Below are 51,338 nucleotides of genomic sequence, written 5' to 3'. Positions count from 1 at the left end.
GTGGCTTGGCCGACTGAGATACCGAACGAACAATGCGGCAGCTTTAGCTCAAAGATAATCACGTGTAAGTCATTCACACCAGAAACCGGGCCGAGCTGAACAGAGAGAAATACATCTTCCTCTGAATGTGTCTAATAATAGTGTTGGGCTATCCAAAGACAGACATGACACATTACTAGATGGAAGTGCCCTGAATCGAGAGAGATACTGTAGAAAATGTCCCTGAGCCGCAAAACATGTTTGTCTCAATTATCTAAATAGTCTGATGTGGCAATAACATTTGGATTCATGTGGCACCATGAACTGTTATTCCTGTTGACTCTGAGTCCCTTGGGCCTATTTGCTTGAGAACACTCAAACAACTGAATAACGCACCTTGAATTTTTTTTTGACTAATCGAGAAGTCATGTTTCACCAAGGCAACAATAAACCCAGAATCAATGTCAGGTTGTAGTGCATACAGGGATAGGGATTAAACACCATTCAAACAGCAGAGGGTTCTCTTTGTGGAAGGAGAGGGATTTGTCCTCAACGGTTACCAGTAGTTACAGCGGCAACAGCCACAGTTTGAGACTTGTGAGACCTTGCCAAGAGCTTACCATTGTCAACAAGGCTCTCAGAGGATGAACAACCAACTAGGCAGCAATTATATCCAGCTCCAGATGAATACCCTACCTACCCTCATTTTATAATATAACAGAAGCAGAGATAGACAAGGAGACAGAGAAAGAGACAGGGAAGACGGCAACAGAGGGAGAGTCGGGAGAGAGAGACAGACCAGTCTAAGTTCAATGTTTTATGTCTTATTCTGCAAAATATCAGACTATTTGAACAGTTATAAGGTAAATCCATTTGAATTCAATCACTTTTTGACAGCATCCCTTTTGATTTAAATACACATTTCCATAAATGTTTGCCCATGGAAGAAATGGTCACAAAGTTACTTTTTGGACCAGAATGCCAAAACATTCAGGAGATAAAAGGTGCTCAAAGTATTCAAGAGCAAGTTGTCTCAACCTACAAAAAAAAAATTGGATTATGTAAACTACGGTCTAAACTACAAAAAAAAAACTGGAGTTCACGCATTTTTTGATAATTGACATTTAAGGATAAAAAATGTTTTAAAAACTTTTTTTCAATATATTCAAAAATATTTTGACAACCCTGCTTGTAAGCTTTTAAATTATATCAATCTCAACCCTTTATATTTTCTAGTGATGAAGACATGGTATGGCGGGGTGTGCAAAATAGGTCAACTTTGAACACCTTTATCTCAAGAATGTTTTGGCATTCAGGTCCAAAAAGTCACTTTCTGAGCACTTCTACAATGGGCAAATATGTATGGAAGGTTTTGTTCAAATCAAAAGGGCTGCTGTCAAAAAGTGATTGAATTCATATGGATTTAGCCTATAACATGAGGCAATGTCGAATGGATCTTTAATGTTCTAAGTTTAATATTGTCAGACATATATTTACATATCAGACAGTGGGGAATACGAAAACAATTTCCTTGTTGTTTGTGGATCAAATACCATGGAGTAATTAAGTATACATAGATTTTATTTATTTCACCTTTATTTAACCAGGTAGGCTAGTTGAGAACAAGTTCTCATTTGCAACTGCGACCTGGCCAAGATAAAGCGTAGCAATTTGACACATACAACAACACAGAGTTACAATGATAACCAGACCTGGGTTCAAATAGCTCAATTACCTACACATAACATTTAGAAGTAAGTATTCAAATATCTTATATTTGAAAAGAAAAGTAGCTTAATATGTATACATATAGTACACAATTGGAAAGTATTTGAAAATACTCAAATACACTGACTCAAATACACTTCCATGCATTTAACTCAGGTATTTCAAATTGGTATTTGAAATAAGTATTTGAAAATACAATTTGTTTTTTCAAATAACAATTCAAATACTATTTTACTTGTTTTGGGCTGTATTGAGTATTTAAAAATATTTAAAAGGATTTTAAATACCAGCTTCTCAAATACACATTTTGAACCCAGGTCTGATGATGACACTTCAAACAAACATAAGCTTTAAAAAAACACACAGTTTGCTTTTGGATATGGAGGTTGTGTCAATAGTACAAAGGTAGTGGTAGAAAATCTATTTAGCCTTCTGAATAAAAATAAACCATAAGTAAAAAAAAACTAAAAAAACATATGAGAAATAATGTATTTACACAATAGTAGTTCTATGGACACAAATCATTTTGGTTAATGAGACAGAACCAGAGCCCCATGTCTTCTTATTTGTAATGTTGACAACACATGTTTCTGGTATCATGTCTGAAAGTTAGGCAGAGGCCCTAGTGTAGAAAAGTATACTAATGCACTTGATTCATTATCATCTCTTTCAGCTCAGTCCATGACCTCGTGAGGAAAGTCACAGTTATATCCCATATGTGTTAAATCTCTGAGAAAGAGCAAGAGAGCGAGAGAGAGAGAGGTTGAGGGAGCATACCTTCAATTGTCGCTTGGCAACTCAGAGTAGAGAAACAGCATTTAGTCAAGCATGTGTCACCCTTACGAAGCCTCGAGAGCACCTCTCAAAATCATTCAAAAGACAGAGGTGGGGGAACAGTATAATCTACACCATCGTTCAAAAGTTTGGGGTCACTTAGACATGTTCTTGCTTTTGAAAGAAAAGCAAATTTTTTGTCCATTAAAATAACATCAAATTGATCATAAATACAGTGTAGACATTGTTAATGTTGTAAATGAACATTGTAGCTGGAAACGACTGATTTTGAATGGAATATCTACATAGGCGTACAGAGATTCATTATCAGCAACCATCACGCCTGTGTTCCAATGGCACATTGTGTTAGCTAATACAAGTTTATCATTTTAAAAGACAAATTTATCATTAGAAAACACTTTTGCAATTATGTTAGCACAGCTGAAAACTGTTATCCTGATTAAAGAAGCAATAAAACTGGCCTTTAGACGAGTTGAGTATCTGGAGCATCAGCATTTGTGGGTTTGATTACAGGCTCAAAAATAAGTTTCTTCTGAAACTCGTCAGTCTATTCTTGTTCTGAGAAATGATGGCTATTCCATGCGAGAAATTGCCAAGAAACTGAGGATCTCGTACAACGCTGTGTACGCCCTTCACAGAACAGTGCAAACTGGCTCTAACCAGAATAGGAAGAGGAGTGGGAGGCCCCGGTGCACAACCGAGCAAGAGGACAAGTACATTAGAGTGTCTAGTTTGAGAAACAGAAGCCTCACAAGTCCTCAACTGGCAGCTTCATTAAATAGTACTCACAAAACACCAGTCTCAATGTCAATAGTGAAGAGGTGACTCCGGGATGCTGGCCTTCTAGGCAGAGTTGCAAAGAAAAAGCCATATCTCAAACTGGTCAATAAAAAGAAAAGATTAAGATGGGCAAAAGAACACAGACACTGGACAGATGGAGATTGGAAAAAAGTGTTATGGACAGACAAATCTAAGTTTGAGGTGTTCGGATCACAAAGAACATTCTTGAGAAGCAGAAAAAATGAAAAGATGCTTGAGGAATGCTTGACGCCATCTGTCAAGCTTGGTGGAGGCAATGTGATGGTCTGGGGGTGCTTTGGTAGTGGTAAAGTGGGAGATTTGTACAGGGTAAAAGGGATCTTGGAGAAGGAAGGCTATCACTCCATTTTGCAACGCCATGCCATACCCTGTGGACCACGCTTAATTGGAGCCAATTTCCTCCTACAACAGGACAATGACCCAGAGCACAGCTCCAAACTATGCAAGAACTATTTAGGAAAGAAGCAGTCAGCTGGTATTCTGTCTATTATGGAGTGGCCAGCACAGTCACCGGATCTCAACCCTATTGAGCTGTTGTGGGAGCAGCTTGACCGTATGGTACGTAAGAAGTGCCCATCAAGCCAATCCAACTTGTGGGAGAAGCTTCAGGAAGCATGGGGTGAAATCTCTTCAGATTACCTCAACAAATAGACAACTAGAATGCCAAAGGTCTGCAAGGTTGTAATTGCTGCAAATGGAGGATTCTTTGACGAAAGCAAATTTTGAAGGACACAATTATTATTTCAATTAAAAATCATTATTTATAACCTTTTCAACATCTTGACTTGACTATATTTCCTATTCATTTTGCAACTCATTTCATGTATGTTTTCATGGAACACAAGGACATTTCTAAGTGGCCCCAAACTTTTGAACTGTAGTATAGTTACACAACAAGCATGGAGGGTAAATTAAGAAAGGTTAATATGTCTACTCGAGGCAGGATCAGTTTACATGGCATACATGAGCACCGACATACGTGGTCGCCCCCGAAATGGGACATAAAATACCTAAAAAAACTGAGGAGTGGGATTTATTTTATTAACAAAAATATAGTCCCTGTTGGGTAAGGGGCATATATGTGTGGGAAGTGAAAATTTCAGTGGGAGCAGGTTGAGTGGGATTTCTCATGCTTTTGTAACTAGGAATCTTATGGCAACATACAGTTGAAGTCGGAAGTTTACATACACCTTAGCCAAATACATTTAAACTCAGTCTTTCACAATTCCTGACATTTAATCCTAGTAAAAATTCCCTGTCTTAGGTCAGTTAGGATCACCACTTTATTTTAAGAATGTGAAATGGCAGAATAATAGTAGAGAGAATGATTTATTTCAGCTTTCATTTCTTTCATAACATTCCCAGTGGGTCAGAAGTTTACATAAACTCAATTAGTATTTGGTAGCATTGCCTTTAAATTGTTTAACTTGGGCCAAATGTTTCGGGTAGCCTTCCACAAGCTTCCCACAATAAGTTGGGTGAATTTTGTCCCATTCCTCCTGGCAGAGCTGGTGTACCCGAGTCAGGTTTGTCGGCCTCCTTGCTCGCACACACTTTTTCAGTTCTGCCCACAAATGTTCTATAGGATTGAGGTCAGGGCTTTGTGATGGCCACTCCAATAACTTGACTTTGTTGTCCTTAATCCATTTTGCCACAACTTTGGAAGGATGCTTGGGGTCATTGTCCATTTGGAATACCCATTTGTGACCAAGCTTTAACTTCTTGACTGATGTCTTGAGATTTTGCTTCAATATATCCACATAAGTTTCCATCCTCATGAAGCCATCTATTTTGTGAAGTGCACCAGTCCCTCCTGCAACAAAGCACCGCCACAACATGATGCTGCCACCCCTGTGCTTCACGGTTGGGATGGTGTTCTTCGGCTTGCCAGCTTCCCCCTTTTTCCTCCAAACATAACGATGGTCATTATGGCCAAACAGTTCTATTTTTGTTTCATCAGACCAGAGGACATTTCTCCAAAAAGTACGATCTTTGTCCCCATGTGCAGTTGCAAACCGTAGTCTAGCTTTTTAATGGCGGTTTTGGAGCAGTGGCTTCTTCCTTGCTGAGCGGCCTTTCAGGTTATGTCGATATAGGACTCGTTTTACTGTGGATATAGATACTTTGTATGGTCCTTTGCTGTTGTTCTGGGATTGATTTGCACTTTTCGCACCAAACTACGTTCATCTCTAGGAGACAGAACGCGTCTCCTTCCTGAGCAGTATGACGGCTGCGTTGTCCCATGGTGGTTATACTTGCATACTATTGTTTGTACAGATGAACGTGGTACCTTCAGGCATTTGGAAATTGCTCCCAAGGATGAACCCGACTTGTGTAGGTCTACCATTTTTTTCTGAGGTCTTGGCTGATTTCTTTTGATTTTCCCATGATGTCAAGCAAAGAGGCACTGAGTTTGAAGGTAGGCCTTGAAGTACATCCACAGGTACACCTCCAATTGACTCAAATTATGTCAATTAGCCTATCATAAGCTTCTAAAGCCATGACATAATTTTCTGGAATTTTCCAAACTGTTTAAAGGCACAGTCAACTTAGTGTATGTAAACTTCTGACCCACTGGAATTGTGATACAGTGAATTATAAATGAAATAATCTGTCTGTAAACAATTGTTGGAAAAATTGTGTTATGCACAAAGTAGATGTCCTAACCAACTTGCCAAAACTATAGTTTGTTAACAAGAAATTTGTGGAGTGGTTGAAAAACAAGTTTTAATGACTCCAACCTAAGTGTATGTAAACTTCCGACTTCAACTGTAGATAGAATTGAATAGGTGAACCTGGGTTACTTATACACTCAGAGAAGAACCCTCTGTTGAATCCAATCTAATACACTTTTAAATACAAAACAGTTCGAAGAATGTAGCATCAGTCATTCATTGTGTAAAGCACCAGAAAACAAGAACCTACAGTGACTAAAACATTATAATGTAAAGCCTTTCCCCGTTTTAAGAACGGTCTCAGCTTTGCAGCACTCCTTCTTCCATGACATTAACAGTCCTTGTAACCCAGCAAAAAGACAAGTATCATCTCAATCCATCAGTCTAAAACAGGAAGTCTGGGTCATCATGTCCGTGAGTCCATCTGTCTCACTGTTAGCCATCATAGCAGTTATGCTTCATAGCAACAACAGTCCTGCGCTACATAGTGACTGCATTGCCCCCCTACACAGCGAGAGTGGTGGCGTTAGCCGTGGATGTGGTGCGGGTGGACAAGGCAACACTGTTGGTTGGGAACTGTCCTTGTGGTGAGACCTTAGCTCGTCGGTGCTCCTTGTTCTGGGCACAGCTACGGGCACAGAGCTGGCAGGAGGCACAGGCTGAGTTACAGCATGGTAAGAAGCGGCAGATGCTGATCCTCCAGAGGAACCAGCCTGGAGACCAGCAGCACCAGCACAGCAGGACCACACCAGCTATCACACCCAAGGCGATGTAGAGAGCCAAAAGGGACAGGTAGGGAGGAGAATCTGGGGGAGTGTGGAGAGATGAGAGTAGAGTACAGTTAGCAATGGGGTCTGCTTGCTTGTAATAGTAAAACCATCCGAATACTTTGTTGTCAAATCACAGTAAAGACTTTTACTTGTATTCTTTGATGATCAAATCATCCTTCAATGTAAGACAAATGTCTGGCAATTTTCACAGCCAATTTTTTCTGTCCTTCGCCAGACGAATTGGAATGAATAAAATAATGATTGTGGTCTTGGCTGGACATCTGGTGGCTTGGCACAGACAAAAAGGCAATCTAGCCTCAGTATCTATTTGCACCAGTGTCATTAGAAAAGGAACAATGGTGACTGGGAACTCAAAGGGGTCATATTCACCACTGAGAATCCATCACAGTTTATTGGTTTACAACCGGTAAGGGCGAAATTAAGAGCTATGGGCATCCCAATTAGTTTTATGCCCCCTGTCATTGATGTGCTTTGCATTCCAATTTGGTTCCTGTTACTTTGTGCTGAAATAGAGTTTACAGACACAAACAATACCCCATCCCCTACACAGGTTTTGTGGCTTACCCAGCAGTTAAGAAATAAGGGATCTTTGAAAAAAAAAAAACACTGTGAGATACAGTGCATTTGGAAAGTATTCACACCCCTTCCCTTTTTTAACCTTTTGTTACGTTACAGCCTTATTCTAAAATAGATTAAATAAAAACAATTCCTCATCAACCTACACACAATACCCTAGAATTGTCACACCCTGATCTATTCCATCTGTCCTTGTGATTGTCTCCACCCCACTCCAGGTGTCGCCCATCTTCCCCATTATCCCCTGAGTATTTATACTTGAGTTCTGTTTGTCTGTTGCCAGTTCATCTTGTTTGTCGAGTCAGCCAGCGTTTTTCTCAGCTCCTGCTTTTTCCCCCCCAGTCTCTCCTTTTCTCGACCCCTGGTTTTGACCCTTGCCTGTCCTGTCTCTGAGCCTGCCTGCCCAACTACTCTGCCTGACCTGAGCCTGCCTGCCGTCCTGTACCTTTGCCCCTATACTCTGGATTATCGACCCCTGCCTGACTTGACCTGTCGTTGCTATAATATACATTGTTACTTCGACAGTCTGCATCTGGGTGTTACCTTGATTCCTGATAATAATGACAAAGCGAAAACAGGTTTTTCGTAATTTTAGCAAAAACCTTACTTACATAAGTATGCAGACGCTTTGTTATGAGACTCGAAATTGAGCTCAGGTGCATCCTGTTTCCATTGATCATCCTAGAGATGTTTCTACAACTTGGAGTCCACCTGTGGTAAATTCAATTGATTGGACGTGATTTGTCTATATAAAAGGTCCCACAGTTGACAGTGCATGTCAGAGCAAAAACCAAGCCATGAGGTTGAATTAATTATCCGTAGAGCTCTGAGACAGGATTGTGCCGAGGCATAGATATGGGGAAGGGCACCAAGACATTTCTGTAGCATTGAAGGTCCCCAAGAACACATTGGCCTCCATCATTCTTAAATGGAAGAAGTTTGGAACCATCAAGACTCTTCCGAGAGCTGGCTGCCCGGCCAAACTGAGCAATCGGGTGAGAAGGGCCTTGGTCAGGGAGATGACCAAGAACCCGATGGTCATTCTGACAGAGCTCCAGAGTTCCTCTGTGGAGATGGTAGAACCTTCCAGAATGACAACCATCTCTGCAGCACTCCACCAATCAGGGTTTTATGATAGAGTGGCCAGACGGAAGCCACTCCTCAGTAAAAAGCACATGACAGCACACTTGGAGTTTGCCAAAAGGCACCTAAAGGACTATCAGACCATGAGAAACAAGATTCTCTGGTCTGATGAAACCAAGATTGAACTATTTGCCCTGAATGCCAAGCGTCACGTCTGGAGGAAACCTGGCACCATCCCGTCGGTGACGCATGGTGGTGGCAGCATCATGCTGTGTGGATGTTTTTCAGTGGAAGGGACTGAGAGTCTAGTCAGGATTGAGGGAAAGATGAACGGAGCAAAGTACAGAGAGATCCTTGACGAAAACCTGCTCCAGAGCGCTCAAGACCTCAGATTGGGGTGAATGTTCACCTTCCAACAGGACAACCCTAAGCAGCCAGCCAAAACAATGCATGAGTGGCTTCGGGACAAGTCTCTGAATGTCCATGAGTGGCCCAGCTAGAGCCCAGACTTGAACCCAAGCTGTGCAGCAACGCTCCCCATCCAACCTGACAGAGCTTGAGAGGATCTACAGAGAAGAATGAGAGAAACTCCCCAAATACAGGTGTGCCAAGCTTGTAGCGTAATACCCAAGAAGACTTGAAGCTGTAATCGCTGCCAAAGGTGCTTCAACAAAGTACTGAGTAAAGGGTCTGAATACTTATGTACAGTACCAGTCAAAAGTTTGGACACACCTACTCATTCAAAAGTTTTTATGTTTACTATTTTCTACATTATAGAATAATAGTAAAGACATAAAAACTATGAAATAACACATATGGAATCATGTAGTAACCAAAAAAAGTGTTCAACAAATCAACATATATTGTAGATTTTAGATTCTTGCACACTCTTGGCATTCGCTCAACCAGCTTCATGAGGTAGTCACCTGGAATGCATTTCAATTAACAGGTGTGCCTTGTTAAAAAGTTAATTTGTGGACTTTATTACATTCTTAATGAGTTTGAGACAATCAGTTGTGTTGTGACAAGGTAGGGTTGGTATACAGGAGATAGCCCTGTTTGGTAAAAGACCAAGTCCATATTATGGCAAGAACACCTCAAATAAGCAAAGAGAAATGACAGTCCATCATTACCTTAAGACATGAAGGTCAGTCAAGTTTCTTCAAGTGCAGTCGCAAAAACCATCTAGAGCTATGATGAAACTGTCTCTCATGAGGACTGCCACAGGAAAGGAAGACCCATAGTTACCTCTGCTGCAGAGGATAAGTTCATTAGAGTTACCAGCCTCAGAAACTGCAGCCCAAATAAATGCTTCACAGAGTTCAAGTAACTGACATCTCAACACAAACTGTTCAGAGGAGACTGCGTGAATCAGGCCTTCATGATCTAATTCATATTTTTGATTCCAACCGCCGTGTCTTTGTGAGACGCAGAGTAGGTGAACGGATGATCTCCACATGTGTGGTTCCCACCGTAAAGCACAGAGGTGGTGGTGTAATGGTGCTTGCTGGTGACACTGTCAGTGATTTATTTTGAATTCAAGGCACACTTAACCAGCATGGCTACCACAGCATTCTGCAGCGATACACCATCCCATCTGGTCTGAGCACCTCCAGACTGTGTAAGGGCTATTTGACCAGGAAGGAGAGTGATGGAGTGCTGCATCAGATGACCTGGCCTCCACAATCACCCGACCTCAACCCAATTGAGATGGTTTTGGATGAGTTAGACCGCAGTGAAGGAAAAGCAGCCAACAAGTGCTCAGCATATGTGGAGACTGTTGGAAAAGACTGTTGGAAAAGCACTCCAGGTGAAGCTTATTGAGAGAATTCCAAGACTGTGCAAAGCTGTCATCAAGGCAAAGGGTGGCTACTTTGAAGAATCTGAAATATATTTTGATTTGTTTAACCCTTTTTTGGTTACTACATGATTCCATGTGTTATTTCATAGTTTTGTCTTATTCTGTCGAAAATAGTAAAAATAAAGAAAAACCCTTGAATGAGTAGGTGTGTCCAAACTTCACTGGTACTGTAATTGTGATATTTAGTTGTTTTTTTTAAACAGTTTTTGCTTTGTCATTATGGGGTATTATGTGTAGATTGATGAGAGAAAAAAAGTATTGAATCCATTTTAGAATAAGGCTATTACATAACTAAATGTGGAAAAAGTCAAGGGGTCTGAATACTTTCCGAATGCACTATATACAGTAGTACAAGTAAAGCAGTTTGAGTTGAGCTATTTATTCTATTAACCTTTACGCAACCAGGTAAGACATTGGGAACGGATCCTTTTATAATAACAACCTCCTAGTTGGTCAAGAGGAAAATAATAACCTGCATTGTACCAGTTGTCACTCACCTGTCACTGAGTCGTGATGGGGTACACCGTCCGGAATGCCACAGTCCCTATTGGTGGACATGGGCAAAGTGGGCGGGTTTAAGACAGGGGGGGATGGGGTCACTGCTGGAGGAGGGGCTTGGGGTGGGGCCAGCTGACCTGCTGAGGAGATGACACGGGTGTTATTTACCTTTTCTTTACTAGGTATGGTGACTGACAACACATTCTAATTTACAGTAACCAAAACGTTGTACAGTTTAGAAGAACGGTAGAATAATACAAATTGGGTGGCTTAAGGTGGTCTAGTGATCTAAGCCTCTGCTTCTGGTGCACACTGTCTACTGCTGCAGTATGGGTTCGGATCCGGCCTACCACTTTTTCAGCACACTCTCCTGTTTCCTCTCTAATTGTGACCTAACAAATAAACACATATGTGAGGAGAAGGACTGCCCCACTCCTTTAAAAGTGTATAAACTGTGTAATAGTGTAATAATAGCGAGACTTAGTCTGAAGTTTGTTGGGGGAGACCACCTTTAAAGGCCTGCTGAACAGGTAGCTGCACAGGTGTGATACCTGAGTGACCTTTGCACCCTGAGGGCAGGTGATCCTCCAAGTCACTCCCGTCCCCACAGTTATCAATGCCCTTTTCATCACACACCAGACTCATGGGGATACACTTCCCATTCCGACATGGGAAGTAAGGCTCACTGCTGCACGCTGATTGGTTAAAACCTGAAAATGGATAGAGCAAGATGGTACATTTGATTGGTTACAAACGGCACAAACTACAGCTCGTGAGTAGGCTACAATTTTGTCGTGGCCTTCCTGTAATTCTACAGTTTGCCATGTGCAAAGAGAAAAAATTGCAGTTGTATAGCTAATCCCATGCTACACATTTTGCCATGAGGCGGAGATACATTTTTGCTGTTTTATAGCTAATTTTCTGCAATTCTACACATTTTGTCATGGGGCAGAGAGGAAAATGTTGCATTTTTAAAGCTAATTAAAGCCAAAATATAGTTGTGTTGACTGTGATAAAGGCACTAGATTATGAGCTGTCTTGTTTGCTAAATTAACAAATGAAGTAGGCAGTGGCATGGTGTATATAGCCATAGAAGCACAGTGACATGCCTCAATGCTGTCATATTCGTCACTTATTGGGGTTTCAGTTAGTAATTTTTGGCCACCTTTCCCATGAGAGTGAATGTCAACCAGTGCACTGCTTGCTATGAATTCTATCTGATAGTGTTTGAATGTTTAGGTAAAAAGACAAATAATGTCCATTTTGGAACAGTGTTTATTTTTTGGGGCTCAATCTGATTGGGTGGCTGGCGTCATGTCTCACCTAGTCTGAAGGAGGTGAAGTCCCCCACGAAATCCACTCGAGGCAGGGTACCTTGGGTCACCAGACGCAGGGTCAGGTGATTCCCTGTGGACAGCACCGGGCGAGGTGGGCTCTTCCCACACAGCGTTGGTCCAATAGGAGGCGAGTTCTTGTCCCGCCCGTCATAGAACTGAATGTATGATCCCGCATGACATGGGTCCCCTTGCTCCACCATTGGAGTCGACTCAGGGGACTCAGGGAAGAGGGGGGATGGACTTTGGGGTGCTAAACGAAGCAGGCTGTAGACGAGGAAGAAGCGGAAGTGGAACTGGACCTTTACGGGGAGAGGAGTGGGGGCATGTTTAACTGACAGACATTGCAAGGAATATAAAGTTAAAATATTGGTATTATCACCCCTAACCCTTGCCTTGGAACTGAGAGGAGTGGATAGCTGTAAGAAGTCAAGGTGAAATATTATCATATTGCATATACCTATCCAAACCTTCAAGATCTATACAAGGGATTTGGGATATTGGGCATACATGTGTATAGTGAGCACAAAAGGGAGGGGGTGTGGCTAGTAGTGGGCACCTTGTCCTTGGGGGAGGCGGCCTGCATGGTGAGGTGGCAGTCCGTTCCCATGGTGACAAAGTAGTACTTCTTGGACTCCTGGTGTGAGTTGACGATCATCCCATCGCCCTGGATGTTCTGGCCACAGAAGTCCACCACGTTGACTGGAGGAAAACCCACGGATGTATACATGTAAGTAGCATAAACAGCAAACTACTTGTCTGTGAGGATGTGATGTGTAAACAAAAATCTGCTTTCTCTCAGTTTCTCCACAGTCCCATTGATTCCCTGACCTGTACTGAATTATGAGCATAATATTAAAAAATATGACAAACTAAAACACAACTGAGTTTGTTACAGGTGATTATAAGAAACAAATAGCCAGAACAGGACCTGAACTAGCAACCCTACAGTTACAGGTCAAGTGCACTACACTACCCCTGGGCCTCTTGGTTATGGTGGTAATACATACATGGATGGAAGCCACAGTGAGGGTCTAAGGCTGGGGGCCAACTGATGCTGCTCCACACACCCACTCTGGACAGTGAGCCAGATAATGGGAAGATTTACAACCCCTTCCTGGGTTTATAAGCTCGGTTTCCCTAGGCAACCACTGGATCCTCCTGCGCTGACCTACCGGAGTGCCCCAAGAAAGGGGACTGGGAAGCCACCGCTGGTGGGAAATCACCAGTCCCACAACACTACCCAAATAAACACATTGCCCGCAAGAGAAGCACTGTCCAAAACATGGACAACAGTATATCCTTGAGTCCCTAATAAAGCGTTTTACAGGTAAAAATAAACAGCTCTGGTACGTAAGTTCTCACTGGGATGAAGTAGCGTAGGGAAAAGACAACTAAGGTGACATGAGGCAACTCCTGATGTTTCTTTCTCAATGATTATCTGTTGTTGATAATGATAAAAGCATAGATTTATTTATTAAGTTTAATGTCAAAAGTCTGTAGGCTATTTCAGTGGAATACAGGCGAACAAAAATATGAATGCATATTTCATGAATTAAAGTTGAATTAAAACTAATTCAAACCCCTGTGTAAACTATTATTTCACAAATTAAGAATTGTCACATGACAAATTATCATTCAGCTGCGGGCGTAACCCCTGGCTCCTTGGTCATCCAAGGGCTTCTGGTTTGTTTTCTGAAACAAATTGCCATTCAGACTTAAACTCAACGGGTATTTAGGTAACGAATATAATATTGACGCTTCATTACAGGGACTCAGAAAGACACAGTGTTTTAATTTACAAAATCCCAGTGGCACAATGAGAGAGCCAGGAGCAACAAATAAATACGCGCACAAGGCAGTGCGTCACGGTAATGGAAAAGCGTGTCTGAATCCGCGACGGAATAATCTGAAATTGACCTTCCATCTCCTTACCCGTCTCAAGTGGATTGGTCGTGACTGTCATTATGCTGAGCAGAACAAACACTTTTGACAGGCTCTGAAGTTGAATCCCCTTGTTGGCCATCTCGGTAGGTAGCCTACTCCCAAGCGCAAAGGCTGTTGTTCCACTCTGGTGCGCACTGCGTATCCCAAGGCTGCGTTTCTGCGTATCCCAAGCCCCACGACTCCTCAAATGTGTTGCATGTGTGTCTGTTTCGGTGGAAAATTATGTTCTTCACGGAAAGTAACCATTTTGCAAAATGCACTTTGTGGACATTCCGTTGCTGGTGTGCCAAGAGAAGCGCGGTCTTCAAATGAGGGACGCACGATGAATATTCCCTTTTAATGTTTCTGACGCCTTTAGGAAAGTTACACTTAGGCTTTTGTTCCTTTGAACCCCTATCTTTGTCGAATCCATCTAAGTGTCCTGTGATTTCCATGACAACAGACCCAATACAATTTTTCCAAAGTAGGAGGGGGAGCGGGCCCCTCTATCCGCACCCTTTCACCGACACTCAAGTTGGGCGCATTCAGCGAGACCGACGGGCTCTCCATCTGTCTCCCTTTAGAATAGATTTACGTTGGTAGTTTCACTTGCACTTGAAAGACTTGATTTAGCTTAAGGGATTGGTGCACTTAGACATGCTAGATAAAAACGTTCTTCTTACTTGCCTAATTGTTAAATGCACACAAATGCTGAGATGTGTTGTTTTGCTTAAAGGGATAGTTTACCCAAATTACATTGTTTCCTTACTCTTTAAACTGTCTATGGACACGGTATGACAGCAATTCATGCGTTGGTTTAGTTTCCCTGGAACCGTTTCCACATGCTAACGTTTTAACATTTGTGGCACAAATCGCAGTGCCAAGGAAAATAAACCAAAGCATGGATTGCGGTCATACCTTGTCCATAAACTGCTTACAGGGTAAGGAGCCAATATCCTCCATGTGACACGTAGCCGTCTAACTGACACCACTTCAAGGTCAAGGATGAGGGGGGCTCATAAAAGAGATTCACAAGAGGACCCTGGAGTGACACTCGCACTGAATTAATTATTTACTGAGAGTGTAAATCTGAGCACCTGTTATTTTCAGAATAAGAAATGAATCAATAATTAAGTTAACTTTTACAGATCCACAATTGAGAGCATCCTGTCGGGCTGTATCACAGTCTGGTACGGCAATTGCACCGCCCACAACCGCAGGGCTCTCCAGTGGGTGGTGCGGTCTGCACAACGCATCACCGGGGGCAAACTACCTGCCCTCCAGGACACCTACAGCACCGATGTCACAGGAAGGCCAAAAAGATCCTCAAGGACGACAACCACCCGAGCCACTACCTGTTCACCCCGCTACCATCCAGAAGGTGAGGTCAGTACAGGTGCATCAAAGCTGGGACCGAGAGACTGAAAAACAACATCTCAAGGCCATCAGACTGTTAAACGGCAATCACTAACACAGAGAGGCTGTTACCTACATACAGACTTGAAACCATTGGCCACTTTAATAAATGGATCACTAGTCACTTTAATAATGTTTACATATCTTGCATTACTCATCTCATTTGTAAATACTGTATTTTATACCATCTATTGCATCATGCCTATGCCGCTCGGTCATTGCTCATCCATATATTTATATGTATATATTCTTATTCCATCCCTTTACTTAGATTTGTGTGTATTAGGTAGTTGTGGAATTGTTAGATTACCTGTTAGATATGGCTGCACTGTCGGAACTAGAAGCACAAGCATTTCGCTACACTCGCTATAACATATGCTAACCATGTGTGTGACCAATAACATTTGATTTGAACTATAGCCTATATCACCACTGTTATCCTACAACTGCTGCATGGTATTTCCCAGGTTGAAACAGTGGAGTTATACAGTACAGTATATTCTCCTCCATTGGAAACACATATGAAGTTTACAGCTAATGAAATAAGAGAAGCATTCTATTGTATTCTAAGTCTAAACTTGGGATGTCCCGGTGTTGTGCAGAAAAGCTCACCCCTACCAGAATCCCCCCCCCCCTCGCGTGTACGCGCACACACTCAATTCTTCCTTGCAATTCAATTCTTCCAAATTCGTCCTCTCTCCCATGTCTTATTCGACTAGTAGTTGTTCTAAAATGTTTATTGCTTGCCTACATTTTACTCCCTCTGTTTAATATAACACACATACATTAATGAATTATTCATTTCGGTTGCCTGGTGGTGGTGGTGGGGCAAGACAATTTTCTTCCCCTCCTTCTAATTTCCTTAATTTTGTGGCTAGTCAAATACTTTCTACAGAACAAACTTCACATCAGGATAGGCAACCGAAATGAATAATTAATGTATGTGTGTTATATTAAACATGCGAAGACAGATACTGTGTGTGGCTGTGTGAGAGCGAAGTCTTGCATCTTGCTCATCTCAATATATGTGGTGCTATATTTAGCTGAGGCTACCTTTAAGGTAATGGTTAAGGTTAGGGTTATGTAAGGATTATGGTTAATGTTAGGGTAGGGACGTCCCAAGAATTTCGGATAGCACTAATCAAGGTTTCATTCAATCATGGACGAATGCGTCCAATAATGGTTCTGACTAGGTGGAATACAGTTACGACCGGAAGTTACTTTTTCGTAGTCGGTTAGGAGAATTTACGCAGCAGGCCAGGATAATTAACGTAGCAGGTTAGGAGACTGAGGTTAAGGTTAGGAAAAGAGTTAGGGTTAGTTCAATTGCTCTCCTAATCTGCTACCAAAATACACTTCCAGTCGTAGCTGTACTCTATCTAGTCACAACCTCCAATAAATCAAGGAGAAAAACCTCAGCCGCTTGCTTTTTGAGATTCCGTAAAAACTTAGATACAGCTAGACTGGACATTACTTTTCCATAACAGATTATGAGAATTAACGTAGCAGGTTAGGAGAATTAGGTTAAGGTTAGGAATCACAACCAGCCGTGATTGGGAATTCCATTGGGCGGCGCACAATTTGCCCAGAGTCGTTCGGGTTTGGCCGCTGTAGGCCGTCATTGTAAATTAGAATTTGTACTTAACTGACTTGCCTAGTTAAATAAAGGTTAAATAAAATAAATAAAGTAGGAAAGGGGTTAGGGAAAATGCGCTCTAACCGGTTGTCACAAAATTGGCTCTATCGTACAAATTCATGAAAATAACAATTAGCTTTTTGGTTAGGCATAAGGTTAGCAGTCTGGTTATGTTTATAATCAGATTTGAAGAAGATAAACTGTAGAAATAGGAGGGGTTAAGCCATAATTATGACTTTGTGGCTGTAATAACTAGTGAGGACCCTCCTAACCTCCTACGACAAGTCACTTCGGTCGTAGCTGTATTAAAGTGGCAGGATTTTAGCATAGAGCCCCACTGTGGAGGTGTCTTAATACCCATAAAACCTAGCGGTGAAACAGGGAAAAGGTTCCAATCGTTTTTCCACCATTCATTTTTTCCCATAGGGAATTTTAGAAACTCTAAATAAGGGCTGTGTTTCGTGTAGGCTTACCCTGGCGAGACGTTTTGATAACCATGTACATTTCTCTCGGACAAGGTGACTTTTATCAATGTATTCGGCTTTATTTACTCTCAGATTCTAAAATTCTAATTAGCATTAAAGTAGACATCATGCAAAACTACAAATCCCTGCAAGCTCCTGCACATCATCTCTAGCTGACACCTTTGCTAACAGGTATTGTGTCAATTTAAAACTTGCACAAGACAGTTCACAGAATTGTCAATTTAAAGATATGTAGCCAATTTATTTATTACAAAATGTAGCTAACATTAGATAGTTCATCCAGAGATTCTTACCTTTGCCTCAATTCAGCAGTCTCATCCAGATCATCCTGGCATTTTCAGATCATCCTGGCATTTGTAGTTCTTTATGACTAAGCATAAAAATTTAAAATATCTAAAAACATTACTAATGTTGCTGTCCCCACAACAACAAGAAAAATACTTAAATACATGTAATTTTGTCCTTGAAACATTTAACTGAATGAAATAATAAAGAAATCCATTAATTCCTATGGAATGTAGTGCCAATATGGCAGTCTCTCATTGCCCTCCATACAAAAAATTCTTCACTTCATGGGCTTATTTTCGTGGGCAAAGTAAAACCAAAGACTTTTTATAACTAAACTAAGATACACCACACCCTATCGTTTCCAATGGGAAGAAAGAGTCATCGTGGGTAGAACAAGCAAGGTGATGAGCAGAGCCAAGCCCAAGCTAGCGAGATCCTATTGGCGCCTTCTCGCATGCGTCTGCATATTTCCATTAGGGAACGCCTCCTCTGTGAAGTGCGCCTGTGCAATAACTCAATAAGCCTTTGCACTCCTAAACAACGCGATTTTTTAAACTTTTACAAAGGGTAAAGTCTACTAAACTTAATTCACTATGTTCATAACATATTCTAGTTTTGGGAACACTGTGTTGACATTAAATGATTAATCGATGAGAACATTTGCAGAATGTCGGACAAAATCCATCTTCTCCCACTCCCGGCAAGTGGGCCTCTCACTGTCATATTTGGTAATGAGTAGAAACGACACGCGGATGCTTCACATTTATACATCCGGTTAAATATCTGTCTCATGGTTCTATCTGTGGTAAAAATCTCTCGCTTCGCCTCTTCCTCTATTTTTATGCAGTCCCCCGCATTTTCTTTGAAAGTGGCTACGTAGCTGCGTCGACTTCAATCGTATGTCATGCGTTAGTACTTGCGCCTAAAACTGAAGGAGGAAATTATTTATTTAAAAACTGACGCAAGGGCGCTAAATCTAAAACAAACTGAATAAAATATGAAAATATATGCAGCTGCACAATCAGAAGTTTGTGATACACGCACGAAAGGTTCGAATGTACATTTAATTAAAAAAATAAAAAATATATTTATATTATCCGCTAACAAGAAATGATGGGTAGCTAGCTAGCTAACGTTAGCTTGAGACCTAGCTAGCTAGCTACGCAGTTATTTGCAGTGGGGAATATCTGACAGGCTAGCTAACATTATGATTGGTAGCTAGTTAGCTACGACAAGCATCAGCTGATATGATTCTAGTGTTAGCCTATGGATGTTGGAAGAATGTTTAGATTGTGTTATTCAAGTCTTATGTCATTTGAACTGCTTGCCTGATGTGATTAACGTTGTAGCTACAGTATTTGTTCGGCCTTTTTTTCGCCGACGACTAGATACCTACATTTAGCCAACTGGCTAACGTTAGCTAGCTAACGACGTTGAGTGACTACAGCTGTGCCAGTAGCAGCGCGAGTTAGGCCGCAGCATCCTCGGCACCTCTTTCTCAGGGTACCCATGGTAGGCTCTGTTTTCTTGCAGAATGGCGCCTCGCGTACAGCTTGAGAAAGCAGCCTGGCGCTGGGTCGAGTCGGTGAGACCAGAGGACATACAACGCGAACATATTGAGATAGCTTACCGAATCTGTGTACCGGCGTGCAAGAGGGGAGCATGCAGGTAAATGTGCAAGTTTAGCTACCTAGTTTTTTCCCCTAGCTAATTTCTTCAATTCCCAATGTCAAAACGTGTCCTATATGTCATATTCAACTGCTATAATGTTGCGAGAACATTAAGAGTGAATTGATTGTGTTGCACAACTATATTTTGTCTGCTATTTTATTATTTTGTAGCTATTCGGTTGAATATCATGTGTATACATAGGCTACACAATGATATTCCATCTATGGAAAGATAGGTGAAACACTTGTCATGACATGTTTTCATTTACTGAATGATATTGACAATTCCTTGTTAACGGAATTACGCTGATACTTATTATTTTTTTACTTTAAAACGTATACCAAACAAAAACCATTGATTTCAAGTTTAACAAAACATAGAACTCTATGCACAAGGACTACTTGCCATGGGACAGTCAATCATGTTCCATGAAATTGGATGAAATTTGGACAAAAACAGTTAGAAATATGATGACCAAAGTATGAAAAATGACATTAGTAACGTTTGATTGTAAAGGTAGCCTACTGGTCTCCTCCCCCATGTCAAACACTTGTATTCAGGAGGCTGGATTATTTAAGGGGATAAAGTGACCCCCTAATGCTAATTTTAATACACCAATGGTAACATGATACTCTTTTACCTAATTTAAATAAGTACCCCCATGTAACAAACATAGGAGAAGGTGTTTGCAGAGGGGTGTGGTTTATATAGCTACTGGTGCCAAAATTTGACTATAGGGTGTCAGCAAATATAATTAAAAGTTTACACTTCGTCTATGGCAAAGATACTTGTTTACCCTTTCATCTGTGTCTGGTGTTTGCTAGTTAAAGGCTAGCTAGGTCTTCAGCTAGCATGGAACAAAAGGGGGGAGGGTTGTTCAAAACTCTGACATGGTTATCATGTCAACTGCATCACAAGAGACAAATGTTGACATCATTAACCAGGTTTCCATCCAACCTTTTTACGCGAGTAAAGTGGATGTTGGATAAAAAAATGTAACCGTTAATGACAGGCCTGATGGAAACAAGACAATTAAGCAAAAAATGTCAGTGTAAATGCTTTTATGCCCAATTATTGATATAACATCATAGCGAAGTAAACTTTGTCACGTATTGACATGTTGTGTGGTCCTCCCCACGATGACTCATCGGGAAAGCATGCAGTTTATTAGGCTAGAGATGAAATATGAACTTCACAGGGTGGCGAAAATGCAAGGCGACGAGCTTGATGCTCCTTTCCAATAAATATCAAGGGTCTTATTCTGGTGACATGATCATCGGTGCTCGGCTGCAGTTTGACAAATTAAAATAGTAGTGATGTGTCGATAGGGCATTTTTGACCGATATGATATCCAATATTTTCCTTGCCAAAAACCTGATACCGATATTTCAAATTTTAGCTGCCCTTTAAGCATTCTAGTACAGCTAAATAGTTACCACGTGGACACAGCGGTCTAAGGCACTGCATTTCAGTGCAAGACGCGTCACTACAGTCCCTGGCTTGAATCCAGGCTGTATCACAGATTTCAATAATAGTTGATGTCATAACTCAGGAGGATGTTTTCTCTTGAATGAGCCATTGATCATATTTTTTTTGCAATATTCCTACCACGAGAAATATGTAATTTATCGGAGGGTCTAGCACATTTTTCCTATTTGTCTGCCTCTTTAGTCCAGGGTGTATTGCATGGTGCCGTTGCCAGAGATGATATTATAGAAAGGAGATAGGAATCCAATGAATGAATGAAGCAACTTTTAACGCCCAACCCAGAAGACTGTCTCCCAATTGCGTTCAAGTTGTCATGCTGCGTCACGCAATCCCTTCTCAAAGTCGGTGTATATAAGGAGAAACGTGCCTATTTTCCTCAAGTATGTAGTGTCACGTTTCCAAAGCTATATGATATTACAGATGGCAAGTTAATTATCTCACATCTCATAAAATGTTGGGTTTTTTGAGCTAGCACCTAATAGAATCCCATTCGCTCCTTGTCCCAGAATGCTCAGCGTGGCACATTGACGTAGTATGGGCAACATTTCCCATCTCCTCAAAAGTATTTCTGCCGTTGCGAATGTCAGACTCCACTCTGTGAGGCACATTGATCTGCAAGTTCAGCATGTTGAGATTGTAGACTCCTAAATTGATAGTGCAGGGTGTTTTGGCAATTTTACAGCTAACTAGCTACTTTATATTGTCTTTGGTATTATTGTGTGTAACTACGTTCGCTTGCTAGCCAGCCAGCCCATCTAGAGAGCATATCATTGTGGATTTTGAAGTCAACTTGAGGTGATTTCCACAACGATTTTCCAATTTGCTACCAACCTTATTAAAACGGCAAGATGAAACATTTGTTCACAGAAAATATTGTTGTAATATTAGTGTTATTTAACAGTAAATAAGGAATGATTGGTTTTGGTTCGATTTTCCTTAATCTTTTATTTTTATTGGCCAGTCTGAGATATGGCTTTTTCTTTGCAACTCTGCCTAGAAGGCCAGCATCTCGGAGTCGCATCTTCACTGTTGACGTTGAGATTGGTGTTTATTTAATGAAGCTGTACTATTTAATGAAGCTGCCAGTTGAGGACTTGTGAGGTGTCTAGTTTGAGAAACAGACAATCTAATGTACTTGTCCTCTTGCACAGTTGTGCACTGGGGCCTCCCACTCCTCTTCCTATTCTGGTTAGTGCCAGTTTGCCCTGTTCTGTGAAGGGAGTAGTACACAGCGTTGTACGAGATCTTCAGTTTCTTGGCAATTACTCGCATGAAATAGCCTTCATTTCTCAGAACAAGAATAGACTGATGATTTTCAGAAGAAAGATCTTTGTTTCTGGCCATTTTGAGCCTGTAATCAAACCCACAAATGCTGATGCTCCAGATACTCAATTAGTCTAAAGAAGGCCAGTTTTATTGCTTCTTTAATCAGGACAACAGTTTTCAGCTGTGCTAACATAATTGCAAAAGGGTTTTCTAATGATCAATTAGCCTTTTTAAAATGGTCAACTTGGATTAGCTAACACAACGTGCCATTGGAACACAGGAGTGATGGTTGCTGATAATGGGCCTATGTAGCTATTCTATTAAAAATCAGCTGTTTCCAGCTACAATAGTCATTTACAACATTAACCATGTCTACACTGTATTTCTGATCAATTTGATGTTATTTTAATGGACAAAAAGTGTGCTTTTCTTTCAAAAACAAGGACATTTCTAAGTGACCCCAAACTTTTGAACTGTAGTGTATGTTTGATTAAAAATGTGTGAAAGAAGTTGTTGTTAGGCTATTGATGTTTCTCCTGCTGACTTTGCTTATACAGGAGGAATTGCAAAGGGAACCCAAATTGTCTTGTCGGTATTGGGGAACATGCCTGGTTGGGAGAGATCGACGAGAACACCTTCCACAACATTGACGATCCAAACTCGGAGCGCCGGGACAAGGTAGGCATACCTCCACAACATTCACCATGAACACATCTGCAAGGATGTGCTCCTGCCTGTTTGTGAATCCACATTACTTAGTTCTACTTCAAGTTAAAATGTCTGCCTTTTGATCTGCACTGATGTGGAAACACTGGATGAGTAAGAGACAAGTTTGTTTGTACTTGTCCATCTCTTTCTTTCTCCCTCTTAGAACACGTTTGTGGGTCTGACAAACCTGGGCGCCACGTGTTACGTCAACACCTTTCTGCAGGTGTGGTTCCACAACCTGGAGCTGCGTAGGACCCTGTACCTGTGTCAGAACACCAGGGCAGAGGAGCACGACATGGACTCAGGTGTGCCAGCCCTCAGAGATCAGCCCAACTGTATAGATGACCTCAGGTAAACCCAAATTGTAGAGCTGAAACACAATTTTCCCTTTCTCAGACTACGAGCCTCGCAGCATATGTGAACACCTGCAGTACCTGTTTGCACTGCTACAGAACAGCAACAGAAGGTACATTGACCCCTCAGGGCTGGTCAAGGCTCTGGGGCTGGACACAGGACAACAGCAGGTAGAGCCCAATTATCTTTTTACATGTACTGGAAAGTCTGTGTGAAGAGTTCACAATGTTTGGAAGAAGCTTATTTGTTTTGATAGTGGCTATAGGAGGAAAACAAATAATACAATTTTAAAATTGAAACTGTGTTTTTATTTTACTCTTTCTTTCTCCCGCCCTGTCTTCTTTCCTTTCACTTTCAGGACGCTCAAGAGTTTTCCAAGCTCTTCCTCTCGCTATTGGAGGACACCTTATCCAAACAGAAGAACCCAAACCTGCATAATGTCATCCAGCAGCAGTTCTGTGGCCAGATGTCTTACGTCACTGTGTAAGCCAGGACTACATTCACCCATCAACTTTAATCAGACTTAAATAACATTCTAACAACCTAGTTGTAGTTTTATTTGTTAGAATTTGCAATCTTCAGGTTGCCACGAGAGATGTCCTTGTCCTTTCTTGCTTTATGGCTGGGTTTTATAAAGTCAAGCGTCTGACTATTTTGTACTTTGATATCAGTGGTGGTGCCAGTCAGAAATGCAACAGGATTTAACAGTCTTTTATTAGCATCATAAAGGCAGATGGAAAAGTGCTGTGTCAGGTTAACTGGACCGTCCATGTCAGGCCGGACACTAGGCTTTTTAACTAGAGGTTCTGGCTTTGGCTGCAAAGGTTATCCTTTTATCCGAGCCACGCTTTTGCCATGTATGATTTTTGGATCAAGATCAAAACGTATTTGCACTACCTTGCTTTTTGTTGTCTTAAATCAACCCAGACTTCTACACAACACCGATACATTTCAAACCTCTGCAAAAAAAATACAAAATAAATAACAGGTGCAGACTTTGCACTGGTACGGACACTGAGTAAACCTGTCCCTGAGTGTTTCTCTGTCTGGCTTTACAACACAGGTGTAACCAGTGTGGTCGTGCTTCTCCTCTGCCGTCCCGATTCTATGAACTGGAGCTCAACATCCAGGGCCACAAGAACCTTACAGAATGTGTCACAGAGTTCCTCAAGGTAACCATTCATTATGACATCAGTTCCCCAAGGTAACAATGAAGCCATAAGACTGCTAAATAGCTAACAAAATGTCTACACAGATTCTCTGAGTTGACCCTTGGATTACATTTTTTGTTTTTGCACAGTCTCTATGCATACTCACAGGACTCTTCACACTCTTGCACACTGACACTTCAACACACACACACACACACTCCATTTGCTCGCACACACATTTATACTGACTAGACACACACTCGCATACAAATAATCATATACGCTGTTGCTACTTTGTTTATCAAATATCCTGATGCCTAGTCACCTTACCACAATAATATCTACCTCTATCGCTCCAGTATCCCTGCACATTGTAAATATGGTATTGGAACTGGCCCTGTGTATAGCTTACTCACTAGTCATGTCTTTTTTTTATTTCTTATTTTTATTTGTGTTACTGCATTTTGGGGTTTAGAACTTGCAAGAAAGGCATGTCCCTCTACTTGTGCACGTGACATTGAAACTTGAAACATTGTATAATGACATCAATGTTCCCGATGGTATTACTGCATTTTGACATCAGAGTTCTGCAAGTAACAATTAATTATGACATCAGGGTTATATCTCCTGGTAATAGCGGAGCTGCATAAAGATCGCGCCCGGCATAGGCCAAGGGCCACCCACCAAAAACGTGTTGTTCCGTGACCCAGAAAACGGAATTGCAAAATTTCGGCTACACTATGTAGATAATGTTATGAACATGAATACTGTGCGATTCAAAACATGTCAAATAATCCCATTTTTATTTCATCAAAGTTATGATATATATACAGTACCAGTCAAAAGTTTGGACACACCTACTCATTCAAGGGTTTTTCTTAATTTTTACTATTTGACATTGTAGAATAGTAGTGAAGACATCACAACTATGAAATAACACATACTATGGAATCATGTAGTAACCAAAAAAGTGCTAAACAAATTAAAATATACTTGAGTCTTCAAAGTCGCCATACCTTTGCCTTGATGACAGCTTTGCACATTCTTGGCAATCTCTCAACCAGCTTCACCTGGAATGCTTTTCCAACAGTCTTGATGGAGTTCCCACATATGCTGAGCACTTGTTTGCTGCTTTTCCTTCACTCTGCAGTCCAACTCATCCCAAAGCATTTCAATTGGGTTTAGGTCGATTGATTGTGGAGGCCAGGTCATCTGATGCAGCACTCCATCACTCTCCTTGGTCAAATAGCCCTTACATAGCCTGGAGGTGTGTTTTGGGTCATTGTCCTGTTGAAAAACAAATTATATTCCCACTAAGCGCAAACCAGATGGGATGGCGTATCGCTGCAGAATTCTGTGGCAGCCATGCTGTTTAAGTGTGCCTTGAATTCTAAATAAATCATTGACAGTGTCACCTGCAAAGCACCATCACACCACCTCCATGCTTCACGGTTGGAACCACACATGCCGAGATCATCCGTTCACCTACTCTGTGTCTCAAAGACACGGCGGTTAAAACCAAAAATATCAAATTTGGACTCCTCAGACCAAAGGACAGATTTCTAGTGGAAGCCTTAGGAAGTGCAAAATGAACCCTAAGTCACTGTGTGTTGGATAGGCAATGACTTGAAAAGACTACAAGCTCCAGATTTCCCACTTCCTGGTTAGATTTTTCTCAGGTTTTTGCCTGCCATATGAGTTCTGTTATACACAGACATTCAAACAGTTTTAGAAACTTCAGAGTGTTTTCTATCCAATCTACTAATAATATGCATATTCTAGTTCCTGGGCCCGAGTAGTAGGCCGTTTAATTTGGGTACGTTTTTCATCCGGCCGTGAAAATACTGCCCCTTACCCTAGAGAAGTTAAGGAGAAGTGTATCTATAATTATTTGAATAACAGTTTAATATTTTAGCAACGTTTATGATGAGTATTTCTGTAAATTGATGTGCTCATTCACCGGAAGTTTTGGGAGGCAAAACATTTCTGAACATTACACGCCAATGTAAATTTTTGGGATATAAATATGAACTTCATCGAACAAAACATACATGTATTGTGTAACATGAAGTCCTATGAGTGCCATCTAATGAAGATCATCAAAGGTTAGTGATTTAATTTTAGCTGTATTTCTCGTTTTTGTGACGCCTCTCCTTGCTTGGAAAATGGCTGTGTGGTTTTTCTTGTCTCGGCGCTGTCATAACATAATCTAATGTTATGCTTTCGCCGTAAAGCCTTTTTGAAATCGGTCAGTGTGGTTGGATTAACGAGAAGTGTATCTTTAAAATGGGATTTAATAGTTGTATGTTTGAGAAATTTGAATGATGAGATTTTTGTTGTTTTGAATTTGCCGACCTGCTATTTCACTGGCTGTTGAATAGTGTGTACCGTGGGTGGGAAGCTAGCGTCCCACATTTCCCAGAGAGGTTAATATGGACTTGGTCTTTGACCAAATAGGTATATCTTCTGTATCCCAACCCTACCTGGTCACAAAACAATTGATTGGCTCAAATGCATTAAGAAGGAAAGAAATTCCAAAAAATAACTTTTAGGAAAGCTTACCTGTTCATTGAAATGCATTCCAGGTAACTACCTCATGAAGCTGGTTGAGAGAATGCCAAGAGTGTGCAAAGCTGTCAACAAGGCAAAGGGTGGCTACTTTGAAGAATCTCATATTTTTATTTGTTTAACACTTTTTTGGTTACTACATGATTCCATATGTGTTATTTCATAGTTTTGATGTCTTCACTATTCTACAATGTAAAAAATAATACAAATAAAGAAAAAGCCTTGAATGAGGTGTCCAAACTTTTGACTGGTACTATATATATTTTTTTTCTTTACTTTTTACTCCTTTTTCTCCCCTATTTCGTGATATCCAATTGGTAGTTAGTCTTGTCCCATCGCTGCAACTCCGGTACGTACTCGGGAGAGGCGAATGTCGAGAGCCATGCGTCCTCCGGACCACAACCCTGCCAAGCCGTACTGCTTTTTGACACACAGCTCGCTTGACCCGGAAGCCAGCCGCACCAATGTGTCGGAGGAAACTCCGTCCAACTGGCGACCATGTCAGCGTGCATGTGCCCGGCCCGCCACAGGAGTTGCTAGAGCGCGATGGGACAAGGACTTCCCGGCCAAACCATCCCCTAACCCCGACGACGCTGGGCTGATAGTCTAGCTGCCTCATGGGTATCCTGGTCGCGACACAGCTCGGGATCGAACCTGGTTCTGTAGTGATGTCTCTAGCACTGCGATGCAGTGCTTTAGAACGCTGCGCCACTCGGGAAGCTGCAAAAGTTATGATATTTAGCATCGCAAATCACAGCACATGTGCTCCGATGTTGCTATGTTTCATCATGGTTCCTTTTTTCCCACGCTGGCGCACAGAACTATTTGTGTGTTCGGTGTTCGTCCTTGCATCAGCTCAACCAACACGTTACCTTCACAGATCCAGATGAACCCCGAAACTAGTAAATATGTTTCAACTGTGTACATGGATTTTCTCTGTTAATATAAGACATTTTGGCAGCTGTATTTAGCCTACAAGAGCCGTCATTGCTCTTACCTGCAAGCCACACTAAAGATATCACAACGTTTGCTAGCTAACACAGCTCCAAAATAAGCAAGGACCTGACAACTAAGTAAAGCGCTGTTCTGGCGTCTCATAAAAATCTATTCAGCATGTTTCAACAGCTTCTTACAGTTTAAAAAATCAACATTTGTGAGGTGTTCTTTATTTTTATCATCCTGTGAACTCCCTGCAGGAGGAGAAGTTGGATGGTGACAACCGCTACTTCTGTGAAAGCTGCCAGAGCAAACAGAACGCCGCTCGACGCATCAAACTGCACAGCCTCCCACGGGTACTCAACCTGCAGCTCATGCGGTTCGTTTTCGACAGGTCAGTTTGATTCATTCATTCCGTCTGTAGTTTTGTAGTCTCCAGTGTACCACTCTTCACTACCCACCCTGAGTAGTGGCCATATATCAGTGGTGTTGCTGAATGTTGTCTTTCCTCTTCTGGTTTCCAGACAAACGGGTCACAAGAAGAAGCTCAACACCTTCATCAGTTTCCCAGAGCAGCTGGACATGGGCCCGTTTCTGGAGGAAAAAGGTATTGCCAGCCTCTCAATGGCAAAACACGCTGTCCTCGATCTATACATGTGACAAAATAATTAATGATGAAGACGGATAGCTCGTCATCTTCTACACTCGGGCACGCCTACCCATGACCTATTTCCCCCTCTTTTCTTGTGATGATTTAAACCCCTCTGGCAAAACAAAGTAGGTATCATACATTGCAACACATTCAAGAGTACAAATACAACATTTCATGACTCTACGTGCATATTTGGTGATATATAAAGACTGCCTTACTTCCTACATGTGACCAAATGTACTGTTTACATTCTTTAATTATTCTAGCTACGACCGACTCGTCACTTTGAAAATCTCTCTCGAATTAGGTCAAGGAGGCTAGCATTTGTTTATTTAGTTTCCATGACACCCATACGTACAAAAGCCAACTAGGATCAAATGAAGAAATTTGTTTTCCTGCTGGTAGATGGAGACCTTTTAATTATGCTAAATGAGAGAATAAGTTTCTTACCTGGCTGATTTGGAATCCTACGCAGACATTGCGATTCAAGATAAATTGATTCAATATAAATAACTGTTGACATATTAAACCTATACAAATGAAATGCATTACTTTGCTGTATTACAAATGATTTCCATTTGATTCTCTCTTGTTTAAATGCCATTTATGGTGCAGGAGACAGACATATTTTACCTTTAAAAATGACCAGTAGATGGCAGTATTGACCTAATATGGGAAGCTGACACCCTCAGAAGGTCAGTTCAATTCACAATTGTAACCAGGAACACGGTTCATTAATAAAACAGAAAGAAAACTGGAGACCGCTGCTAGAGACCTCGTGTCACATGTTAATACAGTAAGAAAATATCACAACAGAGAATTGTCACTTGGCACAGCGTTATTTATAGGACACCTTCAGCTAAACAATCAGTTATGCAGTGGGCAGTGACGAGCGTAATTTTTTTTCATTTTCTTTGATTGCAATTAAATGTCGTCCAGGAATAGCCCATGTTGCGCTACATGACTGAAGTTCTGTGAGAAAGTATTTTTGACAATGGTGTAAGGGTTGTTCCATTTGATTTAAATCACTTTTTACTGCACCCCTTTTGATTTGAATGAAACTTTCTATGCATATTTGCCCATGGTACAAACGGTCTAAAAGTACATTTTTCGACTTGTGACCCATTTTGCATACCCCACCATACCATGAGACATCCATGCCTTCATCACTGGAAAAAATAAACGATTGACATTGATATCAATTTGATATTCTATTTCTTTTTAGTTTTATATTAAGTAATTTTTTTACCTTTCACAAATTATTTGATGCGTAAAGTCAGTTTTGTTTTTCATTTTTGCATATGTTACTTGGATCCTATTTTGCATAATCTGAAGTGTGTTGTGCCCGCCATCGGTTGAGACACAGCATGTTCTTGAATACAGGGTGGGTGTCATGTTTTGGCTGATAAATGTTTTAAAATGTGAATACAATTCAAATGTTCAACTTTCAAATGGTAGCACAAAGATGGTTGGAGGTCCACACATCCGAGATACTGACTTGAATGGGAATATAATTTGTTTAAAATTAGACTGTCAATCTGCCATAGGAAAACTATTGAAATCATAAAAATATAGATAATCGAAGAGACATTACCATTTATGTCTACATTCAATGGTGGGTGGAACGGCGGCCATCTTTGTGGTAGTAATTGCAAGTAAAAAATGTAATTCAAATGTAAATGATTTACTAGCTAAATTTCAGTGGTCTGAAGGGTTATCTCCATTCTATCAATGATATTTCTGTGATTGAAATGACACCCATCCTGAATTCAAGAGTATGCTGTGCCTCAGCCGATGACGGGCACAACACAAACGCCTCAAATGTCAAATAAGCTACATATGTGAAAATGGTAAAACATATTTTACGCATTTTTTTAATGTAATTTTTATTGAAATTATACAGTAGTTTGACAACCCTGTTTTGTAAGCTTTTTTAAATATATCAAACTCAACCATTTATCTTTTCCAGTTATGAAGACATGGATGTCTCATGGTAGGGTGGGGTCAAAAAGTGAATGAAATCAAATGGAACGACCCATGGTAAAGGCTGCAGACACACATAATCCATGCTGTGGAAAGTTGGTTAGTCTGTGTGTGTGTGTGTTTGTTTGTTTTTTTGGGCCTCTTTGGGTGACGTCCCCAGAAGATGAGAAGTGTGTGTACGAGCTGAGTGCGGTCCTGATCCACCGCGGGGTCAGCGCCTACTCGGGTCACTACATCGCCCACGTGCGAGACGCCCGCACCAGCGACTGGTACAAGTTCAACGACGAGGAGATTGAGAAGATGGAAGGCAAGAAGCTACAGCTGGGCATCGAGGAGGACATCGGTGAGCCACCCTGAGTCCCTGCTCCTCCCTTCCTTAGTCCATATGTACCCCCTTCTCCTCCCTTTTCTTTCCCTTCACTTCCCTGAATTGTAGCAGTATTGTTTTGTAATACATCTTGGTTAAAAATGGACAGTTGTTTAGTTGTAAAAGTCCCACCATTTCCACTCTTGATCACTTTGTCTCTTATACGCATTCTCTGCTGTTCTTATGGTCTTTCTCCAGCCGAGACGGTGAAGTCCCAGACCCGTAAGCCCAAGTGCAGTAAAGGATATCACTGCTCCAGAAACGCCTACATGCTGGTGTACAAATGCCAGAGAGAGGAGGACACTGACCCCATGGAGACCAACGTTGAGGTGCCAGGTGAGGATCTAACTACTGTACTGCGCCTGGTGATTACTGTAGTACAATACATTATGTGCAAGGTAAGAATTGAGCTAGCTAAAGGGCTGCAGTGTGTACAGACCTTTGACATACTTGACTCAAATAGTCAACAAGTCAACACCCCAGATAAAAATAGTTAAGAATAAATGTATAGGTGGTAAAAGGTATTCTCTAGTAAGGTTATTCCCTAGTGAACTGTGTAGTTCGATATTCCCTGCTTTTGTAAAATTGGCTAAATGTGCATGGTACACTACTTGTTGCTGCAGAGGCCTTGTGGTTAGAATGTTGTGGTTGTATGACCTTTGAACCCAGCGATGGGAGCTGTGATGTCAGTGGGAGCCCTCTATCTGTGCCAGGCTTTCTGGAGAGGCTGGTGGACCGAGACAACAGGAAGTTTGAAGAGTGGTGCCTGGAAATGGCCGACATGCGCAAGCAGAGCGTCGACAAGGGCAAGGCCAAGCACGAAGAGGTGAAGGAACTCTACGAGCTTTTACCTGCGGAAGACGGTTGGTAAAAACATTACCCCAGACATATCACAATATGGTAGTAGTTCTATGTTCATGATGTTTAATGCCAGTGTTTTCCACTAGCGCTGGCTGTCAGCTAAACCGACTAATTTTCAGCCCATGACTTTTTCCATTTAAATTAACTACGCTACTTTTCAATTCGCTAGTCAGAAAAAAGTCAGCCAAACCCCCTTGCAAGAATGAACGATATGCATCTTCTAGCGATCTATTGATAGGACAGGCGCCTGTTAGTCACTAAGTGAGCGACAAAAGGGAAAGACTGAAACTAGCTTGAGTCTATCTGTCCTGCCTCCCGGTGCCTGTGGGCAGTGTGATTTGTGTGTGCTGTGGTTGGTTGCAGTCTAATTTCTTTACACTGAGGAGGGGGGAGCATGATGCTCCTTCATCATCTCTGTGAGTGAATTTCAAGACTCTACAGTGTGACCATTTTACTCGCCTATGTGCCTAAAAATAAATGTGCGAACTGAAAATGTATGAGCACGTGCGCGTTGTGATTTTTATAGCAAAAAATACATCTGGAATTGTTTTGAGATGGATATACCATGGATCTTTTAGCTATTTTGAATTGTAGGACCCCTTTTAGGTATAAAAAAATTAAAATAAAAAAATGATTTGATAAAACATTGAATTTGTCCTTTACTACTATAGCATATATAAGGCTGCACATCTGGCTGTGATTGGGAGTCCCATAGGGCGGCGCACAATTGGCCCAACGTAGTCCAGGTTTGGCCGGGGTAGGCCGTTATTGTAAATAAGAATTTGTTCTTAACCGACTTGCCTCGTTAAATAAAGGTTCCTTTTTTTTTTTATAATTAAAAAATATAAACGCATTGAATAACACATTCATAAATGGTAATAAAAGACAGTCCTATATCTAGGAGATATAACAAAGCTCAGGAAATATATTGTAATTTTTTACACATTTCACCCCTTATTTTTGTTGGCACAAAACTACCTCCATACTTCCATTTATTTGCATGGGTTACTTTCAGACAAGTCCTGTGACTTGTGGGGGTTTGTAGAGCAAATCGGAGAACACCATGGTGTTCTTGAGTCACCCTTTTCCATAATGGGGTCATATTAGTTTGTAGCTCAAACGGTTTGGACGCTACAGACAAAGTTGGCACATCAGCATTGCCGACTTTGTACAATTCCCGTGGCACTTGTGGGGGTTCTAGAACAAAACGCTACAGACGTTTTCGTGAGAAGACCGATTTTCAGGGTGTCTCATTGTCTGACAAACACCTCTGTAGCTTGGCTACCTTCCACCACAGATGCAGATGGTCAATGTAGGTGGATGCAGTGGATTGAGACTCAGCTCATGCTAAACACCTTATATTTCTAGCTTAAACTGACAGATTTTAATGGGGATTATTTATATTACTTAAAATCCAACTGTGCGTCAATCTAAAAGACCTTCACTTGAAAAACGAGAAAAAAATGCAATAGTACTCTTTGTCTCTTGAGAAACCGTAGCCACTTCCTCAAAATATTCAGAATTATTCTAACATAAGGTCTTACATGCTGACCAGACCGCTCGCGCGCATGTTGATTTTGTCCACCCACACCAGGCGCGATCAGGACACGCAGGTTGAAATATCAAAATGAACTCTGAACCAACTATATTAATTTGGGGACATTTAGCTAGCTAGCTTGCTGTTGCTAGCTAATTTGTCCTGGGATGTAAACATTGGGTTGTTATTTTACCTGAAATGCACAAGGTCCTCTATTCCGACAATTAATCCACAGATGAAAGGGTAAACCGAGTTAATTTCTAGTCATCTCTCCTCCTTCAGGCTTCTTTGTCTTCTTCTTTGTATGGCGGTGGCAACCAACTTTAAGGTGCATTACCACAACCGACTGGAGTGTGGACCTCAGTTCATCTTTCAATCACCCATGTGGGTATATGCTTCTATAAACCAATGAGGAGGCGGGACTTGCAGTGCGTTAAGCTTCACAAATAGAACCAAGTTCTATTTTAATGCCTGGCTACGCAGACGCTCGCGAGCAGCGTGGGTGCAATGATTGAATAACATGCATGTGTACATTTATTTTGCAGGGCATGTGTCTCGAGCGGTGTGGTCAGCATTTTAGTCACACAATTTTACTTGTAACTAGGATGTTTGGTGTAGTATTTCTCAAGTGAGAAAATTCGCATGAAAACGATTTTCTCGTTGAATGACAACAAACACTTAATTGAGGAATCCCTACTGTTGATCACAGACGAAGCGGCGTAGACTTCGGCTACCAAAGTGTAGTGTGCACGAACAGCCGACAAAACCCTTGCCGAAGACCAAAACAAACAAAAGTCATACAATGTCATCATAATATATGCTCTAACCGTTTTGAATGGGAAGCATGCGGACGCCTTAAGTGGTAACAAATGAGTACAAATCCACTTATTGTTTTCTGGCACGTTCTTCTATTTTATGTTGTGTTTCATATAGCAGCCACGTTTGATTTATTTTTCAAGATAATGTAGGCAGACTTTAGTCTCGAAGACGGGTTTAATGTTTTTACTTCGAAAACAGTCCAGATCATCTAGGCCTAGACGATTTCCGAAACGACTAACAATACACCGAATTCATACATTTTCAGTAATTTAAATTAGGGCTGGGCGATATGACGATATATCGTGTGACGATAGACGGTTTTCTATCGTTTCATATTATGCTCTATCGTTTATTTAATTGTCGCAAATCACACTCTTTACGGCAATATTTTTTTGTCAATTAGACAACGTTTTGCGTGCCGTGTGGAAGGAAATTTGCAACACAAACTAACATGGAGGAGAGTGAACGTGACACAGAGCACGGAGACACGGAGCTCGTACCTAAAAGAGGGGCTACTTCGGTCACATGGACGTGGTTTGGGTATGAAAAGTCTGACACGGACCAGAAAACCATCCTCTGCCAAATCTGCCGCAGGCCGGTCCCGACAACAGGCTCAAACACCACTAACCTCTTTTACCACCTACGCAAGGAACATGTGAAACAGTACGGAGAGTCTACAGATGAGACCCAAAAAAGTTGAGTGCTCAAAACAAACCCCTGACTCAGACATTGCAAGAAGCTTTTTCCCGCGGCACACCATATTGCAAAGAATCACGAAGATGGAACGAGAACAGCTGCCGTTACAACCTACATCTGCAAAGACATGGCCCCAATTTACACGGTCGAGAAACAGGGGTTTCGTGAGTTAGTGCTAACACTCGACCCAAGGTACCAAATGCAAATTGATATGTGACACGTATTAATGCCAAATTAACATGCAAAACAGGCAAGCCCCCCCCCACCCACCATTTAAAAAAAATATATATATTTTAGGCTTATTTATTTTGTTTGCAACTATAGTTGCTGTTTTCTATTTACCCTTTTAGATTGTATACATTCATATTTTGTTACATGCTTAATTGAAAATTTGCACAAAGGTTCTAAATAAAATGAGAAATACTCATATTTTATTAAGTACCATTTTTATTTGTTGAGTATAATTCAAAATGTAATAAGAAATAAGCCTTTACATGTGGTCATTTTAGATAAACTATTTATTAATTGAATTTACTGAAAATGTGCTATATCGTGATATGTACAGTTATCGGGATATGAAATAACTTATATCGGGATAGGAGATTTTGGCCAAATCGCCCAGCCCTAATTTAAATTGTAAAGTCATGTCTTTCTAAACACAATACCACAACAAATGTTTCCAATCTGGAAGATAAGTTTGATCAAGTATTTAATAATTTTGCTGTGTATTTCGGGTTGGAATCAAGGCATTTGAATGTCCTGGAGGCCACCCAAATATGTCGTTGTGCAAACATTTTCGATCCCGGGGGGAAAGCCACCCGTGTACACTTGCGAGATCTTACACTTGCAGTGTACATTCGAATCCCCCATGGGGTGCAGAAAAACTAGTTGAAATGTGGACTCGCATTTATTGCGGTATTGTGTTGAGAAGAAAAGTGCAATCATCACCTTGAAAATGAAGATTATGGGCTCAATTCAATCCAACCCCCATTGCGGTATTTACGCAGTCGCTCTTTTTCCAATGTTCAAATTAACTCACAGATTAGTCTTGGGTACTGTATTAAAAACCTACAACTAATACAAGGGCGAGGTATGCTTTCACTTTTAGAAGTGTCAGGATGGGCTGAAATATTGTAAATAAAGGCTCAAAAGTAAAGAGATCTGTCCCATGTGGGATTAGAACACACAACCATTGAATTATGAGCCATCTGTTTTAGCAGACAGCGCCACCAACCAGTAAATACGAGTTGGCTCTGTGCAGGCCAGTGCAGTTCTTCCACACCGATCTCGACAAACCATTTCTTTATGGACCTCGCTTTGTGCACAGGGTCATTGTCATGTTGAAACAGGAAAGGGCCTTCCTCAAACTGTTGCCACAAAGTTGGAAGCACAGAATGTCATTGTATGCTGTAGCGTTAAGATTTCCCTTCACTGGAACTAAGGGGCCTAGCCTGAGCCATGAAAAACAGCCCCAGACCATTATTCCTCCTCCACTAAAACTTTACAGTTGGCACTATGCATTGGGGCAGGTAGCGTTCTCCTAGCATCTGCCAAACCCAGATTCGTCTGTCGGACTGCCAGATGGTGAAGCGTGATTCATCACCTAAGAGAACGTGTTTCCACTGCTCCAGAGTCCAATGGCAGTGAGCTTTACACCACTCCAGCTGAAGCTTGGCATTGTGCATGGTAATTTTAGGCTTGTGTGCGGCTGCTCGGCCATGCAAACCCATTTCATGAATCTCCCGATGAACAGTTCTTGTGCTGACGTTGCTTCCAGAGGCAGTTTAGAATTCGGTAGTGAGTGTTGCAACCGAGGACAGACTATTTTTACGCACTTCAACACTCAGTGGTTCTGTTCTGTGAGCTTGTATGGCCTACCACGTCACGGCTGAGCCGTTGTTGCTCCTAGACGTTAACACTTTTTTAACGGTTTGAGCTAGAGACAAGTGGTTTGCTTAATAGTAAAGGTGCAACCACGGACACGAAGCTTTGTTTGTTTCTATGGCAGAGGCTGTGTGGTACAGCTACGCCTAATCAGACTTGCCTGTGCTAATGGTTCTCACAGGTGAAGTAAAATGATACAAATGACTTTGCTTGTGATGCGCGCCCCTCAAATGATACTGTAACAGCCTGAGCGAACTGGACATGAAACAACGATACAGATGTGAACGTGCCTGCCATTCAATGTATTATCTTTGCTGCGCTGGTGCTCCCAAGTCAAAATTCCATGTGCATTCCACAGGTCATGTTTTATAAGTGAGTGTTACACAAATGTATCAAGATTATGTTCTCGGCACACCAGTTGAAAACCACCAGTGTTGGGGGAAGCTACTCTGAAAATATAGTTTACCAATTACTTTACACTGTAACAAGTTAAGCTACTGTAAAGCTACCCCTTAAGAAACATATACAGTGCTGTGAAAAAGTATTTGCCCCCTTCCTGATTTCTTATTCTTTTGCACATTTGTCACACTTAAATGTTTCAGATCATCATACAAATTTTAATGTTACACAAAGGTAAACACAAAATGCAGTTTAAGTGATAATTGTATTTAAGGGGAAAAAGCTATCCAAACCTTCATGGCCCTATGTGAGAAAGTAATTCCCCCCCTTGTTAAATCATGAATTTACTGTGGTTAATCAAATTTTTTGGAAAGCTGAGTTCAATTTCACTAGCCACACCCAGGCCTGATTACTGCCAGACCTGTTGAATCAAGAAATCACTTAAATAGAACCTGTCTTACAAAGTGAAGTAGGCCAAAAGATCTCAAAAAGCAAGACATCACGCCACGGAAATTCAGGAACAGATGAGAAACAAAGTAACTGACATATATCAGTCAGGAAAGGGTTACAAAGCCATTTCTAAAGTTTTGGGACTCCTGCGAACCACGGTGAGAGCCATTATCCACAAATGGAGAAAATTTGGAACAGTGGTGAACCTTCCCAGGAGTGGCCGGCCTACCAAAATAACCCCAAGAGCGCAGCGACGACTCATCCAAGAGGTCACAAAAGAACCCACAACAACATCTAAAGAACTGCAGGCCTCAGTTAAGGTCAGTGTTCATGACTCAACCATAAGAAAGAGACTGGGCAAAAAATGGCATCCGTGGCAGAGTTCCAAGGTGAAAACCACTGCTGACCAAAAATAACAAAGGCTCGTCTCACTTTTGGCAAAAAAATATCTTGATTTGACGATCCCCAAGACTTTTGGGAAAATATTCTGTGGACTGACGAGACAAAAGTTGAACTGTTTGGAAGGTGCGTCCCGTTACATCTGGCGTAAAAGTAACACAGCATTTCAGAAAAAGAACATCATACCAACAGTCAAATATGGTGGTGGTAGTGTGATAGTCTGGGGTTGCTTTGCTGCTTCAGGACCTGGACGACTTGCTGTGATTGATGGAACCATGAATTCTGCTCTCTACCAAAAAATCCTGAAGGAGAATGTCCAGCCATCAGTTCGTGACCTCAAGCTGAAGCGCACTTGGGTTCTGCAGCAGGACAATGATCCAAAACACACCAGCAAGTCCACCTCTGAATGGCTTAAAAATAACAAAATAAAGGTTTTGGAGTTGCCTAGTCAAAGTCCGGACTTGAATCCGATTGAGATGCTGTGGCGTGACCTTAAAACGGTGGTTCATGCTCGAAAACCCTCCAATGTGGCTGAATTAAAACAATTCTGCGAAGAAGAGTGGGCCAAAATTCCTCCACAGCAATGTGAAAGACTCATTGCCAGTTATCGCAAACGCTTGATTGCAGTTGTTGCTGCTGAGGGTGGCACAACCAGTTATTAGGTTTAGGGGGCAATTACTTTGTCACATAGGGCCATGAAGGTTCGGACAGCTTTTTTCCCTTAATAAATAAAATCATCATTTAAAAACTGCATTTTGTGTTTACTTGTGTTATCTTTGTGTAATATTTACATTTGTTTGATCTGAAACATTAAAGTGTGACATGTGCAACAAAAAAAAGAAATCAGGAAGGGGGCAAATACTTTTTCACAGCACTGTAGTTTACTTAACTAAAGTTACTTTTAAAAAGTAGTTTACTATATCCAAACTGCTTCGGATTTTTTTTTAATCAGACTACAAATTGCAAGAACAGGGTTCATATGTTTACAGAATGTAAAATTGTTTCAAGTGAGAATTAGGTAGGTCTGATACAAAAAAATTAAGGAAATTCTTGCCTACTTCACCCATCTTTTGTTTTAACAAAAAAGTAGTTTGTAGTTCCAGTTGGTAGCTACATGGCAAAAAAAAGTTAACTACTGTAAACACTACCTAGATTTGACTTTAGTTCAACTAACACCAAGCTACTGCAAAATGTAGTTAAATTACTAGTTGTACTACATGTAGTTCTTTACTCCAGCACTCCACTGCAGTAGGCTTGTCAATATGAATGCTAGTTTTAATTTGAATTTTTAAAAATCGCATGTTATCAACACTAGCCAGCCTGTTGCTGGTATGTTCACTATTGAAGGTTTACTTTTGTAAATCACTTTCCCTAAAATAAATAATCTCAGCGAGTGGATGGATGAGTGCTTCTTTTTGCTCTGCAGTCTGCACAGCTCCCGTGTGCAGTGCATCAACGTATGTACTTCTTCAGAATGAGAAGTTGTGACATACAGGGAGTGTGGTGGGGCTTTGAAGACCAATCATATTGCTCAAATACAAATAACATGACTTTTCCGTGTGTTGTCTTCAAAGGTTTTCAATGGCAGACTGTGACTGATCAGGTACATGTCGCTAAAACCGCATTATAAACTGGGTGGGTTGAGCCCTGAATGCTGATTGGCTGACAGCCATGGTATATCAGACCGAACACCATATGTACGACAAATCATAATAAATTTTTTCTGCTCTAATGATGATGGTAATCAGTTTATTATAGCAATAAGGCTCCTCAGGGTTTTGTGATATATGGCTAATATACCACGGCTAAGGGCTGTGTCCTGCCTATGAATAGCCCTTAGCCGTGGTATATTAGCTATATACCACACTTCCCCTCTGGCCTTAGTGCTTACACAACATATTTTGCAGATGTTATTTATGTGACAATTTTTATTTGATGTCGAACTGGAACGCAAAATGCGCTGAGAATTTACTGGTCCGGTCGGGCCAGTGAATGACGAAATCCACCAGCCTAACATGTTTTTACTGGCCCGGGCCTGTGGGTCATTGTTAATGTCAGACCCTGCATGTTTGTGTTTCTCTTCCAGGCCAAGAGTATGAGTTTGTGCCTCTGGAGTGGCTGAAGAAATGGCTGGATGACTCGACGGTCACCAAAGAAATCGACAACGGCAACTTCCTGTGTTCTCACGGTAAACTGCACCCTGACAAGGTGGGGGAGGCCAAGAGGATCTCTGTCAAAGCTGCAGAGCTTCTCTTTGACAAATATGGAGGAGGACCCAGGCTAGATGGTAAGAGCCATTGCAATGGCTGACGTGCAGTGGATAATTCTCGGCTCCTCTCTGCAACCTCTGACATCTTCTGTGTGTGACCCTGTGTGTCCAGGCTCAACTCTCTGTGAGGAATGTGTGGGGCAGAGATGCAGAGTGCTGCGGCTAAAGAACCAGCTGGCCGAGGATTACAAAGAAGTCACCAACCTTGTCAAGTGCCCGCCCAAAAGGTAACCGCTGACTCCTTCAGATTCATGGCAACATTTTGTGTCCGTAAAATGGTTGGTCAAAATAACCATAACTTTGTAAGTAGGCGGAATGCACTTAATTAAAAAAATTAAAAAAAATAAAGTTTAATACTGCAGCTAGCAATTGTATCCTGTGCAAGTGTGTGTTCTTACGTCTCACCCCTGTCCGACAGTGATGAGGGGTACTGGGCGGGCAAGACGTCTCTGCGGAGCTGGAGACAGTTGGCCTTGGAGCAGCTGGAGGAGGATGAGGAGGAGACCAAACACAGCAACGGCAAAACCAACGGAGAGGGACCAGAGATCACTGCTACTAAAGGTACACAAACCAGCAGAGATCACAAATCGTACAACTTGGAAAAGGACCAGTTATCACGATGACTGAAGGTGGAGTAGAGAACTCCACTATTATTATTAGAGTCAGGTGAGACATAACATGCGTTCCCCTCTTTGTGCAGAGATCATGAGGATTATTGCTGTCTGATTCTTGTCTTTATCAAAGCATTGCCCACTGTTTGACTATTGCTGTCTGTTTCCAGAGTACGGCCCGGAGAACCTGGACGGAGACGAGGAGGAAATGAAAACCTTCAACGAGGACATCCTCTGTCGGCACGGCGGTCTGAGTATCCTGGAGAGCGAGCGGCGGCTGGTGACTGAGGAGGTGTGGTCCAAACTGAGGGTGTACTTCCCCAAAGCCCCCCAGTTCACCCAGCTACAGGAGCCCTGTCAGCAGTGCCTGGTAAGAAGGGACGGACGGACGGATGTGGTGAGAGGGATTAGAGATACTGTATAAAAAACATCTCTCCCTACTCTTGTCTTCTAGCCTTGTGAAGAAAAAAAAACAATTAATGGGCAGCAGATAGCCTAGCGGTTAAGAGCATTGTCACTAACCGTAAGTTCGCTGGTTAGAGCCGTCTAGGTGGAAATTCAGTTGTGCCCTTGAGCAAGGCACTTAACCCTAATTACTCCTGTAAGTCGCTCTGGATAAGAGTGTCTGCTAAATGACTAAGATGTGAATGTGTTAACTGTGTGATATCCCTGTGTTTTCTTGTAGAGGCTGGAGCGAGAGGGGAAGGAGAATGAGGCTCTGAACAGGATGATGGCATCAGAACAGAAGAGCTCCCTACTCAACCTCTTCCAGGAGAAGAACAGGCCCACACTCACCAAGTGGCCACAGGTAATAACAGTAGGTAGTACATGGCTAATAACAGGTAATAACTGCTAGTACACTGGTAATAAAATGGCCAACGACTGCTGGAGCGCTGGTAATAAAATGGCCAAAGACTGCTGGGACGCTGGTAATAAAATGGCCAAAGACTGCTGGGACGCTGGTAATAAAATGGCCAAAGACTGCTGGGACGCTGGTAATAAAATGGCTAACGACTGCTGGAACGCTGGTAATAAAATGGCTAACGACTGCTGGGACGCTGGTAATAAAATGGCTAACGACTGCTGGGACGCTGGTAATAAAATGGCCAAAGACTGCTGGGACGCTGGTAATAAAATGGTTAACGACTGCTGGGACGCTGGTAATAAAATGGCTAACGACTGCTGGGACGCTGGTAATAAAATGGCTAACGACTGCTGGGACGCTGGTAATAAAATGGCTAACGACTGTTGGGACGCTGGTAATAAAATGGCTAACGACTGCTGGGACGCTGGTAATAAAATGGCCAAAGACTGCTGGGACGCTGGTAATAAAATGGCCAAAGACTGCTGGGACGCTGGTAATAAAATGGCTAACGACTGCTGGGACGCTGGTAATAAAATGGCTAACAATTCCTTCCTTCAATTCTTAGAGTAAATATACTATTGGATGAACTGAATATATATGTTGTTGACATACTGATGAACCCCATCTTTGTTTTAGGAGACAGATATTCTCTACATAGTTCCTCTGTTTTTTGTGGACGAGTGGAGAAGGTTCATCAGGTAAGTCCTTTCCAAATCCAACCGTTTGGATGGTGAAGCAGTCCAAAAAAAGTCAGATGGCATGAATGACTCTCTCTCTGTCTTTCTGTGTGTGTCTATAGGAGGCCCACTAAGACCACCCCAGTGTCTAGCGTAGGGAACAGTTTGCTCCTATGTCCACATAGAGGCTTCATGTTCACCTTCGACTCCATGTTAAAGGGAGACGCCCAACAGTGAGTGACTTCACTGACCTCTGACCCCTCTTGACTCAAGTTGTTGTGTTTTATACAGCACCTCTCTGGTCTTTATCATCCATCCCTCCTGGTCTCATGTTGTGTGGTGTTCCCTCTGCACAGTATAGCTCTTCTCTGGCCCGACGAATGGGAGGTGATCAGCAGACACTTCCTGGTTGATCAGCCAATCTCCATCTGCCGGATCAGCGAGGCCACGCCCAACGGCTCCAGTGTGGAGTACACCACCCAGCCTGGTGAGATTTGAGCCCACGTGATTTCCCCTCGACTGTGTGACTGTTGGTGATTTGATTCTTTGAGATCTCCAGAGGAACTCTTTGAATGGGTTGTGTGAGAGTTGTTTGTGTGTTTCCAGAGTTGTGTAGGGACTGCAGAGAAGGCTTCATTTTCCAGCAGCAGAGGGACATGAGAGAGTATGCACAAGCCACAGTCTACGTACGCAAGGTCATAGACGACAAGAGGGTGAGTCTCTTTCTCGCTCCCCCTTCTCCCTCTTTCTCTCTGTAGTAAATGGTTCTTGTCAGTGTAATATGTAAATGGTATGAATCTCCAGAGAAGAATACAACTCGTGTCTTCCTCTGTAGTTGAAGGATGCAGCTCCTGAGATGAATGTGAGCGGGTCGGAGGCAGAGGATGAGAGGGAGGAGCCTGTTGCTAAGGTGGATGGAGAGCGAGACCCTGATTTCAGCCAGGTAGGATACAAAACGCTCGCCTCAGTTACACTTTCTATGGCTCATAAGTCTCTAAGAATCGAATGTTTGAGTAGTTTTGTGGAAACTCTAAGCCATTTACCAATAATGTAAAAGTGAGAAGCCCTTTAGAGGATGATTGACATGGAATATTGCCCAATGTTGCCCTTGCTTCCTGGTCACATGACCCTCTGTCCAGTCAGAGGACGGGGCAAAGCGTCAGAAGCTGAGTGACGGCACCGTCAGTGCTGCTGCAAGTCCCGCCCCCATGGCCAGTGGTGGCAAATCGGGGATCAGGAGGAGCACGAGGCACAGGAAGCTCCGGGGAGAGAAAGCACTCATCGTCTCAGCCAATCAGACGCTCAAGGAGCTGAAAATACAGGCGAGGGATTCATAATATATCCTCCTTTGCACCACACTGAATCTATTCATTCCTGATCCTAACTCTGGTGTGTTGTAATGGTCCTCCCTCAGATCATGCACGCCTTCTCCGTGGCCCCGTTTGATCAGAACCTGTCGATCGACGGCCGGTGTCTCACGGACGATTCTGCCACCCTCGGCAGCCTAGGAGTCATCCCAGAGAGCGTCATCTGTCTGAAGGTACGAACACTCCCCATTTTAGATTATGAACTTGAACTTTTTGTTGAAAGATGCGCCCGGTGTTGGACAGATGGGTCTCTAATGGGAAAGTGAAAACGTCGTCACGTGATTACTGGAGACGATCAGCGAATGCAGTTGCTCATTCCTGAATCTGTGTTTTGTCTTTTTCTCTCAGGCTGATGAACCCATAGCAGATTTTGCAGCAATGGATGATGTTTATCAGGGTATGTTTATTTTCATCTCTTTCAATAATTTTTTTTCTCCCTTTTGTTCTTTCGTACACCCGGAAATTCCTTCTTCGCATTTGCCTATGAATAAAAATATCCTATTTTCAAACAACTGTTTCTGTGTTCTCTTCTCAGTGTGTATGCCTGAAGAAGGATTTAAAGGTAAGGATATTTTCTGATACTATCATGCTTAGACAATGGTCGTGACTGAGTACCCATACTTGCGTCCTAAATAGTAGTCCATTTGAGTAGTACGTGACATTTCTAAAATCGAGAGTACTTTAAATGCCTGGATGTCATACTAATTTTGGCTTTGACAACAGCTGATAATCAGGTATGCCACCACTGGCCATGGGGGCGGGACTTGCGGCAGCACTGACGGTGCCGTCACTCAGCTTCTGTGTGCTACCGAAATTCACCAATAACCCGAAACAACAATCGCACACAACGCATTCTCAGTATGCGAAAATATAACTTTTTAGTATGTACAGTGGGGGAAAAAAGTATTTTATCCCCTGCTGATTTTGTACTTTTGCCCACTGATAAAGAAAGGATCAGTCTATAATTTTAATGGTAGGTTTATTTGAACAGTGAGAGACAGAATAACAACAAAAATATCCAGAAAAACGCATGTCAAAAATGTTATGAATTAATTTGCATTTTAATGAGGGAAATAAGTATTTGACCCCCTCTCAATCAGAAAGATTTCTGGCTCCCAGGTGTCTTTTATACAGGTAACGAGTTGAGATTAGGAGCACACTCTTAAAGGGAGTGCTCCTAACCGCAGCTTGTTACCTGTAAAAAAGACACCTGTCCACAGAAGCAATCAATCAGATTCCAAACCCTCCACCATGGCCAAGACCAAAGAGCTCTCCAAGGATGTCAGGGACAACATTGTAGACCTACACAAGGCTGGAATGGGCTACAAGACCATCGGCAAGCAGCTTGGTGAGAAGGTGACAACAGTTGGTGCAATTATTCGCAAATGGAAGAAACACAAAAGAACTGTCAATATCCCTCGGCCTGGGGCTCCATGCAAGATCTCACCTCGTGGGGTTGCAATGATCATGAGAACGGTAAGGAATCAGCCCAGAACTACACGGGAGGATCTTGTCAATGATCTCAAGGCAGCTGGGACCATAGTCACCAAGAAAACAATTGGTACCACACTACGCCGTGAAGGACTGAAATCCTGCAGCGCCCGCAAGGTCCCCCTGCTCAAGAATACATATACATGCCCGTCTGAAGTTTGCCAAAGAACATCTGAATGATTCAGAGGACAACTGGGTGAAAGTGTTGTGGTCAGATGAGACCAAAATGGAGCCCTTTGGCATCAACTCAATTCGCTGTGTTTGGAGGAGGAGTAATGCTGCCTATGACCCCAAGAACACCATCTCCACCGTCAAACATGGAGGTGGAAACATTATGCTTTGGGGGTGTTTTTCTGCTAAGGGGACAGGACAACTTCACCGCATCAAAGGGACGATGGACGGGGCCATGTAACGTCAAATCTTGTGTGAGAACATCCAGGGCGTTGAAAATGGGTCGTGGATGGGTATTCCAGCATGACAATGACCCAAAACACGTGGCCAAGGCAACAAAGGAGTGGCTCAAGAAGAAGCACATTAAGGTCCTGGAGTGGCCTAGCCAGTCTCCAGACCTTAATCCCATAGAAAATCTGTGGAGGGAGCTGAAGGTTCGAGTTGCCAAACGTCAGCCTCGAAACCTTAATGACTTGGAGAAGATCTGCAAAGAGGAGTGGGACAAAAAATCCCTCCTGAGATATGTGCAAACCTGGTGGCCAACTACAAGAAACGTCTGACCTCTGATTACCAACAAGGGTTTTGCCACGAAGTACTAAGTCATGTTTTGCAGAGGGGTCAAATACTTATTTCCCTCATTAAAATGCAAATCATTTTATAACATTTTTTACATTCGTTTTTCTGGATTTTTTTGTTGTTATTCTGTCTCTCACTGTTCAAATAAACCTACCGTTAAAATTATAGACTGATCATTTCTTTGTCAGTGGGCAAACATACAAAATCAGCAGGGGATCAAATACTTTTTTCCCCCCTGTACATTGTCGAAAATAGTGTTTTAAATGCCTGGATGTTATTCTAATTTCGGCTTTTCATCTAGTAGAATTTGATGCACACTTTTCCACGATTCATTGGAAGAGGTGGGCTGCGGATGATAGGTGGCTTATCATAGGCCCTAAGTTCTCTTCATGTAGCCAAACAACATAACATGGCTACTTAGCAGTCATTCTCATCTTGATCAGGGCTTTAGTTTATTATGTTGCTGTCCAGTGGTTCTGAATTTGCGATTCAACAGACTCCATATTTTTTTTCCTTCTGTGCAATAGCCTTTTGATTTCAAACGTTTGTATGTACTAGGATATTTTATTTCATATATATATATATATATATATATATTTCAAATATATGTGTGTGTATATGTTACAGCACTTTGATTTCACTAATAAACATGTTGAAATGGAACCAAATGATCTTTCTGTCTTCAGTCCTTTTTACAATAGGATAGATTGGCTATATGGGCTACGGTATAGGTCAAATGTGATAATCCTTCTCAGGCTGGTTATAGGTAGACTATTACACCTTCTTATTCTATTCAGAGTTTGGAGAAATGAATCTAATTGGCTATTATCAGGCTGGTTAATGCGATGCATATCTGTTGAATTTGGAAAAATCCACCTGCACTCGGCCCCGCCCCACCTGCTCAGCCAGTCACGAGCCGCTACTGCGTTGCGGCCGTGGCATACTTTTTACTAAATGGTATGTGCTAAATAGTATGCGACGATGAGTACATAGTATGCAGTTTAAGTATGTGGTACGCTGGTATGGGTATTCGGACATGGTCAATGTCTACATGCTTGACCTGCAGTATGTGGAGCTATGTTAAATTTGACCAGATTTATTGATTGTATGTCAATGTTGGTAAAACATGCGTATGTATCCATTTAGGGACTGGGCTTCTTGGCCACTGAAGAGAACACAAGTCGCTGCCCTCGAAGCGGACTGAAGCTGGACAACAAGAATAAAATGCTTGAATTAGTGTCCATGAATGGGGGAAAAAGTGCTTTAATTTTTTTTCTTTTTTAAACTGTGACTATGTTGCAAACCCTTTCTTTATCACAAAAGTAGCGGCTGGCTTTTAATATTTAAAGACGTTTATGCATTCTCTGGGACTTTGTGGTCACGCTCTCTTTGCCCGGACTGTGAGTAGAAACGGGTCATTAGTTGAGTGGCATCTTCCAATATGGAGCCCAAACTTCTCTCTTCTGTCTGCTTCCGTAGGCTTCTGAGAGGATAGGCCCAGTCATAGGTGCCCATTTTATTTCGATTGTAGGACAAAATTTTCCTTGAATTTTACAAGAGAAATGTTTTTGTTCAATGGAAGCTTGTGGTCATATTTAAAGAATGCATAATACATATTTAAAGAATGCAAATGTTAAATATTGAAAATTGTAACTGTTTGGTGGTTAAACAACCTCAACAAAGTTAACAAAATACTCCCTTGTGACATTTAGGAGAAGAAAATATGTATATTTCTTAAATGAGTAAAAAAAAAAAAATGGAAATTTAGATTAGATTGTGCTGACGTCAGAAACAGATGCAGGCCTTGGTGTGAGCTGTTCTTTTCTCTAATTTCATATGGGCAATAAAGTTATGTTTTCTTCTAATTTGAATGTACAGATTCTCACACATTGTTTTGGACTTGTTTGTGCACTGTAGGAAAATACAATGGGCGGTTTCCCCGACACAGATTAAGCCTAATCCTTTGTCCTGGAAACCGCCCCTCTGACCACTGATATTGGATTAAGTAAGTATATACTCACATTTTGTAATTCATTCTCTAATATACACAGTAAACCAAGTCGATGTATTGTACTGCAGCTACAAGAGCGGATGGTTGGTGTTTGTAGTTTTAGTACTACTATTTGCATAATTTGTTTTTGCAATTGAAGAAAAAATTATTTCACTCTAATTTAAATTTCTCATAAGTGAATAAACATTGAGCGCATTAGAGTTCTCCCTAAGCACTGATCTTGAAGTATTTGTGGCCAAAGAGGGTAAACTGGTCCCAGATCTGTGTCTTTTTAATGTAATGATTTAACGAAATGCCTTTTGGAGAATGCGCAGTTTGTAGGTCGAGCAGTGTGTTTGGAAATGGGTCTGTCAACAGAAGTGTATGGAAAGCTGATTCAAATTACATTAAATGTGGAGAATGATAGGCTACATTTGCATCTGTTGGCAATCAAAAAGGCTATTAATTTGTATGCCATAGCAGGCTACTGTAGCCTACCATTTGATACAATAAATATATTGAAATGATATCACTGGAGCCATTGCAAGTCAATTTGTGCCACTTGTGTAGCCTACCTGGAGCTGGCAAACGGATTTAATAAATAGCCTATAACTCAGTTTGTTGTTGTAGCCTTATTTGTTATAATGCCATTATTAATAGCCATATTTAGTTAATTAAGTTGGAAGTTATCAATTGGGATCATGGTCACAGCTCTATTGCAAATGTATCATTCTCCACATTCAATGTCAGTTTCATTGTGGACTTTTCCCTGAAATTAGATGTTGGCCTTTCAGGGGCTATAGGCTAACGTTACCTGCATTTGGCTCAGCAAACCCATAGCAAAGTTGAATTGCAATTATAAACCCAGATTTTAGTCACTGTTCTCTTCTTTAATATCCTTCATGTTTAGAGGGAATGTTTTCCCATTTGTGGACCCAAACATACACACACATCAATGCCCTTTTTCAAAATGTCCTTCAGGTCTAATTTTTTCCCCCTGCGTGATAAGTTGGGAAGCTGTTCACATGGGAAACCATCAGCCCAGGCTAAACATTTGTGTGATTTGAGTCCATCTATCAGTACTTGCATTGCATGTAAAATCTGTGGTTCAGGATTGTTTAGCTTGAGCTGAATAGGCAATGTGTGTATATATGTATTACATTTGTTTGGCAGGGGCAATGTACAACAATATAAGTCTCAGAATATGAGAAGTGATCCATTGCACCAGATTTGGATAACAGCAAATTTAAATCTGCAGTCCCTGGGCAGGTGAACATACAGTATAAACATATGTCAAGATGAATAGGCTATGTATCAGAATAACATTTAGGCCTATCATTCAGGACCACCCATTGTGTTTCCAAAGGTAATTCAAGATTTACTTTTGTCCCTATGTGGAAATTTGTCTTGGACACAACTGCTGCATACAGTAACAATACAAACAAGAAAGTACATTCAACAACAAACATTGCAGGTGTCCCTATCATACATAGCCCATCAAATCACAGATGAAGGAACACTTCCCTAATATTGAGTGGCACCCCCATTTGTTCTCAGAACAGCCTCAATTTGTCGGGTCATGGACTCTACAAGGTGTCAAGTGTTTCACAGGGATGCTGGCCCATGTGGACTCCAATGCTTCCCACAGTTGACCAATAATTATCTTTCCGTAGAGGGGTCATTATACACTGCTCAAAAAAATAAAGGGAACACTTAAACAACACAATGTAACTCCAAGTCAATCACACTTTTGTGAAATCAAACTGTCCACTTAGGAAGCAACACTGATTGACAATATTGCACATGCTGTTGTGCAAATGGTATAGACAACATGTGGAAATTATAGGCAATTAGCAAGACACCCCCAATAAAGGAGTGGTTCTGCAGGTGGGGACCACAGACCACTTCTCAGTTCCTATGCTTCCTGGCTGATGTTTTGGTCACTTTTGAATGCTGGCGGTGCTTTCACTCTAGTGGTAGCATGAGACGGAGTCTACAACCCACACAAGTGGCTCAGGTAGTGCAGCTCATCCAGGATGGCACATCAATGCGAGCTGTGGCAAGAATGTTTGCTGTGTCTGTCAGCGTAGTGTCCAGAGCATGGAGGCGCTACCAGGAGACAGGCCAGTACATCAGGAGACGTGGAGGAGGCCGTAGGAGGGCAACAACCCAGCAGCAGGACCGCTACCTCCGCCTTTGTGCAAGGAGGAGCAGGAGGAGCACTGCAAAATGACCTCCAGCAGGCCACAAATGTGCATGTGTCTGCTCAAACGGTCAGAAACAGACTCCATGAGGGTGGTATGAGGGCCTGACGTCCACAGGTGGGGGTTGTGCTTACAGCCCAACACCGTGCAGGACGTTTGGCATTTGCCAGAGAACACCAAGATTGGCAAATTCGCCACTGGCGCCCTGTGCTCTTCACAGATGAAAGCAGGTTCACACTGAGCACGTGACAGACGTGACAGAGTCTGGAGACGCCGTGGAGAACGTTCTGCTGCCTGCAACATCCTCCAGCATGACCGGTTTGGCGGTGGGTCAGTCATGGTGTGGGGTGGCATTTATTCGGGGGCCGCACAGCCCTCCATGTGCTCGCCAGAGGTAGCCTGACTGCCATTAGGTACCGAGATGAGATCCTCAGACCCCTTGTGAGACCATATGCTGGTGCGGTTGGCCCTGGGTTCCTCCTAATGCAAGACAATGCTAGACCTCATGTGGCTGGAGTGTGTTAGCAGTTCCTGCAAGAGGAAGGCATTGATGCTATGGACTGGCCCGCCCGTTCCCCAGACCTGAATCCAATTGAGCACATCTGGGACATCATGTCTCGCTCCATCCACCAACGCCACGTTGCACCACAGACTGTCCAGGAGTTGGCGGATGCTTTAGTCCAGGTCTGGGAGGAGATCCCTCAGAAGACCATCCGCCACCTCATCAGGAGCATACCCAGGCGTTGTAGGGAGGTGATACAGGCACGTGGAGGCCACACACACTACTGAGCCTCATTTTGACTTGTTTTAAGGACATTACATCAAAGTTGGATCAGCCTGTAGTGTGGTTTTCCACTTTAATTTTGAGTGTGACTCCAAATCCAGACCTCCATGGGTTGATAAATTGGATTTCCATTGATTATTTTTGTGATTTTGTTGTCAGCACATTCAACTATGTAAAGAAAAAAGTATTTAATAAGATAATTTCTTTCATTCAGATCTAGGATGTGTTTTAAGTGTTCCCTTTATTTTTTTGAG

At 41.9% G+C, this 51,338-nt stretch overlaps 2 protein-coding genes across 4 annotated transcripts; one reads left to right on the top strand and one right to left on the bottom strand.

Annotated features, from left to right (window-relative positions):
• Positions 1 to 6,031: 6,031 nt before the first annotated feature.
• ldlrad2 (low density lipoprotein receptor class A domain containing 2) lies at positions 6,032 to 18,639 on the bottom strand. Of its 2 annotated transcripts, none has more exons than XM_045692024.1 (6): positions 17,896 to 18,639; positions 12,699 to 12,841; positions 12,129 to 12,441; positions 11,357 to 11,515; positions 10,805 to 10,945; positions 6,032 to 6,802 (listed from the first exon to the last, which is right to left on the bottom strand). In XM_045692024.1, exons 2-6 carry the CDS (start codon positions 12,795 to 12,797, stop codon positions 6,501 to 6,503), a joined length of 1,014 nt encoding a protein of 337 aa, XP_045547980.1. In that variant the 5' UTR covers positions 12,798 to 12,841; positions 17,896 to 18,639; the 3' UTR covers positions 6,032 to 6,500. The 2 variants fall into 2 exon arrangements, with proteins under 2 accessions (XP_045547980.1, XP_013987358.1); XM_014131883.2 differs by lacking the exon at positions 17,896 to 18,639 and adding an exon at positions 14,075 to 14,867.
• A 29-nt stretch (positions 18,640 to 18,668) lies between these two features.
• Positions 18,669 to 48,712, top strand: usp48 (ubiquitin specific peptidase 48). 2 transcript variants are annotated; one of them, XM_045692013.1, is made up of 27 exons: positions 18,669 to 18,939; positions 19,424 to 19,558; positions 22,873 to 22,993; positions 23,187 to 23,328; positions 23,420 to 23,547; positions 23,736 to 23,860; positions 24,441 to 24,549; positions 28,293 to 28,426; positions 28,557 to 28,639; positions 30,831 to 31,010; positions 31,233 to 31,370; positions 31,748 to 31,897; positions 40,166 to 40,366; positions 40,461 to 40,575; positions 40,767 to 40,909; positions 41,130 to 41,329; positions 41,645 to 41,767; positions 42,461 to 42,522; positions 42,624 to 42,734; positions 42,858 to 42,988; positions 43,108 to 43,214; positions 43,337 to 43,444; positions 43,641 to 43,823; positions 43,916 to 44,041; positions 44,217 to 44,265; positions 44,404 to 44,430; positions 47,253 to 48,712. In XM_045692013.1, exons 2-27 carry the CDS (start codon positions 19,425 to 19,427, stop codon positions 47,273 to 47,275), a joined length of 3,153 nt encoding a protein of 1,050 aa, XP_045547969.1. In that variant the 5' UTR covers positions 18,669 to 18,939; position 19,424; the 3' UTR covers positions 47,276 to 48,712. The 2 variants fall into 2 exon arrangements, with proteins under 2 accessions (XP_045547969.1, XP_013987354.1); XM_014131879.2 differs by having other exon boundaries at positions 30,828 to 31,010.
• The last annotated feature ends 2,626 nt before the right edge of the window (positions 48,713 to 51,338 follow it).

This window comes from Salmo salar, chromosome ssa12 (genome assembly GCF_905237065.1).
Source record: "Salmo salar chromosome ssa12, Ssal_v3.1, whole genome shotgun sequence".
In the NCBI taxonomy this organism is placed as follows: domain Eukaryota; kingdom Metazoa; phylum Chordata; class Actinopteri; order Salmoniformes; family Salmonidae; genus Salmo; species Salmo salar.
The sequence above is the reverse complement of the archived record's forward strand: the minus strand, read 5'-3'. Positions and strand labels throughout refer to the sequence as shown.

Coding starts and splice junctions, on each gene's coding strand:
- ldlrad2 (XM_014131883.2), bottom strand. CDS start 14,165: ATGGCCAACAAGGGGATTCAACTTCAGAGCCTGTCAAAAGTGTTTGTT. Junction 10,946..11,356: donor AGGGTGCAAAGGTCACTCAG/GTATCACACCTG, acceptor TCATCTCCTCAG/CAGGTCAGCTGGCCCCACCC. Junction 6,803..10,804: donor CCATCACGACTCAGTGACAG/GTGAGTGACAAC, acceptor ACACTCCCCCAG/ATTCTCCTCCCTACCTGTCC.
- usp48 (XM_014131879.2), top strand. CDS start 19,425: ATGGCGCCTCGCGTACAGCTTGAGAAAGCAGCCTGGCGCTGGGTCGAG. Junction 19,559..22,872: donor TGCAAGAGGGGAGCATGCAG/GTAAATGTGCAA, acceptor TTGCTTATACAG/GAGGAATTGCAAAGGGAACC. Junction 28,427..28,556: donor ATGCGGTTCGTTTTCGACAG/GTCAGTTTGATT, acceptor TCTGGTTTCCAG/ACAAACGGGTCACAAGAAGA.